This window comes from Bos taurus, chromosome X (genome assembly GCF_002263795.3).
Source record: "Bos taurus isolate L1 Dominette 01449 registration number 42190680 breed Hereford chromosome X, ARS-UCD2.0, whole genome shotgun sequence".
In the NCBI taxonomy this organism is placed as follows: domain Eukaryota; kingdom Metazoa; phylum Chordata; class Mammalia; order Artiodactyla; family Bovidae; genus Bos; species Bos taurus.
In genome coordinates, this window is record NC_037357.1 from 32299034 (window position 1) to 32349648 (window position 50615).

Sequence of the window (50615 nt, forward strand, 5' to 3'; positions counted from 1 at the left end):
CCCGGCTACAGAGCATGTGTTCCTGGAATGGGTGCCAGCCATCTGGTAGGCGGAGCTGGTCCCAGGGTTTCTGACTGCCTGCCTTGGTTTGCTGAAGTTGGTGCCAGCCTACTGGTGGATGGGGCAGGGCTTGGGCCTCTGGCTGCAGAGCTGAGGATCCCTGGGCTTATATGGGCACACTGGTGGGTGGAGCACCATCCTGGGCACCCTGGTGGCAGGGCCAGGTCCTGTGTGGGCAGGGGACTCCAAGGATCCTAATGCAACTGGCGTGCTGATGGGTGGAGCTGTGGCCATGCTCACCTATCTGTTTGGTCTGAGTCTTCCCAGTACTGATGCCAACAAGCTGCCTGGTGGGGCTGAGACGTCTTCCTAATAAGTGACAGGGAGGACTTCAAAATGGCACTTGCCAGCACCCGTGTCCTTTGGTAGAACGAGCGCCCTCAAGTGGCTGCCACCAGTAGCTCTGCCCCAGGGTGAGCTCCATTTACCTACTGCCTCTCCAGGAGCTCTCAGAGATGAGCAGGTAGGTCTCACGCAGGCTCTTTTAAATTTCTGCATTCACACAGAGTCTTGGAGTGGCTGAGATTTTCTGTATGTACTTGAAAAGCAGAGTCTCTAGCTGCTAAAGCTGCCTGGCTCTCCTTAGAGTAAGACCCACTTTCCTTCAAACCAATGTTTTGTGGGCCTATTGTTCTGGTGCCTGACCTACAGGCTAGGTGCCCAGCGTGGGGCTCGGACCCCTCACTTCCTGGGAAGAACATCTGCAGTGGTGATTATCCCACTCTGCGTGCATTGCCCACACAGGGTACGGCTCTTGACTATACCATGAGTCTTCCCAGCTTACCCATCCTGATGTGGTTGCCTTTCTATAGTATATATAAAAATGTGTTTATGTATATAAATACGTAATTCTAGACACATTAAATTATAAATATATACATATATATATTTCTATATATATAATTATATTATTTTCATCACAGAGTACTGCTGAATCCTCAGTGCCATACTGTTCCTCAAGAAAACCATTGAGCTATCAATGGTGAGTTGATCACAATATCTCACTTCCATCCTTGAAGGAGGAGAGGACTATCTTTGCTGAAATTGATAGGTACACATTCTCGATGTGGGTTTCACTTTCCTGCTTGCAGCACATTGTCTGGTGCCAGTATTTGAGGGCTCACAGAATGCAGGACTGAGTGACACAGACTATTTCACAAAACTATGCAGGACCAAGAGATCCTCTAATAGCATACCAGGGGCTCAGAGGGCAAGTGGCTGTGAGATTCAAAGTCGCTATCTCAGCCCCCACATTCCAGAAGCTGCTGCTGTTCTGGAGCAATGGAATGACCTCTACAAAGCACATGTGATGTGCACACTGGGATATGGGAGCCCATGGTGCTGGGTTGTCACTCTCCAGGGATCAGACACACTCCACATCTGTCATCCTTAGTTCCCCCACGAAGTAAGATACATGGTCCTTGAACCAGCATGTAGAGTGACCCCACTGATCACCACTCCCACTGACCCATGACGCCACCTACCATCCATCACTCCCAGGGACCCACAGAGAACTTGTACTTCCAGTCTCCCAAGAGTAGGTTCCATATTTCCACAGCAGGACTCTCCTCATTAGCCACATCTAGCTATTTACATTTGACTTCACATTATATTAATGTAGAAGGCCGGGCCCTGGGACACACTAAGCACATTTGAGTACACAATACCCAGCCTCATGTGGCTACCGGTTACCCTATTGACAGTGGTGACACACGACAGGCTGTTCCCAAAGCTAGAAGTTTCCCCCAGGAGGCACGATAGCAGTCCTACTGACCCATGAGCCGTGGTACCCATCTGGGCACTTTGGGCTCCTCCTGCTAGGGGACCAGCACACACAGAGAATTGTCCCCATCCTGGCAGGCAGTGCTGACCTTGATCCTAAGGAGTGTGCGGGTTACTCTGGCACAGGGGGAACAGCGAGGAAACATCTCTAACAGCCAGGTGATGTGTCTTGTGTTCCTGCAGTGAAGACAAGAATCTTCTCTTGTGTTTCAGTGGTGAATTGACAAGTCCAAGAGCAAGGGTCTGAGAAGGGCATCGGGCCCAGGGCTTCAGAACCCTGAGGGACAAAATCTGTATTACCTCACCAGGGAAGCCACTGGAAATGGCCAAGGTCCTGGCTGAGAGCACAGGGGATTTAGAACGGATCTCGGGCAAGAGAGAGTGACCATCAATTGTGGTGCAGCAGCTGCTGCATCTGTGAGGGCCCAGCATTTGTCCAGTCTCTCTCTCTGAGCTTCTTTAGGAGGAGAGGAAACCAACCAGAATCCTCAAGGAGCTGTCCTCAGATGAGGTGATCTCTCCAGATGAAGGGAGTGTATGTCAGTGTTGGGAGGGGTGGATTATAGTGGATGCTATGGTACCACCCAGATCTCCTCCTTGTGACTAGCCCACTCATTTGCCCAGGGCCACTGGAGTTGGTGGATGAGGACTCAAAGCAAAATTCTTTTCCAGAATTGCCCTCCACTGAAGGGGCTGCCTCCCTGGGGGCAGCTCGTTGTGAGAGACTACTCACAGGATCAGTGTGGGGAGGATACAGCGGCATGACCCCCTCGCCTGGATTAAGCTGATCTCTGCAGGGTCTTCCCTTTTAATGTCTGCTTTCTGAAAATTACTATGACCACCGTGCTCTGAAATGGAACCAAAAGTGAATAACAGAATGAAATGCAAGTTAGACACAGAGACTTAGCCTTTGGAGGTTGAAGTCACGGGCAGGGGCAATCTCTGTGCCCTGTCAGAAATTCCAGGAGTATGACTCCCATGTATTTGTGTTGGACTCAATCACAAAGCTATATCTCAAGGCTTCTGTGCCCTGATGGTTATTTTGGCAAGTCAGATCATGTTGTTGTCCCAGTGAATAAATGGAACAGAATTAGTAACCATTTACCACTGCGATTGGAGAAGGCAATGGCACCCCACTCCAGTGTTCTTGCCTGGAGAATCCCAGGGACAGGGGAGCCTGGTGGGCTGCCATCCACGGAGTTGCACAGAGTTGGACACGACTGAAGTGACTTAGCAGCAGCAGCAGCAGCAACCACTACTATTATGGTTAAAGTATTTATACATCACACAGTAAGGCAGAGGAGTAAGGATGGATGGACTCCAAGTTAGATGTTTTCAACGGTCCTCCTGTTTGCATTTCATGGGGCACAAGGAAGGGGCTCCAGGCTGGGTACCTACAAATGTTAGTATCCCCTGTGACAAGGGATAGGTCAGCTACAGTTGAGGCACTTACAATCAGCCTCCTGTTTGCTTTCTGAAATGAATAAAACAATACAGACAGCGTAAATAGCCAGTGTTTGTCTCTTATAAATACCTAAATGCAACAGTCATGGCAAGGACAAAGAGGGGCAAAACCTTGTTTGAGTAAAGGACAAAGGGATCTCCACTCCCCCATCTTTTGGGACAAGGGAGACACCAGACATGTGAAGCAAGGCTCCTTGTGGCTCAAAAGTCAAGGGATAATGCCAGACCATAATGAGTCTTGCTCCTCATGGAAACCTTCACTTCGAGGTCCGTCTTGGCTGAGGGGTGTATGTACAAACGCAGGGGAGTGTCCCAGGGAGGTCAGGTGTAGAGAAAGAAACCAGATGATAGGCCTGAAGGGAGACAAAAATCCAGGACTGCCTCATATAAATGGTTTTACCGCCTCTTGACTGTGCTCCTGCTCACCAGGTGTGACATCCACACTCTTTCTCTCCAGGATTGCATCTCTGCCTGCTTCTGTCTCAACTAAGCCATTTCTTTATGTGCTCTCCCACTTGTCGTGCTATGTTTCTAATAATAAACTTTGTGCCTGCATTCACAGTTTCTGCCTCTGTGATAAATGCATTTTTCACTGGAGGCAATGATCCATGAAACAGTAGCATTCAGCCTCTAGCCCTTGCTAGTCTCCAGGCTAGGATTCCGGGCTCTCATCCAGGCTACCCAGGTTCAATTCCTGGGCAGGGAATTAAGATGTCACTTCACTCAACCACTCACTGCTGCCTCACGAGATCAGTGCCACTGGGAGGAGCCCAGGTCCTCACCTTGGCCCTGCATGGACAGCGCCTGGACAGAGCTTCCATCAGTCAGTCAGGAAGGACCCTTTCCAGCTTCTTGGGACTTCAGCCCCATGGATGTGGCAGCACCTTCCTCCAGAATGTCTTTCCACCACACCCCAGATATCAGACCAAATGGGATGTTTTTTCCCCCAAACAACATGCTATTGTTACTTATATGAAAAGTGTTTTTCTGTCTTTGTATTTAAATTGGTGAGTTGATCAGGTATTTATTCCCAAACTGTTGGAGGTTTACCTAGGATCCCATGTTCCCTGCAGGCAGCTTCCAGGAAGCAGAGGGAGAAGAGACGTGAACAAGGACCTGGAGTCTCTCGCCTGCCCTGCATTGTGCTCGGTGCTCAACAGACAGCAGCCAGTAGGTGTAGCCTGCGATGAAGATGATTCCCTTCATGTGTTGAGGAGTTTTTGAGAAAGCCAAACGTGACTTGAATCTCTCCAACTGTTTCTAGTCACTACTCTGTGTTGCCACTTTCAAATGCAAGATCTGATTTACTTTCCAAGGCTCTTGTGAACGTCAGGGAGGGGTCCCCCCAGCTCCCTCCAGTGCTCTTTCTGCCCTTCCCTCTGCAGTGATGCTGCCCACAGTCTCAGTGAGCTGAGGATGTGCCCCTGCCTCCTGATGCCAGACACAGTCTCCCCTGGGAGGCCGGCTGCCTCCACACGATGGGACTTGCCTGAGCACCTGCAAGGTGCCCTTAGGGTCCCCGACAGCCATGAGCTTCATGAGGGCAGGTATCAGGCAAGCAACAGTGAGAGAACAAGGGCAGTGGGAGTTTTATTCATAAAATCTAGCTAGGATACACACAGTGTCACACTTTTCACCTCCAAGGAGAATGCTGAGGTGTGTGAATTCAAGTTCAGTGCAGATTTTGCCACTGTGGTTTCCATAACCCCTCCTCATCTATGGCTTTAGGGCCTGACCACCTGGATAAGCTCATCCATTAGGTTAAGTGCACAGCCACCAGTTTCAAAGAAGACACTCCATTAAAAGCCTATCAAAAGTTTGGGGGTGCTTAGCAGGACGTCTTCAACTATATTCTCCAAGACTGAGTAGATTGTGCAGCAAACCAATGTCCACTCACCACTCCCCATTTTGCAAATTTTTGGTGTACCTAGATCAAGCAGCATAAACAGGTGTCTAACTGTTCCTGACCATAGTGTGACTTCCCTTCCTGCCCCAGGAAATTTATCTAGGACAGAAGAGGATCTTCTAGTGTGTATGTCCCATTTCAGATTTTCTTCTCACCCATAAAACACTGTGTATAACTCTGGCTGCTGCCACCACCCAGGTTCATTACCATCAGCTCTCACAGGATGAACCCAACTTCCCAAATCCCCAAACCGCCCTTAAGCATCAACACTCAAGTGCTCCTCCTGGACCTCACTGCCATGCACCGAGTTGCCATCTTCTGTGGAATTAGGGGACGTTTCTCCACCTTCCTCATGTGACTGCAGCTCTTAGATCATCACTCTAGGTGTTGGGGTGTCCTGCTTCTAGTGTCCCCACTGCGAACACAGGGCCTTCCAGAGAGGACAAGTTCCATGAAGGTTTGTGGAATAAGTGAGCCAGAGCGGGGCACTTATTAAGTCGGATCAGGCTTTTTGTGCTTTCTTTAAAAATTACTTGAAAAAATCCAGTTGAACAGAGATAGTTTAGCTGTATAAAATGACAGACAAGAAGTACAGAGGAACTCACCTCAAATACATTTTATTTCCTAATTCTTACTAAGTAGTATCATATTTCCAAAATAGTTATTTTCCAAGTCCATGTAATCTTGTTCTGGATCACAAAATAAAATAAAGAGTTCACAATCACTTTTACAAAACAGCAAAACTCGTGTTCTTGAACTGGTGAGCACAAACACACTGTGATCAACGCTACTAACATAATTGGACACTGAAGCTCGTTAGGCCTTCTATTACAAGGAATAACATTTGAAAAATTTCTAAAGGAAACAGAAGTGGATCTCCATGTTACTGTAGAGAACAGGAAGCCAAAGATGCTACACAACAGTTCCCCCAACTCTCCCAGCCGTCACGACTGAGAAGGCTGAATGCTCCCTCTTCAAACACAGAGGGAAGCATCAGCCTCCCTTCCTACCCCCAGGACAAGCTGCTGGATGTGGGCCTGAAAGGAGCCTGGCTGCTGTTCTGGCTCAGGGCCCCTCTTCCTCCTCCCTCACACCTATGCCCACCGGGGTGGGAAGAACCTGGGACCCCTTCCATTGACCCTGTGCAGATAGTCCTTGACTTTCTGCTTGCTGGTCTCTGCATAGGCCCGGGGACCCCACAGGAACTCGTAACGAGCAGGGTGGCTGTAACGCACCTGCCGGTACTTCAGGTACCCCGCCCGCACCCACACTTGGGTCAGCAGCTCCTTGGGCTCCCCATAGATGCAGTGCTTTATCCCAGCAAATACCCCCATCCTGCTGAGTGCTCCCCAGATGTTCTCCTCACTGACCCGGTCCCCTGCTAGGAGAATCAGGCTCAGGACCGTCACCAGGAGGCCAGCCTTTGGTATGCTCTGCTCATCCGTCTGCATCTCATTGAGGGTGAGGCCCAGGATGGGGACCATGACATAGATGTGCTCTCTGTGGTCCACCTCTTTCATATCCAGGCCAAAGGCCAGCCGCAGGCACTGTGTGGCTTTACGGAAGACCACTGGGAAGTGGGCCTGGTTATCCCTGAGGACTGTATTCAGCATTTCAGCCTGGAAAATCGGCTCCTTGGTGCCATACTTGAGGAGCAGGAACTCCAGTAGCTGAGTCGTCATCCCATTCAGAGCCTGCTTGAGCAAGATCTCCGCATCTCCAGCGGCAGAGGAAAATGAGACTGGAGGGAAGGAGGCCAGAGGGGTTGAGGCATCCTCCGCCTCAGCCCCCAGGAGCTGCGCCTCCACTGGGCCCTCGGCCTGGATTTGGCCCTGAAGGTCTTCCTCAGAAGTGCAGAGCTCATTCGTCGGGACCACAGGCATGATGACTGGGGTCTTGTGCCCAGTGTGGGTGTGGCAGGGGGCAAATGGAGACCACTGACCTGGGAAAGAGAGAGAGTGTAAATGGTCTCAGTTTTGAGATGCTCCATGGGTGGCTTTGACTGAGTCCACTTACTGGTCTTCCTTGAGGGCTGCTCTTGGGCGTTACAGGGGCGCTCCTCCTTGGTGGTCAGTCCCCTGTCAAACGAGAAAGAGAAATTCCGGCTCAGGCTGCAGCCAGTACAGCCTGAGGTTCTGGGCCTGACAAGGTGGGGGGATTAGGGCCTTTTGAGGTCCTCTCTGTTCTGGGATGGGGAGCCCCTGTGCACACTCAGGACACCCACCTCACCTTGGCACTCCTGTGACCTCAGAACACAGACCTCAGACCTCCACTTTTGCCTCCTGGTTCCTGGAGCCCCCGTGAGACAAATGGAGGGGGCACCCCGGGGGTAGACTGTGGCACAGACCTCGGCCTTCAGTGCTGGTATGAGGGGTTGACTCTGTGAGGTCCCCCCAGATCTGGGGTAGGTAGTCCCATCGGGACTTTACTTTGGGGTCATCTGAGTAGGACCTACCATCGGCAGCACCAGCTGCAAGAGACCAAAGCCAGAAGAGGGGCAAGGCCGGGTACAGGGGGTGAAGGGATAGAACCACCAAATCAGGCTAGGCCAATCAGCCTGCTATGGACCCCATCTTATGGAAGGGACAGTCATTAGGGGCCCATCTGACCCCTGCGGTCTCTCTCAGTGGTAGCTGAACCAGGACTCACCAGGGCCTGGCCTTTCAGCAGAAGCCAACCACAGGCCTGCCGGTTGGTATGGAGGGGAGTGGAGCCAGGGGCAGGTGTGTCAACCCATCCAAGGCCTGGCCCCCTGAAGCAAGCACCTGGCAGCAGATGGGAGCCTTTACAGGCAACCTGAAACATACTTTTCTGTACTTTCAGATAAGAGACAAGCTATGGATCCCATCTCCATCCCCTTTCCCCTCCCCTACACTGGGCCAGAGCTGCCTCTCCACATGACCTCTGTGACATCATGAAACAAGTAAGGAAGGGACTACTTAATTGGCTGCCTGGCCCACGACCCAGATTCTAGAATCTCCAGACAATATTGGAAACTGAGACCCTGGTCTGAGGCCCTTCTGCCCTGAGCATTCACTGCTTGGGTAGAGAATGCTCCTGAGGTAGACTGGCTTCCCACAAGGCGCTTGCAGCCCCACTGGCCCCATCAACTGATGGGGAGCCCACAGCAGGGGACCGCCATGATTCCTCCCTGGATCCAAACGTGGATTCTCAGGGGTGGCTTTGGAGAAGAAGGGTGACCAACCCGAGAGCCCAAGACAACCTGCCACCACAGGGCCCAAACCCAGAAACGGCCAACGAGGATGAGAACAATGCCGTCCTCAGGCTGTCCTTCCCTAGAAGCTCTGGGTGATGGTGGAGGATGCGGCCGTCACCTCTGCACTGGAATGACGAGGGAGACATGGTGGTCATCAAAGCAGATCTCTTCCAGACAGAGGTCCTGCAGTGCAGGGGCGCAGACAGGATCTTCAAGACAGACAGCATCAAGACTTTCATCTGCGAACTGAACCTGGATGGGTTCAGGAAAATCTGACCTTCGGGTCACTCTGTGGGGAAGAAGAGGATGATGGTAATGTAGAAAGCCCTTCTGGGGAGACTAGACTAGACAAGCTGAGTGCTGGACTGGTTTCATTTCCCAGGAGAACTTTTTTCTCGTGAGAGGGTGGTTAAGGAAAGAGGAGAAAGCAGGACCTGTCATGTTCCACCAACCCCCTTACAAAGGGTCCATAGGGGTGACTCCAGACCCTGAGGGGCCACTTGAAATCAGGGAGAGCCAGTAACACTTCAAGGAAGGCTGACCCTGAGGGACCTCTAGGGAGCACACTCACTAAGGCCTCATAAGCTGCCAGGAATGAAGAGACTTTATCTCCATATTTAGGCAAGGTCAAGACGTGGTGGGGAGGAGGGCAGTGAGGAATTGCTATTCTCCCACACAGCGGCTAAAGTGATTCATTTCCTTTCAGATCTATCGGAACTCCAAGTTTCAGGAGACACCTCTCCTCCTGCAGGACATCTGGAGGAAAGGTGACCCCAGAATAAGTGCTTAGCCCTCCACCAGCGCAACAGCGACCCCAAAGAGAAAGAAGCAAGCTGTGGTGACCAGACTCCTAAATTCCATCACAATGAGTCCACCCAAGAGGCTGACAAGAAGGCCCAGAAAGGAATCCCAACAGCTCACAGAACGCTTGGCTGGTGCTCATTTGTGTTCTGTGGCCTTTGGTCTATGAGCAGTGTAGCTGAGGGGGCCAGGGCAAACCATCTCCCTAGCGAGCAGGGTGGGCCCAGTGGAGAGGGCATGTCCAGCAATGCCACGTCTGTCCCCAGCTACTGCAGGAAGGGATGGCGCAGGGGAACTGCCCTAGAGCCCCACAGAGTACCCAGGTTATGGTTTGGTGATGACTATGTACATCTATTATTCCATTGTGATGGTTGTCATTTCAGCTGTGGCCCCAAATGAGGCCCCTGAGGTGGATGAGCAGGAGGATTCCTCAGTTTACAAGTGTGCCCTCTGTAAGCAGTTTAAGGACAATCCCAATCCCTGAGCCGCCAGGTCCCTAGTGACACTCAAAAGCACTCTCTTGTAATAAAAATATGTATTTCTAGCTCTAATAAAGTACAGCAAAACTCCATGGGAATAAATAAAGTATTGAATGAGAACTGCAAGTCTGTGTTCTTTCTGTCTGTCCATGCTACTCACACATGGCACTGGGTGAGCCCGATGAGGCTGGAAGCCCACGCCCCAGGCAGGCCTCAGTCCAGTCCCCATGGTACCTTTTCATCTGAAGCAGTAGCATTTCACACATTCGGCCAAGAGTGTGGCTCCGGAGCCATGCGCTGAGGCCAGCCCAAGATGGGCTGGTCCCTGCTCCTTGCCTGCCACACAGCAGAAAACCCGGTCTGGCTCCTGACCATGGGGGTGTCACCTTCCATGAGTCATGCACCCTGAAGCAGAATGGGCTCCTCCTGGGTCCGCTGATGATGCCACAAGTTTCTGATCAGCAGCTGAGCCTCTCCAGACCCTGATCCAGGGGCAACCGCAAGAGGCCTGCTGGAAAGCAGGGTCACCCCACTCACCAAGGGCCTTGCAAAAACATGACTTCAAATCCAAACACAAGTACAAGTTTCCACAAGGTGAACACCAGCCCTTGTTGCTCTGCCCCCACAGCTGTATTTAGGAGCCTAACTTTGGATATGGAGCAGCCAGGCACTGTGTCCAACACACATGCTTTGTGAGCCAAGGGACACTTTACAGTAGGGCAAGGGTCACCTGCAAGGACAAACCACGGCTGGTTTCTGGGCCTGCGGGCCTCTCCATGTGCTGGAGGCCTAGCCAGCTGCTGACACGCAGCCTCACCCCCGGCATTCCCCCATCGGTCCCCTGGACACTGTTCCAATATCGGGGAATTTGGACCAGAACAGAGAGGGGAAAGCACTAACCGGTTTCTTAACAACACATTTCTCTCAAGCACAAAGACCCAGCAGGGCCAAAACGAGTGGTGACATCTTTTTGTAAAGGTACAGTCCTGGAGACTCTTGCTGAGCCCAGAGTCCTGGCCCCCAGCCCTGCACCAAGTGGGCAGCTCACTGCAGGGTGGGGCGGATTCAGACCGAACCAGACCAGCATGTCCAGGGCATGGTGGCGACCAGATGGTGTCACCATGAGCTGGTCTCTCGGTCACCTTCCTCTCGAGAGCCCAGTCTGGAGAGGCCTCCTGACCAAAGTGGCTCAGGTGCTTGGGATGTCCACCTGGAAGATGTCCTTCCTGGCCCTCCCCAGGACGGGCTGTAGCAGCCAGCGAGGGTCGGCGAGCGCAGTCAGGCACTTCCATTGCAGGTCGGGCAGCATGGCTTGATTCTCCAGCTCCTCCACCTCATCACAACCTAGGTTTTCTGGGCACAGCAAAGTGACCCCCATCCACGAGACCTGTGTGCAAAGACAGGACACAGAAGGAGAACAAGGCGATTCAAAGTCATGCCTGCTAGAGACTAAGACTGCATCACAGAAGAGACCCAGAGTGAACTGGGTCCTCTGGCTGAGCATTTCAGGCGGGTTCACCTCAGCAAAGGGAACTCGGGGTAAGGCCAAGCAAGGGAGGGAGTGAAATGAAAGGGAGAGGCCTGGTGCTCCATGAACCCACCAGGCCATGGGCACCTCTCAGTCTGCCCACTGCAGGCTTCAGGGACAGAACAGGGGGGCACCAGCGGGGAGCCTACAGACATCAGGTCCCCAAGCGATTCACCAGCAGACAGGAGTTGCTGTGGGGCCTCACTCCTGTGGAGTCAGGGGACTTGCTCAGGCCCGGCTGCAGGCATTAGGGCTGGGGAACCCAGACTGGGTGCTGTTCTACCTCTTATGGTCTCTGCTGGGCACACCCTCCCCCCCCCCACACACACACACAGAGGCAAGTGCCACAGGCAGACCCGGATATGCCTCTGCCTTTCAGAGCACAAATGGGGACTGAGGCCCAGAGTGGGGGTCAGACACCTCGGGCCACCATTTCCAAGCCCAGGGACCCTCGCTGCCCCTCTGAAGAAACCTCAGCCCCACCCCTCCTCCCCCTACCAACCGGTTCAACAGAAAACAAATGACCACAAGCTGGCTGAGATCCAGGGCAGCACCAGGGGCCATGTGGGCAGCGCGGGGCAGGGTGTCACTTGCCAGCGATCACTCCGTGGCCGAACTTTTCCCTATCTCGCAGCAAGGCCTGGATCTGGACAGGGCTCATCCCCAGCCTCTGCTCTAGCAGCTCTTGCCAGTCCACATCCTCCCAGTCCCAGTGCCCAATGTGGACAGCCAGGGTAGAGTGCTGGGTCCACATAGCACGGGCCACCACCACATCTCCACGGTCTTGACACCGTAAGGCTGTCGGAAGGACAGACAGCCGAACTTCATCTCCCAGGGCTCCCAGGACCTCACGTGGGTGTGGAAACACAGAACCACAAAGGCCAGGAGCCTGACACAGCAGCCTCCAAGCTCACAGCCCTGGGCCAGACATCAGCTCCACATGTCCGAGCATCCTCCAAGCCTGCTAATACAGAATATGGGGGAGGGGATGGGTCACAGAGGGCTGGCTCCTTCCATCCATCTCCACACTGTCCGTTGACAGGGGTTGGCAACCCAGAGGACCCATCCATCACATGCAGTCTGTGGGGAGGTCAAGAAGGAGGGCGGGGCAGTGGGAGAGAGGCATGTGGTGAGTTCCAAGACAGAGGGCCCTTAAACCCTGGGAGCAGTGAGGCAGGAGGGCAAGCCCCTAGGCTTCACAGCCCAGTGGCAGGGCTGTGGTCCTCTTTCAGCACAGACAGACACAGTCCTGGGCTTGGCTTCCCCCGGCCCAAACACTGCCCCCACCCCACCCCTCAACTCCCTGGCTCCATCCCTGCCCATGCTCTGCAGAATCCCCATCTTAGCCCAGGCCTGCTGAGCACAGATCCGTGCAAACCAATCTGGCCTTGGCCCTGGACGGCCCTGCCAGGTGTCTTCCCCATGCCTTTGGGAACCACGTTCCTTGCAGCCCTTCCCACACCACTGCCTCCACTGTCAGCAGATGCCCCAGCCCCCACCTAGAGCCTAGAGAAAGAACGAAGGAGAGCAGGAACTACTGGGACGGGTGCACTCTGTGTCACTGCTAAGGCCTGGAATGGCACCATGCAGGGATTACAGAATTCAAACCTCAAATAACCCACTATGTTACTCTCACATCTTTCCATGGCTGAGGAGGTGCCAGGGATAGAGAGATAGCCCATTACTGCAGGGGACTTGATCACATGCACCTCCTTCCTCACTTCTTTCCTTGTACCTGGAAGGGCGTCCCTGTTTACTGGAGTGGGGTGATGGCAGGGGAGCAGAGCCGCTGGCCTGAACCTCAGTAGATTCTCAGCACCTCTAGCAGGGAGCTTCCGTTTCCACGAGACTATGAGGATGGGGACGTAGTCTCAGAGGCACCCAGCATAGGGCATCCTGGGCCTTCTCTTCCCCAAGCACAGCAGAGCCACAGTTCTCACAGGCCCAAGAGGTCCCACATGATCTGCCTCCTACCCTGGCAGCCTGCTCTCCTTGCCCCTGGATTCACCCACAATAGCTATGAAGGCCATCCTTCCATCCTTGGAACATTCCAGTGTGTTCCTACCTCAGAGTGTTTGTAGGGTGTGAGGAGTCACATTGTGTCCCCTCAAGTTCAGGTGCTGGAGCCTCAATCCCAAGTACCTCCGTGTGACCTTACAGACAAAGGAAAGGTCTTCACAGAGCTGATGGAAGTCCAGTGAGTTCATTAGGATGGACCCTCCTCTAACAGAATGGCTGTCCCCATACAAATGACACATTTAGAGACAGACAGGCACACAAGACAACTCCAGGTGAAGAGGAAGCCCAAGCCCAGGCACACCCACCATGGCCAGCAATGCCCCGGAAGTGAGAGGGGAGAGATGGGACAGACTCTCTCCACAGCCCTCACAAAAGCCAATGTCAGTTGACACCTCCACGTTGGCTGCTGGCCTCCTGAACCAACATGGTTTGTAGTTTGAGCCACCCAGCCTGTGTGACCCTGACATGAAAACTTTTCTCCAAAGAAGACCCTTTCTCTAAAGATGACACAGAATGCCAACAGGCACATGAAAAGATGCTCAACATTCTTAATTATTAGACAAATGCAAATCAAAACTCCAATGAAGTATCACCTTATACTGGTCAGAATGGTCATCATCAAAAATCCTATGAAGAATAAATGTTGGAGAGGGAGCAGAGAAAAGGGAACCCTCGTACACTGTTGGTGGAAATGTAAGTTGGTACACTCAATATGAAGAACAGTATGGAGGTTCCTTAAACAACTACAAAACGAACTACCATATGATCCAGCAATCCCATTCCTGAATATATACCTAGATAGACAGGAACTCTAATGTGAAAAGATACATGCACACCAACATTCATTGTAGCATTATTTACAACAGACAAGATATGGAAGCAACCTAAATGTCCATTGACAGATGACTGTATAAAGAAGATGTGGTATACACCCACACACAGACACCCACACACACACACACACACACACACACACACACACACAACACAGGAATACTACTCAGCCATGAAAAATAATGAAGTAATACCGTTTGTGGCAACATGAATGGACCTGCTGCTGCTGCTAAGTCTCTTCAGTCGTGTCCGACTCTGTGCAACCCCAGAGACGGCAGCCCACCAGGCTCCCCCATCCCCAGGATTCTCCAGGCAAGAACACTGGAGTGGGTTGCCATTTCCTTCTCCAATGCATGAAAGTGAAAAGTGAAACTGAAATGGCTCAGTCATGTCTGACTTCATGACCCCATGGACTGCAGCCTACCGGGCTCCTGTGCCCATGGGATTTTCCAGGCAAGAGTACTGGAGTGGGTTGCCATTGCCTTCTCTGAGGATGGACCTAGAGAGTATCATATTAAGTGAAATAAGTCAGAAAGAGAAAGACAAATATTCTATGGTAAGACTTATAGGTGCAATCTAAAAAGGTGATGCAAATGAAATTATTTACAAATCAGAAAGACTGAAAACAAAATTATGGTTACCAAAGGGGAAAAGCAGGGAAAGGGATAAATTAGGAGTTTGGGATTAACAGATGCACACTACTATGTATAAAATAGTACTACTGTAGCACTGGAGAAGACTCTTGAGAGCCCCTTGGACAGCAAGGAGATCAAGCCAGTCAACCCTAAAGGAAATCAACCCTGAATATCCATTGGAAGGACTGATGCTAAAGCTGAGGCTCCAATACTTTGGCCACCTGATGGGAAGAGCCAACTCACCTGGGCTTTGTCCTCTCCCCACCTGAGCCACTGCTCCTCACACCAGGTCCCCAGTCTCTCATAGACCTTGATGTCAGGAAGTCAGGACAGGCCTAGTGTGCTTTCTCACCCCAGGGGCTCCCAGCGCGGACAACAGGGGCGGGGATCTGTGGGCTTCTGTCAGTCCTCCCTTGGGGTCCCCTCAGTCCTCCCTCAGGACCTCACCTTGTCTCCAGGTAGGACTTCGGATTCTCTCCTGTCCCCTACTAAGGCCCCAGCCCTTATACCAGGACCTCAGTCTCTCTGAGACTCGGAATGTCAAGATTTTCACTCCCTCCAACAGTACCCCAGTCTCTCTGAGACCCGAATGTCAGGAAATACAGCATGTGCTCATCCGCCCTATGTCCTCCCAGAGGCCACCCTGCTCTTGGGCCCAAGGTCCGCTCAGTCCTTCCTCAGAGTCCTTACCTTGACTCTCAAAAGAACTAAGATCTTTCCCTCTGCCCATCTGAGGCCCTGCCCCTTCTAACAGTTGCCTAATGTCTCTGATACACAGATGCGAAGTCAGAACAGGCTGCCAAGTGCTCATCTTACCACCAGGGCGGCCCAGGGCTGACAGCAGGGTCAGGGATCTGTGGGGTTCCTTATATCCTCCCTCAAGGACCTCATCTTGAGCCCTGGCAGATCCGGGGATGCCCTTTGTGTTGAACAGAGGCGGGACCCTCACATCAAGGCTCAGGGAGCACAGACGGTGTATGAGCACATGCTGCATTTCCTGACATCTGGGTCTCAGAGAAACTGGGGACCTGGGAAAAGGGATGTAGCCTCAGGTAAGCAGAGGGAAGAAGTCCAGCTCCTCCAGGGTTTCAAGATGAAGACCCTCAGGGACGACTGAGAGGATCCTGGACCCCAGTCAGAGGAGACCTCAAAGAAACCTGTAGCTGCTATTGGCCCTTGGAGACCCTGGGGTAGGATGAGCCCAACATGCAGGGTCGCACTTCCTGACATCTGGGTCTCAGACTGGGGACCTCGCATATGGGGCAGGGCCTCAGGGGGGCCGATTCCCAGGTCCTGCGGGGTGTCAAATTGAGGACCCTGAGGAGGGACTAGAGGACCCTGGTCCCCAATCAGAGGAGACCTCAGAGAAGCCCATCTCTGTTGTCAGTCCAGGGCAACCGTTGGGTCAGGATGAGCGCAACAGGCATGCGCTGACCTCCTGACATCCGGGTCCTCAAGAGACTGGGGTCTTGGAATAAGGGGTGGGGCTTCAGTTGCGGAGAGGTGAGAATCCAGGTCCTGTGCGGAGGCAAGGTGAGGTACCTGCAGGAGGACTGGGGGGACCCTGAGTGAGGACCGACAGAACCCCACAAATCCCTGCCCCTGTAGTTGGCCCTGGGAGACTGCGGGGAGAGCACACTTGGCCTGTCTGACTTCCTAACAATAGGGTCTCAGAGAGACTGGAGGCCTTGTGAAAGTGGCGAGGTCTCAAAATGGCAGATGGGACAGCCCTGGGTGCTGCCTGGAGTCCAGGCTCCATGTGAGGATGGACTGAGGCTGTTAGACCCCAACGGGGAGGGATCTTGACCATTGCAAGAGGGTTTTGGAGGGCCCAGAGTGGGGTGAGCAGTTTCTTGACCTCTGTCTGGCTTAGGGACCTCAGGATGTGAGGTTTTCGGGTGGAGGGTGGAGGCTTCAGGTTGGCAGAGGCTGGACTGCCCGGACTGAGCAGATGCCTGCCCCGTGGTCAGTTCTTGGAGGCCAGGCGGGACATGAGGAGCAGCTGAGGACCAAGCATCTCCCCAGCCTAGAACCCCCGGGAGGCCCTGAGCAGGTGTGGCCAAATGTGGGGCCTCTCAGCACTTTCTGTACAGACTCGGGTCTTGTTCTGAGTTACCCTACAGGCCCCCAAAGGGGAAGGTCCAGGCCGTGCCAAGGGAAAGGGGAGAACCACAAGGGAGCCCTGAGGGGACCTCCCACGCCACAACTGGGGAGACCTCACAGAATCCACTCCTCCAAGCACAAAAGGCCCAGGGCTGTGCCACACTCTACCCACAAGGTGTCCCGATCATTTCTCTCACAGGAGCTCCAGGAACCAGGAGGCTGAGGCGGAAGTCTGAGGCCCGTGTCCTGAGGTCAGAGAGCAGAGGAGGTCCAGGCAGTACCAGGAGTGAAGGTGAGGAGGGTTTCCTGAGTGGGGTTCCCTATCCCAGAACAGAGGAGACCCCAGAAGGCCCTAATCGCCCTGCTTTGTCAGTGCCAGAAATCTCAGGCTGTGCTGACTGCACCCTGGGGAGCCACTTCACTTCTTCCTTCAGGTAGCCAAGGGACTGGCCGCCCAGGATGAGTGCCCCTGTGAGGTCTGAGTGAACCCTCAAGGGGAGACCTGTAAGTGGCCTGTATCAGACCGCCCAAGGCCTCCCGTGGGTTCTGGGCTGGGGAGATGCTTGGTCCTCAGCTGCTCCTCATGTCCCGTCTGGCCTCTGTGCACTGACCACAGGGGCAGTGGGGTTCTCAGCCCAGGCCATTCCCACCCCCTCCTCCCCTAAGCCCCGTGGTCCCCATCTGTCCCCCTGTCTCACGCCTGTCTGGGGTTTGATCACAGGCATCGTGCTCTTGGTGGAGATGAGTGAGCTGAGCAAACTCGAAGAAGACCTTCAAGACCCAGGCGAGGCCCAGGGCCCGGTGGAGGTGCAGCTCTTGGGGGCTGAGGTGGGGAAGGCTGCATCCCCCTCGGCCTCCTCTTCCACAGTGTCCTCCTCAGCCCCTGGGGAGGCCTTGCCCCTGCAAGCTCTGAAGGAGATGATAACTAACCTGATGAACTTCCTGCTCCTCAAGTATCGAGCCAAGGAGCTGACCTCCCAGGCAGAAATGCTGAAGAAGGTCCTCAAGGACAACCAGGAGCACTTCCCGGTGGTCTTCAGACTAGCCTTGGAGTGCCTGCAGCTGGTCTTTGGTGTGGAGGTGAGGGGGGTATACCCCAGGAAGGACACCTATGGTATGATCCCTGCCCTGGGCCTCACCTGTGATGCAATGCAGAGCAATGGGCGGGGCCTGCCCAAGACTGGTCTCCTGGTGCTGGTCCTCAGCCTGATCATGAGGAATGGAGACCCCGCCCCTGAGGAAGTGGTCTGGGGAGCACTCAGCAGGATGGGGGTGTGTGTTGGGAGGGAGCACTCCATCTTTGGGGAGCCCAGGGAGCTGCTGACCCAAGTGTGGGTGCGGGAGGGGTACCTGGAGTACCGGCAGGTGCCTGACAGTGACCCTGCTCACTACGAGTTCCTGTGGGGTCCCCGGGCCTATGCGGAGACCAGCAAACAGCAAGTCATGGCATTTGTGCTCAGGGTCAGACAAAGGGCTTGGAGGGCCTTCCCACTCCAGTCTACAGAGGCTGTAAAGGAGAAGGACAAGGAGGCCTGAGCCAGAGCGGCAGCCAGGGTAATCCTTCCCTTTGCGATTGAAGAGGGAGCATTCAGCCTTCTCAGAACTGAGGGCCTGGGCCAGTTGGGGGAGCCATTGTGTAGCGTCTTTGGGTTCCTGTTCTTTATGATGACAGGCAGATTCATCTCTGTTTGCTTTAGAAAATTGTCAAACTTGAATTGTTGTAATGGAAGGCTAAATAAAGTTCAGTGTCTCAGCTTTGTGAATGAAGTTGATCACAATGTGTTTGTGCTTACCCAGTTCAAGAACAAGAGTTTTGCTATTTTGTAAAAGCAGTTGGGAACTCTTCCATCTTGTTTTGTGGTCCTGAACAGGATACAGTGGAATTGGAATTAGGACTGTTTTGGAAATGTGAACTTACTGAGCAGTCGTATTGATGGGGGAAGAATTAGATGATAAAAGTAATCATAGTGAATTCATGCTTCTGTCCTTCTTGTGTATCATTCTCAAAAACTAAATTATCTCTGTTTATTTGGATTTGCCTGGGTTATTTAAGGAAGTAGCAGACAGTTCATCTGAGCCCCCTGCTCACTGGCTCATTTATTCCGAAGACCTTTATGGAGCTTCTGCTCCATGAAAGGCCATGTTAGCAGTGGGGACACTAGGAGAAGCAGGACACCCCCACCTCGAGCAATGGTCTCAGAGCCACAGTCACACAAGGAAGGTGGAGAGATGTCCCCTAGTCCCACGGAACAAGGCAACACCGGAAGGGGTGGTGGGGCTCCAGGAGGAGCACTCAAGTGTCAGTGCCTGAGCCAGGGTGGTTTGGGGCTTTGAGAAACTGGGTTCCTTCTGTGGGAGGTGATTGTGATGAGGCTGGTTGGTGGCAGCCCTCAGACTTACAGGCAGTGTGCCATGAGGTTGATGGGAAAGTCTGAAATGGATCATTGCTGTGAGGTGTCCTTTTGCATCTTGGATAAAGCCCAGAGAAATCTCTTTCTGAGGCAGGAAGGAAGGGGTCCTTCCTGGCTCCTGAAGCGTTGCTGTTGACCACAGGGGCAAAGGAGGTGTTTTCTACCACCCCCCCCATCTGCTACAAATCCTGAAGAAATGCGAATCTTGCTCTTTGAAGTATTTCCCTGTATTCCCTTGGCTAGCCAATCTCTCTGCCCTGGGAAAGCTGATTACCAAGTATACTGAAATGACAATTTATTTGGTCATCTGGACTGTATTTCAGCCACTTGTGAGCATGGTCTAGATTTCAGTGGGAAGAAATGTGTGAGGAGAAGCTGCAAATGTGGACAGGACATGCTGGGTGTCTGGAATCCTGGGAATAAGTTTCACAGCTGGGAAAGACACTGCTCCCCACCCCCAAACACACACAATGCCCAAATTGAATAATATATCCTCCAAGAGGAAAACACTCAGAGCAGCAATTTTGACTGGTTTTCTATTCTGTTTCCTATTGACCTGCCGATTTTCTGAGGTGTCTTGAAAACAAAACAGTTTCCTGTGGAGAGAGGGACAGACTCTGGATCTGAATAACACTAGAAATAAGTACGCGCCAGTAAAGATGTAACATCTGCCAGCGTCCCTGGGTTCAGGCAGGTTGAGAAGTGTGGAGGCAGCAGAGGATTTACAGGTTAAGGCTGTGCCTGGCATCAAAAGGCAGGAGCGACTTCCAGGCCTAATGAGGTGGTGAGGTCACTGTGGTAGGGGGTGCAGATGGGTGCAGGGGGCTGAAGGGGCAGCTTTCCGTGCTGAGTGCCAGAAACAATGGGAACAGGAGATGTGATTCTGCTCACATATGTGGCACCTGCCAGGTAGTCAGTGGACACTTGGAAAAGGTGGAGAATTTCAAGACCCATGTAACCTGCTCAGACTCTCCTCCCCAAAACAAAGGAGATTTTGTCGTCATAAATTCTAACCACTGTTCTTTGTTGAGCATTTGCTTGGAAGTGTGGGATTGAAGAGATGTCAGGTGCTCAGTCACCTTTGTCTTCCTCTCTCCCTGCACACATGGGGACACGACCTTGCCAGGCCTCTTCACTTAGGAAGGGTCACGTGATGAACCATGGCCAATGAATTTTAAGCAGAAGTATTTTTGTCAGGACCATTTGTTTTGAAGGAACATAGGCACCCAGGGGTTAATCCTCAAGCTAGGGCAACACACAGACACAAACCACTCCGAGTGTGGTTCCTCTCCCAGAGACTAAAGTCCTGCACCTCTGACCTTTGAGAGAGGCTGCCCCACAGGGAGCTGGCTGCAGGAATTCCTCCCACCACACCCACAGTCACACCCCTGCTGCCCCCCCTGAACCACACTGTCAGCCCCCTTGGGGCTGTGCTCAGTCTCCATCAGGAGGGCAGCAGCCAGCTGCCAAAGTTCCCTGTTGGGGTTGGGGGCATCCTCCTTGTGAGGTCCAGCCCGAGGCCACCCACTTCTGCTGCCCACAGCACCCCCCTTCCCCAGAACCTGGGCTTGGGATTTGTCCTGCCTGCCCCCCACTCAGAGCCGCTTAGGCCCTGGTCCTGATGACCTCATGTGTGTATCTTTATCTGGAAGTCCCAGGGCAGCATCCCCTTCCACAGTGCTTCAGGTGGAGCCAACAGGACTTGACACAGTGTCTAGGTGATCTCCTTGTGGTGGGTCAGTAGTATTCATTGCCATAGAAGTGCAGGGCACATGTCTATGATCCTGAGGTGTATTAGACCATTCCTTGTGGAATCCCACGTGTTGGAGGAAACTCGGGGTCTTGTGAATGTGACTGTGAGGTCCTAGCTTTTGAGCCTGAGTGTGAGAGACAGAGGGGTATCTTATGAGCCATCCACAGAGCCAGCTAGGAGCTAGTCAGGCTGTTTGAGCAGAGGACAGGCTCTAGCAGATGGCAGGGTTGGTATCCTGGATGCTCTCCTAGGTGCAAGAGGCCCCAGACTCCAATGAGGATTTGGAAAGTAACCAGGTCCCAGGGGTGCAGGCTGCAAAGAGGGTCAGCCGCCCCATAGAGGTGGAAGCAGCAAGCCTCTAGAGATCCCATCTGACCTGGCTGGGAGAGGGAGGGGGGAGCAGATGCCTCTGCAGGTGAGCTGCTGCCTCGGTCTCCATGAGGACATCCGTGCTCTGGGGCCAATTCCAGGACCACAGCCCCGGGGGCCACTCCAGGATGGATACATGACACCTTCATAACAGGTACTCCTCATGCACCTTATTGGATATGACTGCTAGGTGTGGTTGGGATCTTGCTCTGGGTACATAAGAACCTCAGGCCTTTGGCTGCTAGGGTGCCCAAACTGCTCCCCACAACCAACTTATATGGAGGTCATTTCCAGTATCCAGCATCTTCAGCAGTAGCCTCTGTGTAGAAACACACGACCATGTTCCCAAGCTGATCTTGCCCAGGGCATCACAGATTGGACAGGTGCCACCCCTGGCTTAATGATTCTCAGTGAATGTTCTGCTCCTTTGTGAAGCCCCTGTGTTTCCTCACGGCTTCCCTGGAGGCTCAGCGTTAAAGAATCTGCCTGCAATGTGGGAGATGCAAGTTCGACCCCTGGGTGGGAAGATACTCTGGAGGAGGAAATGGCAGCCCATTCCAGTATTCTTGCCTGGGAAATCCCATAGACAGAGGAGCCTGGAGGGGGTCTACAGTCCATGGGGTTGCAAAGAGTCAGACACGACTGAGCGACTTGAGCACGCTGAGACGTACACCAAGGTAAAAGTTTGCTCTGGACCCTTGTATCCTTGGCAAGACACTTACCCCTGCCTGGATCTTGACAGACTTCTGTGGCAAATAATACTGGCAGACGTCTTAAAGCAGTTTTTGAGCAAGTACAGGGTTCCAGGTCTACACCTGGCCTTGGTTGGTGGCTTTTGCCACATCCAGGCAAAACATCTATGAGGTTGGATCAGGGCAGTGTTTGTGGGGCTTGAGAAAAAAGTGGATCCAGAGATGTTTCTGTGGTGGAAGAGGCCCGGTTAGTATATTATATGGGATTGGAGGTTAAGGGAGAGGAAAAGCTGAAGCTAATTTAGCAAGGGTTGTTTCACACTTACAGGTTCTGTGTGCTTGTGTTTGGTTTCCTTTTTGTTTCCTTTTTTAACGTACTCAGCATGTTTTGCCCAGAGTTCCCTTGTCTTTTTCATTGACACTGTCAATAGACTTTATTTTGACCTTTTCCTTTGTGACCCTTTAAGATTTGAATAATATTTGTGAAAATAGCAGAATCATATGCCCTCACCCCGTTTCTGCTGTCCCTAGTATCTTACCTTAATACAATACACTTATTACAATTAATGAGTAAGTATTGATGCATTATTTATTGTGAACTAAAGCCCATGCTTTATTCAGATTTCTATAGGTTTTACCTGCTCCAGGATCCTAACATTTAGTTGTAATGTCTCCTTGGGTTCCTCTTAGCTTTAACATTTCTTTATTTTCGATGATCTTGACAGTTTTGAGGAGTACTCAGTAGATGTTTTGTACAATGTCCCTTGATTAGCATTTGTCTGATATTTTACTGGTGCCTAGTCTGGGATTATGAGTTTGGGGGAGGAATATTACAGATGTTAAATCCCATTCTCATCACATCATATCAAGTGTATATACTATTAGCACAATTGATCACTGATGACACTCTCATTGATCATCTGGCTGAGGTAGTGCTTGTCATGTGTCTGTGCAATAAAGTGATTGTTTTATGCCCCCTTTCCATCCTGTCCTCTTTGGAAGAAAGTCTTGCTTCAGGGGTGGGGAGTTGTGCTCCACTTTCTAGAAGTGGGAGTGTCTGCATAAACTGGAATCTTTCTCGGTGGGAGATTTGTCCATCCTTGTTTGTGTAATTAAGAAATCATTTATTTTTCTCAGTATGGACTCATGGTATTTATATTACACTTTGGGTTAAAATCCAATACAACTTTATATATTTTTATTTTAAAATTGTTCAGATTGGCCATTGGGAGCTCTTCGTGTCAGCTCCCTTTGTATATACCTTTGTCATACCCCTGAAAACCTTGCTTCCTTTTTTGAAATTTTTTGAGCACTTTTTTTTCCACACCCTACAAAGATGCTCCAGGCTCATTTTCCATCTTTCCCGTCCCAATTCTAGAATCATCAATTTTTCCATGGAGCCCTTGTTCCTTTTATTGTCGTATGATATTGACAAAACTACATCTGTACACTAAGTGTGTTCACTGGTACTGAAGGGTCATTGATTCTCGGACCTCTTGGTGGTCAGAGCAAAGAATTATATGTGTACTTCCTATCCTGTGTTTATTTATATCTCTAGAAATACTTTGATGGTAATGATTTCATGGATATGACACCAAAAACAGAGCCAAAAAATAAAAATAAAAAAATAGATAAATTGGACCTCATTAAAAAAACAAAAACCTATGTGCATCAAAGAATACAATCAAGAAAGCTACCATATGATCCAGGAATTCCACTTCTGAGTGTATATTCAGAAGGAAATGAAAATAGAATATGGAAAAGATATATCTTCACCCCTACATTTATTGCAGCATTGGTCACAATATACAAAATATGGATACAACCTAAGTGTCTGTCGGATGAATGGATAAAGAAGATGCGACGTATTCAATATACAGCCATGTGAGAGAAGGAAATCCTGCCATTTACAACAACTTGGAAAGAGTTTGAGGGCATTATGCTAAGTAAAATAAGGGAGACAGAAAAAGATAAATACGATTTGTTATCACTTATATGTGGAGTCTAAAAAGGACAAACTGGGACTTCCCTGGCAGTCCAGTGGCTAAGACTCTGCACTTCCAATGCAGGGAGCATGGATTTGATCCCTGGTTGGGGAGTTAAGATCCCACATGCTGAGCAGCAAGGCCAAAAATTAAAAAATAAATAAAAATAAATTTAAAAAGTAAAATGGTCAGATAAACAGAGAAGAGAGTGGTGTTCACCAAGAATTAGGGGATGGGGAAATAGGGAGAGATTGTTCATAGGGTACTAGCCCCCACTTATACTACTAACAAGTTTTGGGATCCACTGTACAGCAGGATTCTTATAGCTCACAATTCTTTGTCAAATACTTGATTGTTGCAAAGAGAGTAGAACTTCTACATTCTCACCACAGAAAAGAAATGTGATAGGATGGAGGTGGTAGCTAATACTGTGTCAGTAATCATTTCACCATTTATAAATGTATCATATCAACATGGCAAGATTTTTGTTTGAACTCCATCCCTTCTTGCTAGTGAGGCTTCTCTTCTAGTGGAGTAAACCTCACTGCAATTGTAGTGTCATTCACCCATGTGATGCTTCCAGATTTCAGGAAGAAACAGTTTTCAGTGTGAGTGAAATTTTAAACATCCCATGGGCGATGCTGTCTCTTCTGGCTCAGATACAGCATCCACATGACACTCTGGAAACCATTCTGCAGCTCAGAATCCTTTTCTGCTTGTTTCAGTTTTTTGAAGTTGGATTCATGTTGATGTATGGCAAAACCAATATGATATTGTAAAGTAATTAGCCTCCAATTAAAATAAATTAAAAAAAATAAAGTTGGCATCTATATATTGTCGTACTTTTCTAATTTCAAATTCCCTTGCTTTCCCTGACTGAAAAGTAGGAACACCTAATGGGACTAGAGGACACCTACAGATTAAGAATTCTTTCCTGGTTCAACGATTTATTACTCACAAAGCGTCACCTCTCCCCCCACACGCAAAGCACAATGTGAGTCCATTTCCCAGCTTTGACAATAACCACCACACAATCAAGTTTAGTAAACACCACGGCTTCCCTGGTGGCTCAGACGGTAGAGCGTCTGTCTATAATGCGGGAGACCTGGGTTCGATCCCTGGGTCGGGAAGATCCCCTGGAGAAGGAAATGGCAATCCACTCCAGTACTCTTGCCTGGGAAATCCCATGGAAAGAGGAGCCTGGTAGGCTACAGTCCATGGGGTCACAAAGAGTCGGACACGACTGAGCGACTTCACTTTCACTTTCACGTGTTTACTATGGGTGCAGCTGCCTTCCATCCAGCATCTGTGCTGGGACTGCAGCCTTCTCTCAAGGGAGAAGGAGGCCCCCTCCTGAGTGAGGACAACACCCCGGAACAGAGGGTCTCATAGAATGCAACTCCACCATTACTGGGGACCCCGGGCCAGGCTGTCAGTCTAAGAACCCCTCCACCAAGCCCACTTCCTCAGTGAACTCGGGGAGCCACAGGTTTGGTCTGTGGGGTGCAGTCTCAGATGGGCAGAGGGAGGGCCCCACATCCTGCGGAGACTCGAGGTGTGGACCAGAGGAGACTGAGGGTTCCCAGGGAATGCATGTGCTGCCTTCCTGACAGCCATAGGGGACCATGGGGCATGGCGTCCGGATGTGACGTTACTGATTCCTCTGAGAGAGAAGTGAGGGCCTGGGTCACAGACTTCGGGTTCAGGTCAGCAGAGTGAACGAGCCCAGCCATGCTAGGAGTTAAGGTAGAACCCTGGGGACAAGGGGCTCTGAGGCCCCAGGACATACAGGTCATCACTGCTCTCAGCCTTGGGAGACCCTGGCAGGGTTGTGGGAATGAGTCCCCCACCCCGGTTTCCCTCTCAGGTGTGCTGGCTCGACAGGGCCTGGGTCTCAAGCGAAACAAAGTCAGGTGGGCAGAGGGTGGTGCCCAGACTAGCTGAGAGTCAAGGTGAAGAACACGGGGAAGGCTGAGTGACTCCCGGGACATCATCTCAGCCCATGGCGTCCTCAACCACTAAGAAGCCCTGGGCTTGGAGCCCTGCTGCAATGTCCATAGCCTCCTCCTGGGGCCTCAGGGCAGTGAGGCCCTTGGTGTGAGGGTCTGGCCTCTGCCGAGGAGTTTGGCATCCCAGGACCTGCCAGGGCTCAGGATGAGGACCCAGAGGGAGATCACAGGTGACCCCACAGTTCACGCTGCTGCTGCCAGCCCTGGGCATCCCTGGCGTTGGGATGAGCACTTGGCAGCGTGTCCTGACTTCCACATCAGGGTCTCAGAGAGACTGGGGACCTAGGATAAGGGGTGGGGTCTCATGTGGGCAGAGGGAAGGGTGCAGGTCCTCATGGGACTCAAAGGGCATACACTGATATATTTGGGGGATCCTGGACCCCAATCTGAGGGGACCCCACAGACCCCCACCCCCTACATTCGGGTGGTCTGGGAGGTCTTGGTATGGAATTAGTGTTCTAGGCTGGTCCTGACTTTCGGAATTCGGGTCTCAGAGAGACTGTGGCCCCGGTTAAGAGGAACAGGGCCTCGTCTGGGGAGAGGAGAGAATCCCAGGTCCTAACTAGAGGCAAAGTGAGGTGCCTGAGGGAGGACTGAGGGGACCCTGGACCCCAATGAGAAAAGACCTCAGAAAAGCCCATCCTGCTGTCGGTCCTGAGAGACCCTGGGATATGATGACCGCAACAGGCATGGTCTGACTTCCTGACACCCTGGTCTCAGACTGGGGTCCCGGTACAGGGGGCGGAGTTCCTGACATCCGGGTCTCAGACTGGGGTCCCGGTGCAGTGGGCGGAGTTCCTGACATCAGGGTCTCAGACTGGGGTCCCGGTGCAGGGGGCGGAGTTCCTGACATCCGGGTCTCAGACTGGGGTCCCGGTGCAGTGGGCGGAGTTCCTGACATCCGGGTCTCAGACTGGGGTCCCGGTACAGTGGGCGGAGTTCCTGACATCCGGGTCTCAGACTGGGGTCATGGTACAGGGGGCGGAGTTCCTGACATCCGGGTCTCAGACTGGGGTCTTGGTACAGGAGGCGGAGTTCCTGACACCCGCGTCTCGGACTGGGGTCCTGGTACAGGAGGCGGAGTTCCTGACACCCGCGTCTCAGACTGGGGTCCTGGTACAGGAGGCGGAGTTCCTGACACCCGCGTCTCAGACTGGGGTCCTGGTACAGGAGGCGGAGTTCCTGACATCTGGGTCTCAGAGAGACTGGGGCCCTGGTGTGAGGAGCAGGGCCTCAGTTGGGGAGAGGATGGAGCCGAGGTCCTAGCGGGAGTGAAGGTAAGGATCCTGAGGGAGGAGTGAGTGGAGCTGGACCCCAGAACACAGGGGACCCGGGTTGTCCCCAGGAGGGAAGACCACGTGCAGCATATCCTGACATCTGGGCCTCAACTCGGGACCTTGTGAGAGTGACGGGGCCTCAAAGTGGCGGACAGGAAAATTCCTGGTCCTGCCTGGAGTCCAGACTCCACACGAAAAAGGACTGAGGCGATTGGACCCCAAGGCAGGGAGATTTGCTAGCCCTTGTTGGGGGTCTCAGAGGCCCCAGAGCAGGGTGAGCAGGGTGAGTAGTTTATTCACCTATAGTGTTGGGGCCTCGGGAGGTGAGGTTTTCAGGTGGACAGCAGAAGCTTCAGGTCGGCAGAGGCTGGACTCCCTGGCTTGAGCAGAACCCGCCCCTGTGGTCAGTGCTGGGAGGCCAGGCAGGATGTGAGGAGGAGCTGAAGACGGAGCATCTCCCCTGCCTAGGACCCACAGGAGGCCCTGGGCAGCCCCCAAAGGGGAGGGTCCAGGCCATGCCAGGGAAAAGGGGAGCACTACAAGGGAGCCCCTAGGGAACCTCTCACCCCACAGCTGGGGGACTTCAGAGAATCTATCCCTCCAACAAGCACAGGAGACCTAGGGCTTTGCCACAGTGTGCACCCTAGGTGATCCCTCCATTTCTCTCATAGGAGCTTCGGGAACGAGGAGGCAAAGGTGGAGTTCTGAGGCCCTTGTCTTGAGGTCAGAGAGCAGAGGAGGTCCAGGCAGTGCCAGAAGTCAAGGTGAGAAGGGTGCCGTGATCATGCACCAGGGTTACCCCATCCCAGAATAGAGGGGACCCCACAAAGCCCAAATCCCTCCACCGTGTCAGCCCCAGAACTCAGGGCTCTGCTGACTGCGCCCTAGGGAGCCACCGCCCTTCCTCCTTGGGGTAGCCAGGGGACAGCCTGCCCAGGAGGAGCACCCCTGTGAGGCCCAAGAGCACCCCTTAAGAGGAGACCTGTATCAGACCGCCCAGGGTGCATTTCTCAGTTAAGGCCATTCTCACCCACTCTCTCCTGCAGGCCCGTGGTCCCCATCTGTCCCCCTGCCTCACTCCTCTCTGTGGTTTGATCCTAGTCATCATGCCTGGGATGCATGAGCTCCGCCAGCCTGAGAGAGTCTTTCAGAATCCAAGAGCAAATGAGGACCTGATACAGGCACAATTATTTTGGGGTGAAGAGGAGGAGGAGGAAGAAGAGGAGGTGGAGGAGGTGGAGGAGGAAGAAGAGGAGGTGGAGGAGGTGGAGGAGGAAGAAGAGGAGGTGGAGGAGGTGGAGGAGGAAGAAGAGGAGGTGGAGGAGGTGGAGGAGGAGGAGCAAGTGGAGGAGGAAGGGGAGGTGGAGGTGGTGGAGGTGGAGGTGGTGGAGGTGCAGGAGGAGGAGGTGCAGGAGGTGGAGGTGCAGGAGGAGGAGGTGCAGGAGGTGGAGGTGCAGGAGGTGGAGGTGCAGGAGGAGGAGGTGCAGGAGGTGGAGGTGCAGGAGGTGGAGGTGCAGGAGGAGGAGGTGCAGGAGGTGGAGGTGCAGGAGGTGGAGGTGCAGGAGGAGGAGGTGCAGGAGGTGGAGGTGCAGGAGGTGGAGGTGCAGGAGGTGAAGGTGGAGGACGTTGTGGAGGTGAAGATGGAGGTGGAGCTGGAGCTGGAGCTGGAGGAGGTGGAGGTGGAGGAGGAGGTGGAGGTGAGGGAGGAGGTGGAGGTGGAGGTGGAGCTGGAGGTTGAGGTGGAGCTGGATCAGGTGGAGGAGGCGGAGGAGGAGGTGGCGGAGGTGGAGGTGGAGCTGGAGGAGGAGGAGGAGGTGGTGGAGGACGTGGAGCTGGAAGAGGAGGAGGTGGAGGAGGAGGTGGAGGAGGAGGTGGCGGAGGTGGAGGTGGCGGAGGTGGAGGTGGAGCTGGAGGAGGAGGAGGAGGTGGTGGAGGACGTGGAGCTGGAGGAGGAGGAGGTGGAGGAGGAGGTGGAGGAGGAGGTGGCGGAGGTGGAGGTGGAGCTGGAGGAGGAGGAGGAGGTGGTGGAGGACGTGGAGCTGGAGGAGGAGGAGGAGGTGGAGGAGGAGGTGGAGGAGGTGGAGGAGGAGGTGGAGGAGGTGGAGGTGGAGGAGGTGGAGGTGGAGGAGGAGGAGGTGGAGGTAGAGGTGGAGGTGGTGGAGGAGGAGTAGATGGAGGAGGAGGAGGAGCAGGTAGAGGAAGGAGATGCAGCTTCCTCCTTCTCCTCTCTCCTGGTCCGGGGCACCCTGGGGGAGGTGGCTGCTGCTGCAACAGCCAGTCTCCCCCAGAGCTCTCTGGGTGTCTGCCCGTCTTCCATGCCTTGGCTGCCACTCTGGAGAGCCAATCCGAAGAGCACAGTCTCAGCAGGCAAGATGAAGTGCCAGGCACCTTGCGTGACCAGGAATGTGCCAGGTCCTCACTCCAAGATACACTACGGTGAAGATGAATGAGCTGGTGTGATTCCTGCTCAGCAGGTATATCACCAAGGAGCCGATCTCAAAGGCAAAAGTGCTGAATAGTGTCCTTAAAGATTACCAGGACCACTTCCCTCTGGTAATCTTTCAAACCGGGCAGAGCCTGCAGGTGGTCTTTGGCTTGGAGGTGAAGGAGGTGGACCCCAATGAGCACAGATATGTCCTGGTCCCCACCCTGGGTCTCACCCTCAATGAGATGCTGCGGGATGGGCAGAGGTTGCCCAAGGCCAGTTTCCTGGTGGTGATCTTGTGCCTGATCGTCATGTATGAAGACTGTGCCCCTGAGGAGGTCTGGGCAGAACTCTGCTGGATGGGATTGTGTCCTGGGAGGGACCACTACATCTATGGGGAGCCCACGAAGCTGCTGACCCATGTGTGGGTGCAGGAGGTGTACCTGGAGTACCAGCAGGTGCCTGACAGCGACCCTGCTCACTACAAGTTCCTGTGGGGTCCCCAGGCCAATGTGGAGACCAGCAAGTTTAAGGTATTGGAGTATCTGGAAAGAGTGGGTTGAAAGGGTCAGCTCCTTCCACCCACCCCACCCACAGAGGCTTGAAGGTGGAGGAAGAGGGACCCTGAGCCAGAGCAGAAGCCAGGCTCCTTCCAGGCCCATGTCCAGCAGCTTGTCCTAGGGGACAAGAAAGGAGGCTTATCCTTTCCTCCATGATTGAAGAGGGACCAGTCAGCCTTCTCAGCAGTGAGAGCCCAAGCCCATTGGGGGAACTCGGTGTGTGGCGTCTTTGTGTTCCTGTTCTCTACAATGACATGGAGACTCATCTCTGTTTTCTTAGGAATTTTTCAAATGTTATTGCTTTTAATAGAATACAGTGCGTTCCAGTATCTAACAATTCAGTGACGTTGATCACAGTGTGTTTGTACTTAGCCAGTTCAAGAACAAGAGTTTTTGCTGTTTTATAAAAGAGACTGGGGACTCTTGATTTTATTTCATGGTCCTGCACAGCATAGTATGTAATTAGAATTAGAACAGTTTTGGAAATGTGAACTTACTTAGCACATTGGTTGTTGGAAGAATTAGAAAATAAAAAGTGATAGTTGGAATTCTTGCTTCTTAGACTTTTTGCATGTCATGTTGTAAAGCTAAGGGATCTCTGTTTATTTGGATTTGCCTGGGATATCTAAGGAAATAGCAGACAATTAATTTGAGTCAAATAGCCCCTGTTCCTTGGCTCCTTAATTCCCAAGACCTTCATGGAGCCTCTTCTCCGTGAAAGGCCTTGTGTTAGCAGTGGGGACCCTAGGGGAATCAGAAGACCCCCACACCTAGAGAGATGTTTGTCTAGGAGCCAAAATCATGTGCAGTGTGTCTTAGGGGTGAGGAGAAACCGAAATTGGACACTGCTGTGTGGCGTCCTTTTGTGCCTTGGTTAAACCCCAGAGGGATCTCGTTCTGGGGGAGGAAGGGGTCCTGGCTCTTATCACATTGCTGTTGACCACAGGGGCAAAGTAGGAGTTTTCTCTACCCCCTTTCTGCTAGGAAACCTGCAGAACTCCGGTCACACTCCCTTGAAGTGATGCCCAGAAATCCATAGACTGACCCTCTCTTTCCTGGTTCCAGGGAGCCAGAACCCAAGGTGTTAATTAGTTTTTAATTTTAGACTGTAACTGGCCATTGTAATCAAGGACTTGACATTGGTTGGGGCTGAAGTTATGGAAAGTAAGGGTTTGGATGGGAAATCAGTGGGGATAGAGGCAAGGAGAGGTTCTTGTTCTATTTCCTGGAGCATCTTGTCATGTCCTGCTGGAACATTCTTCCACACTCAAATTTAACAGGTCCTCTAAATGCAAATGGGCATTCCCTGGTAGCTGAAACAATAAAGAATCTGGTCACAATGTGGAGACCTGGGTTCAATCCCTGGGTCAGGAAGATCCCCTGGAGGAGGGCAGACAATCCAGTATTCTTGCCTGGAGAATTCCATGGACAGAGGAGCCTGGTGGGCTACAGTCCACAGAGTCACAGAGAGTCAGACACGACCGAGGGACTAGCACTATGGTCCACAATGGTCTAACTGGAAAAGTTACATAGTTTTATCTATGAAACATCTTGTTTGGCTGATTAGCTATTCCACATCCTGTTGAGGTTCATATTGTTTGACACGCCCTGGATCACAAAGATGCCAACCCCATCCAGTTGAGAGTGGAGGAGTGTCTGGGGGCAACAGTGTGAGAGATTCCTGCCCCACCATCACAGTGTCTATGGCCTTCAGGCCCTGTGAGCTCAGTCGCATCCCTCGAGCACATCCTGCAGCCGAACACACAGGGCTCCTCACACCTGCTCACCTCCAAGATGAAGAACTGAGGCCTTGGGGCTTGGGCTTCTTTGCAGGATCACGTGCTAGTGACGGCTGGGGTGGGCTCAGAGCCCTGGTCTTAATTCCTCTGGAGCCCCTGCCCTTCCCGCCCACCCCATGCCAAGGCCTGACCTTCCGACTTCTCACGCTTTCCTCTTCTCAGTGCCACATGATGCCTCTGAGGTGACAAAAGCTGGCCCAGGGAAGGAAGGGGACAAGGAGAATCAGAAGCACCGTGGGGCTGCTCTGGGGTTTGTTGAGAACTGACTGTGCCGGGGGCCGGCGTCTGTCCAGTCCCAGCACCTCACACGTGAGGGCGGTGCCCTGTCCCTGCTGCTGCCATGGTGCCTCCTGCCCAACTGAACCTGCCAGGCTGGCCAGCTCCTCACTGAGCAGGAGGAAGGGAAGATCTGACTCTATGGTCCCAGTGCCCACTTGGATAAGGCCCCTACAGGAGCCTCCTCCAATACGGGAGGGAAGGTAACACGGGTGGACCCCTGAGGCTCCAGGTCTCCCCAGCTGCAGTGAGGGAGGGGAACAGCTGGAGGGCCTCTGGGCTGGGGACACCGGGGCTGGGCCACCAAGCACAAGGGCAGGAAATCCAGGCTGAGAAAGGCAGGTATTGAACGTCACGAGGGCTTGTGTGTGCACAACACAAGTGTCCTGAGCCATGGCTGACAAAGACCCCTTGGTGACACACAAACCCACTGCGAGGGTCTGGGTGGTGCCTTGGGGAGGGAAACCAGGAAAGGCAGCTCCCTCAGGACCCAGGGGGCAAGGAGGGGCCCCGAGTGTGGGGGTGGGATGGTGCAGCGGCAGGAAAGGCCACCTAGCCAGGCTGCCCACAGATGCCATGGCCTTCCGTCCCCTTCTGAGGAGCCACCAGGGGCCCCCACTGATATTCACAGCCTCCAGGGTCATGTCCCAACCGGAGTAACCAACCTGAAGGAATGCTTTGTAAGCCTGTTTAGAAGCAAGAAGGCCAGGGAGCAAGCCCAAGTCAAGGCCTGGAGCTCCATCCACGCTGCCAGTCCTTAGCCCAAATGACCCCTGGGAGAGCCTCTTTCACACCCTCTTAGCAGTCCCCTTTTAGATACCAGGCTGTGGCCCTCACACAGGACAAAAGAGCCTGCTGAGTGGAAGAACTGAGGGACAGTGCCCTAGGGTCCTTGCACATAGGCCTTTCCAAGGTGCCAGTCTGTCCCCTACATGGTGACGTTGAACAGCAGTGGCCCACAAAGGCCAGAGAACACGCATCTCCAAACCCACTGCTCAACTGTCCACTTACAGTGAAGACAGGTGACTCTCATGAGGGTTTCCTCCAGTCCCACACCCAGACTCTCATCCATTTTCAAATACAGGTAGACGGGTTTCCTTTGGTCACATCTAACTCAACAAGTCACACATGTCCCTGAGAGTGAGTGTATGTAAAGGAGGCCCATTGAAAAGCGCCTAACCCAAGAGCCAGCAAAATCACTTGATGGACCTGGATCTGGGTAAGGGAGAACAGGTCCACAGTGGTGGTGGGGACAGGGGCAGGGGCAGAGAAGAGGACCAGTGAAATGCTTGTTTTCAACAGAACAGGCTGTACCCTGAGCCCCCAATCAAGTCCTTCAAAGGGCAAGTACCCATGGAGACCCAAGTTGTACATGAGAGGCCAGGACTGGGGGTAGCAGAAGCCCAACCACCCCATTGACAAAAGGAAATAGGGCTTTTGAGGCAGCCTCAAGGGAGGCTGAATCCGAGACTCTGGGAAAGGGATGGGGAAAGCACACACACAGGTTTTCCCATATTGAGCACTCTAGGGCCACAAGAGCAGTCTTTATGAGAACAAATGGAAACTGAAGACAACAGCCTGTGATCTGCAGCAGGATGAGGTCTGGCGGTGGGCAGAGCCCGGGAGGCTGCAAGCTAAGCGGAGTGCCTGGCTATGCCCTCCCACACGGCCTCCTTGGGAGTCTGTGTTTCAGGTGCTTGGGAACAGTCAAATGGAACGTGAGGTCGCTCCCACTGTGCTTGAGCACAGCCCTACTCTGGGGAGAATTCAACCTGAGGGGCAGTGGGGGCAAGACAACAGGACTCTTGACTTTGGGGCCATCTGAACACAACCTGCCAACCAGCAGCGCCAAATGGAGGAGGCCAAAGCCAGAAGAGGAGCGAGGATGGGGGGGCCACCAACTCAGGCTAGGCCAACCAGGACACTACGGACCCCATCTTCTGGGAGGGACAGCTGCCAGGGTCCCATCTGACTCCTGGGGTCTCTCTTGGTGTTAGCCGAGCTAGGACTCATCAGGGCTCTTCAAGAAAAGCCAGCCACAGGCCTGCCCATTACTAGGGAGGGGAGTGAAGCCAGGAGCACATTTGTCAACCCATCCAGGGCCTGGCCTCCTGAAACAAGGCGCCTGGCAGCAGATGGAAGCCTTTTCAGGCAACCTGAAACATACTTTTCTGTACTTTCAGTGAAGAGACAAGCTAGGGATCCCATCTCCTTTCCCATCCCCCCTCCCCCACACTGGGCCAGGGCTGCCTCTCTGCATCACCTCTGTGATATCAGGAAGGAATTAAGGAAGCTGACCACTTAATTGGCTGCATGGCCCACAGCCGAGATTCTAGAATCTCCAGACAGTGTTTATTGGGCACCCTGACCGTGGTCTGAGGCCCTTCTGCCATGAGTGTTCACTGCTTAGGTAGTGAATGCTCCTGAGCTAGACTGGCTTCATGGTTAGTCAGAGTTCTGATGAGACATGCGCAGCCCCGCTGGCCCCATCAACTGGTGGAGAGGCCACAGCAGGTCTCCCCAGATCCAAACGTGGATTCAGGGGAGGCTTTGGAGAAGCTATGGGACCAACCTGAAAGTCCAGATCTGGGCCCCCAACAACCCGCCCCGACAGGGCCTGAATCCAGAAACAGCCAATGAGGAAGAGAACAATGCCTTCCTCAGGCTGTCCTTCCCAAGAAAGCTCTGGATGATCATGGAGAATGCAGCCTTCACCCCTGTGCGCTGGAACGATGAGGGAGACACGGTGGTCATCAAGGCAGATCTCTTCCAGACGGAGGTCTTCCAGCACAGAGGTGCAGACAGGATCTTCGAGACAGACAGCATTAAGACTTTCATTCACAAACTGAACCTGTATGTTCAATAAAATCTGCCCTTCAGGCCGCTCTGCGGGGAAGAAGAGGATGATGGTAATGTAGAAAGCCCTGGGGAGACTAGACTCGAGGAGCTGAGTGCTAGACAGGTTTCATTTCCCAGGAGAGATTTTTTTCTCATGAGAGGGTGGTTAAGGAAAGAAGAGAAAGTAGGGCCTGTCGTGTTCCACCATCCCCTAGACAGGATCCACAGGGGTGACTCCAGCCCCTGAGGGGCCGCTTGATGTCAGGGAGTGCCGGTAACACATCGAGTGTGGCCAGCACTGGGGGAGTTCTAGGGAGTGCACTTGCTAGGGCCTCATAACCTGCCAGGAATGAAGAGACCTTATCTCCGTACTTAAGCAAGGCTAGGACAGTGGTGGGGAGGAGGGCGGCGAGGAATGGCCATTCTCCCCCACGGTGGCTAAAGTGATTCATTTCCTTTCAGATCTATCGCAATTCCAAGTTTCAGAGAGACAAGCCTTTGCTCCTGCAGAACATCTAGAGGAAAGGCGACCCCAAAACAACTGCTCAGCCCACCACCAGCTCAACAGTGTCCCCAAAGAGAAAGAAGCAAGTGGTGATGACCAGACACTCTCCTCGATTTCATCACAATGAGTCCACCCAAGAGGCTGACAAGAAGGTCCAGAAGGGAACCCCAACGGTTCACAGAATCCCCCGCCAGTGCTCATTTCTGTTTTGTGGCCTTTGGTTTATAGGCAGTATAGCCGGGCAGGCCAGGGAAAACCATCTCCCCAGTGAGCTGGGTGGCCCCAGTGGAGAGGGCATGTCCAGCAATTCCATGTCTGTATCCCCGGCTACTGCTGGAAGGGACGGCGCAGGGCAACTGCCCAAGAGTCCCCCAAGGTACCCAGATTATGGTTTGGTGATGACATAGGTACAACACCTATGATTCCATCGTGAAGGTGGCCATTTCAGTTGTGGCCCCAAATGAGGCCCCTGAGGTGGACGAGGAGGAGGAGGAGTCCTCAGATTACACGTGTGCCCTCTGTGAGCAGTTCAAGGACAATCCCAATCCCTGAGCTGCCAGGTCCCTAGGGACACTCAAAAGCATTCTCTTGTAAGCAAAAATCTATTTCTAGCTCTAATAAAGTACAGCAAAACTCGACGGGAGTAAATAAAGAATTGAATGAGAAGTGTGAGTCTGTGTTCTGTCTGTCTATGCTATTCACACACGGCACTGGGTGAGCCCGATGAGGCTGGAAGCCCACACCCCAAGCAGGCCTCAGTCTGGTCCCCATGGTCCCTTTTCATCTGAAGCAGCAGCATTTCACACGTTTGGCCAAGAGTGTGGCTCCCGAGCCATGCGCTGAGGCCAGCCTAGGACAGGTGGGACCCTGGGCCTTGCCTTTCACACAGCAGAAGACCCAGTCCTGCTCCTGATGATGGGAGTGTCAACTTCCATGAGTCATGCACCCTGAAGCAGAATGGGATCCTCCTGGGTCCGCCGACAATGCCACAAGTTTCTGATCAGCAGCTGAGTGTCTTCAGCTCCCAATCTAGGGGCATGCCCAAGAGGCCCACTGGAAAGCAGGGTCACTCCACCTGCCAAGGGCCTTGGAAACACATGACCCCAAACCCAAAGACAAGTACAAGATTTCCACAAGCTGAATACCAGCCCTTGTTGCTCTGCCCTCATAGTTGTATTTAGGATCTAGGTACCATGTCCAACACACACCCCTTGGTCCAGACATAAGCCCAAGTGCCCAAGCATCCTGCAAGCCTGGTAACACTGAAGAGGGGGTCACAGAGGTCTGGCTCTTTCCATCTGTCTCCATGCTGTCTGTTGACAGGGGCGTGGTGACCCAGAGGACCCGTCCATCACATGCAGTCTGTGGGGAAGTCAGGAAGGAGGGCAGGACAGGTGGACAGAGGCACTTGGTGAGTTCCAAGACAGAGGGTCCTGAAACTCTGGGAGCACTGAGGAGGGGGCAAGGGTCCCGCTAGCTTTGCAGCCTAATAGCCTGCCTCTGGTCCTTTCTCAGCACAGACAGGCACAGTCCTGGGCTTGGCTTCCCCCTGACCCTCACCCCACCCCTCAGGTCCCAGCCCCATCACTGCCCATGCTCTGAAGATCCCTCATGTTACTCTAGGCCTGCTGAGGGCAGATCTGTGCTAACCAATCTGGCCTTGGCCTTGGGGCCACACTGGACGGCCCTGCCAGGTGTCTTCCCTAAGCCTTTGGGAGGCACCTTCCTCCCAGCCCTTCCCACACAACTGACTCCACTGTCAGCAGATGCCCTGGGCCCTGCCCAGATCCTAGAGAAAGAATGAAGGAGAGTAGGAACGTCTGTGAAGGGAGCGCTCCCTGTTCTTGCCAGGGGTTTAGCCATTGCTATGTCCTCTACTCGGGTATGTGACTGGATCCCTGGCTTGCCCAGTTTCCACCATTCAGTGTCTCAACCAACCCAACCCCTTCCTTTTGGGTGCCACCAAATCTCAACTGTGTGGGTGGGATCCCTGAGTAAGAAGGGGCTGCAAGCGCTCCTACCTTTCAAAGCAGAGGGTGCCTGTTTGGCGGCCAGAGGAGAAAACACTCTTCTTCCTGCTTGTCTGGGCGTCTTCACTTGCACCCTTGGAACAGGGAGAAAATCACCTGTGACGAGACAGCAATGTTGGACAACAAGCCACCACATTTTTCTTCAGGGCAGTGGCCTCAGACCACGGGGACCCAGGAGGGCCCAACTGATGTGAAACACACGTGCAGGTTCCCTCAGGGTTGGTTCTGCTCATCACAGCAGCTGGCTTGTCCTCCTGTGGCTGGGACAGGGACCCCATGATGCCTCAGCCCACAGCACAGAAACCCATCCCCCAGGAGTGATGGAGATTTACAGCCCAGAAGACTCCACAAGGAACAAGAGCAAATGACGTCTCCCCTCACACTGCCACTCTGGAAGGATCTGGGGGCCCGCCAAGTCAGTGGGCCGCCGTCCTCCATGGACTTGTGGTTAGGCCCCACCAGGAGGGGAACCATGGACAAGCAGCTGAGCCCTACAGGGTCAGGGCCTGGTGGGGTTGGCTCGCCGTGCTCAGGTGGCGCTTGCGTGAGGTCACAGTCCAGGGACAAGGAGGAGGCTGGAAGGAAGTTGAGGACACAATGCCAGGACACACACTTAGAAGGATGGTGGGCAGGGACTGTGGCCGTGGAGGGGACCAGAAGGTGGAGTTTGGCTGCCTGGCAGGCGGTCCTGGCCGCAGAGCCTGGAAAGCCTGCCAGGAGGTACCTTCTGCATATGAAGCAGGTCCCGCCTTCCTGCAAGCAGAACGAGTCATGGGCGCTTTGGGATGGCCAGGCTGCGGCCACCAGGCAGGACAGTGATCTGCCACCAACACCTGAGACCTCTGACAGGTGAAAGTGCAAGCTGGCCTTGGTCACGTCCTGCCCACAAACACTGAAGCCCTTGATTTCCAGTGTGTATGTCTTCCCATACTCATGTAGGCATGCACGTAGGAACAAAGCACATTCCCTTGCTCGCCCTGTCTGCTAGGAGACAAAATAGGAGCCTCCATACTCTGAGGAGCCTGGAAGATTAGGCCTGAAGGAGCCTCGAGACCAGCAGCCTGGAGAGAGACCTGGAGGAGGATCAGGAAGTGAGCAGCCAGCAGAAGAGAGGGACGGAGGTGGGAGGAGCAGGGCAAGGAGTCTTGGGCTGAAGTGTGGGAAAGACCAGGGTGAGGAGGAGATTCTGGAGAAGGAGGCAGGGCTGGCGTAGGGCGGGGTGGTGCCCCTGGGGAGCTGGGCTGGGGTAGAGCAGGGCCGAGCTGACAGGGATGGAGCTGTGGGCCCGGGGAACCCATGGAGGCTGGGCCTGTCCAGCTTCTTGGAGGAGGCCAGACCGTGCCCTTTGGAGCCCTTGCCATAGGCGTCTACTCCCCGAGACTTGGCGAGAGTCAAAGTGACAGCGATCACATTTGAGCTTCAGACTGGACCCCAGGGGCCAGGGAAGCCGTGAGAGGCGTGGCCTCTGGGCGGAATCCCCCATCTCAGGGCCTAAAGCCCAGGCCAGCTCTCCTCCAAGCCACCCTGGGGCTGCTGACCCAGTGCTGAGCAACAGTCTGTTTTTTTTGTTTGTTTGTTTTTTCTTTGTCTTTTTGGCAGATGAGAAGGAAAATCCTCACTGTGTCTCCTGCTGCCCCTGGGACCTGGGATGTCTCAGAGAAAGACAGCTTCGCCTTCAAAACTATTTTCTGAACTCTTGCTCTCATCCGGGGGCTCAGCCCACCCAGGGCAGCCACCTGACTCTGCTCCTGACCACCGCCCTCCCTACTGTCTCCTTGCCTCCCAAGTGCCTGATCAGAGTAAATGTTCCTTTTCCTGTCCCCACTGCTACTAGCTGAGCTCAGGCCTCATGGCCTGGGGCCAGTGCTGTCAGCCTAGTCTCCCCACCTGCCTAGACCCCTCTTGTCTCTTCTCCTCCAGTTGCACACCATCGGTTCTGTGTCACACCACACACTATGTCCTTGTCAACCTCGGATTGAAAGTGCAGCTGAGCCCTCTCCTGTTTAAGCCCCAACCTGTCTGTGGTGCCCTGGGGGGAGGCTTCCAGTGGTCTCAGGTCTCCTTCCTCATCACCCCGCACTCTGGGTAGCTGTGCTGGCCCTGCACTCTGCACAGAGCACATCCGGGACCCCACACTTTCTCGTGCAGTTTTGTCCCTGGACCACTGGCTCCTCTTGTCCTGACAACCTATTGTCCTCCTTCCAGGTACGACGGTAACATTCTTTTCTCCGTTCACTCGGGTGCCAGATGCTCTCATCTGGGAGTTCTGGGGCACTCTGCATCTTCCTGCTGCCTGTCTTTGCCCCTCTCTTCCTCCCAGGCTGTGGCTGCTGTGCACGAATCTGGACCCCCCCCAAGGGTCACCAAGTTCCAGGAAGGCAAGGTCGGTGTCTCCCTGGTTCCCATTAGCCAGGCACCCACACAACTGCTGCCATGGGAATGTTGAGTGGTAAAGCAGTCTTCTCTTCCAGCGTGCAGCCTGCTCTCTCCTTGCAGAAGCCTCCCAGGCACAAGTTGAGGGGTAGAGGCTGCCTCCTGGATTTGAGGCCTCAGCATTGCAGGAACCCGAGCGATCACCACACCCAACTCCCTCATGGTGGCAACCTGCTCCTCGCCCCAAGAGTGGTTACCAGCTGTCTCCAGAAACCCCAGAACCTCCTGGTAGTGGTTTCAGATCATGAGGGAGGGTCCTGTGAACAGATTGTGGGCTGCTGCTGTTCCTCCAAATCCTGGTTTTGAACGAGACCTTGCCCAGTGAACTGGAGACCTATGATGTGTGGCTGCTGATGGGAGCAGCTGTGAGGACCTGCTCCATGGTGTTTCTCTGCACCCATCCCTTCCCTGCTGCTGGCCCCAGCTCTCCTCACGTGCCCAGATGTGGGGACTGAGCCACAGGGAGTGCTGCCTCCCACCCCACCTGGGTCTCTGAGGCTTGGTGAGGGTTCCACGTTGCTCCTGCTGTGTGTTTGAGGGCAGCACTGACCTGGGACGGGCTCAACCCAGATTCTCGGGTTCCCGCATGTCCTCCTTGGCCGATGCGGTTTCCTCTCTGAAATGCCTGTTGCCCATCTCTCCACTGAGCTGTGTGTCTTTTCTGTGCTGAGTTTTGGGCACTTCTTTTGGGTCTGGGTGCTTATCCTGCCCTGGTTGGTTGTGTTTCAGATTTATCCTCTTCTGTTTGCAGGCTAGTGGCAGACTCAGTATTCACCTGGTCTCTTGGAGCCTTAAGTACCCCAGAGGTCAGTGCGTGGTCCCTCAGGTCCTCCCAGTGGGGGCTGCCATCCACCCCCAGGCTTGGAACCTGGGCCGAGCAGTCCCCAAGGAGACTCTGCCCTGGCATCCAGCACTCTGCCCATGAGAGAGGGCTCCTTCATATCCATGTCAGTCCCTCGGTCCCTGCCTAGCTATAGTTCTGGGCCTTGGACTCCCACACACTGGACAAGCCCAGGCATGGACATGTAGCTCCAGGAGGTTGACTAGCCTTCCCCTCTGTCCCCAGGGCAGCTCCTGTTGGCTGCATCCCTCTCCATACATCCCAGATCGAGGGGCAAGCCTGAGAACTGGACATGTTTTTATTTCATCTCAGTTTCACCACAGTATCTTGAGAGGACATGAGTGGCCACTTGGTTGCCACTTCTCGGGGTGCTGCCTGCCAAGGGGATGGGACACTGCCCCAGGGGGACCTCAGGACCTTCTGTGAGACTCTGGCGCTGACCTGCTTGCATTCACATCACAGGCCTTTATATCACATCTGACCTGGGACCTGGAGATGCTGGTTTGCGCATCTCCATCACACCCAAGCTCTGGGGTCTATGCGCTCTTCACTGTCTTCTGTCTGGGCAGGTTGTCCACAACCCAGGCACCAGGCCCTCCCAGCACTGGAGGGGGCTTCTGGACACCGGCTGAGGGCCACTGAATGGGTCCAGGTGCTTTGTTTGAGAGATCGAGGAGCAGGGAGGGTGGTCTCAAGTGTGCATTGCCATCCCATACTCATGGTGAGAGGACTTTAGTGAGTGGACTCTCATGCTCTGGGTGGGAGCCCCATCGAGCTACCCTTTGAGTACTTGCGTGCCCACCATGGTGACTTGGCGAAGCACCAGGAGGATGTGAGAAGTCAGGAGCAGAGGATGCCCATAAGGCACCACCAGAGCTGAGAAGGATCTCCAGTTCATGAGTGGGGCATGTATTCCCCCTCTTTTTCTGTGCGTTTCTCTCTTAATCACTGGAGTTCACGCGGGGTTTCTGTTTGGCCTTACCATTTTTCCCTCACATAACATGTGCCCCCAGGTTCTGAAGGACTCTTTGACAGATGTCTCACTAAGCCCTGCACTTGGCTCCGGGGGATACTGCATTCCAGGCTCTCCCAGCTCAAGACAGACTGATGAATCCTCGGGACTGGCCCAGTGTCCCTTGCCCCTTGACCCCCTGTGCCCAGAAACCCCAGCCCAGGGGGTCTTCCCGAAGTGGCTGCAGAGTCAGAATTACCTGGGTATCTCACATCAGTGTCAAGTTGACCCTGGGTCCAGCAACTTCCACCCCTCTGGTGGTCCCACCTCCCTGCGTGGGGTCACCAACGCAGAGCCCAAGGTCCTTGTGAGAGGAGCTGGGGTTGTTCCAGTGTCTGTTTGCTGTGGTCCTTCCTCTGGGACCCACTCCATCCGTGTTCCAGGTCTGAGAACTGGCTCAGGGGCCAAACCTGAACGAGGGATCTTGACCTGTTTACTGGGGCGGTTGCTCTTGGCCTCAGTGTTGTTTTGGACTGTACCTTGGTCCCTTGCCCACCCATCGAGCCCCAAGGAGGCCATGTTGTACTGATCACCTTCCCCACTCTGTGGATCTGGCCTCCTGGGCAGTGGCAACCCTTGTCATGGCCCCTGGCTCCTGGCCACTCATTACAACTCCCTGACCTCTGCTGCAGTCCCTGGGCAGTGGGAATGGTGGGAAGGAGGTGTTGTCCGTCTCCTCCATCACCAGGCCTGGCGAGCTCAGCCTATGTTGTGTGGTGACTTCGCTCTGCTTGCTGGCCGGGCAGTAGGTGACCACCTCTTCCCATGGTTCCTTGGTTCTCCTGCTGGTAGTCCTGTGGGTCCTGCCACATCTCGGGGCGGCGAGCTCCCCTGCTTCCTGGGACGGAGGGCACCTGTGAGGGAGGGCTCCAGTCCCATTTGCTCCCTTGGGGGTGGGGGTGAGGGGTTCTCCAGCTCATTGTGGGGTGGGGTGGGTGGGCTGCTGCCACAAGCTCAGAAGTTCAGAGATGTCTGGGTAGTCCTGGTCTTCAGGGGCCTGCCTCCTTGTCTCCCAGCTTTAATGTCAGGGATGCAGGTTTTCCCAAGAGGACCTCTGATGCCAGCAGGTCAGGCCTACCTTGGTAGAATGCTCAGTATCTTTGAGATTCAGCCATTCCTGTTGAATCCTGGGCAGATGTTTGTCCACTGCCTGAGGTTTTGTCAGCTATCGGGGAGACCCTGGGCCACCCCTTGGTTCTCATTGTTTTTCACCCTGAGCTGCTCATCCCCTGCGGACAGCAAAGCAAAAACGTCACTTCCCTCTATTCCTCCCATGATCCACAGGCCTGGGTCTTCTCACTTGCCAGAGAATTCCTCTCCCCCTGCTAGCCCAGCAAAATTCTAGCAGCTGGGCTGTGGCCTTGAGCCCAGGGCTGAGTACACACCGACTACCCCCAGGATGGGTCCTCATAAACAGTGGGACAGGGGATGTCAACCCTGTAGCAAGGCCCTATCTCACTACCTCTCACTCGGGCCAACCTTCTTGGGATGGGTCTTTCGTGAGGCTATTCCCGGGGGTGGGGTGGGGGGGGGAGTTGGTGCCAGAGGCTGGCTGGGGACTCACCACGAAGGGGACAGGGAGCAGGCAGAGTTGGGCAGGGCATCCCTTCACCTGCAACGTTGACCTGACTGTTCCTGCCAGCCGGTCGGGAGGTGCAGAGCACAGATAGGCATTGGAGGTGTCCACAGTGGGCCCTGGTGCCTGGGCCCTCACAGTGCCTGAGGTTCATGATCACTACTGGCCGAGCAGGAGAACTGACAAAAGGAATTGGTGCCTGAGCGGTGGCTGTGTCTACACACAGGATGCCAAGTGCTTTGCCTGGGTGGCGCCATGCTCTGCCCTGCATGCAGCCTGGTGGGAGGGGCTCTTGGCTTTTTTCACAGCAGATAGCTGCTGGGTTGGGGAGGAGAACTCTTTCCAGTGCACTGGCCACCCAGCCATCTGCTAGCTCTGGTGTAAGCACAGCCTGATGGGAGAGGGCAGGTCTGTGTGCCAGACCTCATGAGGCAAAGCGTGTTCAAGCCCAAGGACACCTGTCCTGCAAGAGGCTCCTCCACCGTGCAGGGTGTCAGGTGTCCACTCACCCCTGCATCACTCAGGGCTGGAGTGTTGGGAGACTGGAGTGCATTTTCCAGGCAGACCTGTGCAGTGCAGAGCCTGAAATGAGGCAGAGGTTGGGGAGTATTAAGAGTGGGGAACCAACCACTGACTCATATCAAAGGACCATGGAGGGGTTTTTAGACGGGAGGGCCATCTGGATCGGGCCTTGTAGTGAAGAGGGTCTCCTTGGCTGGGAAATGGGGGGAGGTCCCCCCGATAGGTCAGACCCATGGAGGGAACTGAGCCCAGGTGTGTGGCTGGAACAGGCAAGTCTGTGTAGGGTCACCAAGCTGACACCGTCAGTTCAGGTCCCCCAAGGGATTTTTGGCAAAGGATTTCTAGAGACTCTGATGTGCTGTAAAGTTGCATCCATTGCCTGCAGAGGCAAGGCTGCGTGCTGGTATGTGCAGCACTAGCCAGGTAGGCTGGGCAGGCTCTGGTCCTCCACAGAGGCAGTGTGGGAGGAAGCAGACACTCCGTTCTGCCATCTCAAACCTGGATTTGTTCCCAGCACCACCACTGCTGCAGTGTGAGTCTCAGCAAATCACTCCCTCTCTGAGTCTCCCTTTCTTTATCTGAAGGATGAGCACAGTGTGAAATGTCCCCATTAGGAGTAATCCTATTTGTCGGTGCATCTGATAGGAGAGAGGAGGTCACAAGATGAAAGCACATGAAAGCAATCTATAAACCAGAAAGCACCTACTACGAATAGCGGTTGAAGAGGCATCTCTTTTCCCAAGAGAACTTTCCCCAGAATGAGTGGGAATGCAGGCTTGTGCCTTGAAACCTGCAGCTGGGAGACAGGCAGACAGTGAAGAGCCTCCAACTCGGAAAGGAGGAGAACATGGCCACCATCAGCCCCCAGTCCCAAAGGTCCTATAGGATGTGGCCTGGGTTGGGACTTGAGGGCCATTGGTGGATTTTGAGTAAAGATGTGTATAGTGGCCCCTGGGGTCAGAAGGCAGTGTGAGCTGAGTCAAACTGACAGGCTTTGTGAACTAGGGGCTGTACCATGACCAGGAATCCATAAAGCTGGAAGCCTCTTCACTGAACTGTGCGGGAGTCAACATCTGCCTGCTGCCTCAGGTCCATGATCTGCTGTTCACCATTTCATCACCCAGAACACTTCAGCAGCCAAGTGTTTTCAGCAACTTGATCTAAACCCTTTTGGTAGTCCCACCAAAAATAGATGATACCAAGAAGCTATTTATAGTATCCTGAATTTTCTCTACGTATCCCACTTGGTATTAACAGTCTCATGGTTCACTGCAGCCATGTCAGTATGTCTGCCAGCCCCTGCCTGCATATTGATGATCTCTGTGTCCCTATTAATGATTTCTAAATCTCTAAACTCTCGTGGCCCCCAAGGCTTTTGGACAAAACATTAGGCACACATGACCCCAGCCCCAATAAGAGCCAACACTTTCAGAGGACTGACAGAGACCCAGGGATATTGGATGCATTACCTTCTTCCAGCCTTCGGCCTGCAGGAATGCCCTTCCTGGGACAGGCAGGACTGAGGGCCAGCCCCAGGTCAACCTGGATGACTACACACCCCACCATCTGCCAAACTGCCTCAGGATGTGGGATATTTTGGTACCAACCATGGTCTTCTGTGGTAGAAATGGGAGGAACCTAGAGCTAAAAAGGGAGAAGGCAATGGCACCCCACTCCAGTACTCTTGCCTGGAGAGTCCCATGGATGGAGGAGCCTGGAAGGCTGCAGTCCATGGGGTCGCTGAGGGTCAGACACAACTGAGCGACTTCACTTTCACTTTCCACTTTCGTGCATTGGAGAAGGAATGGCAACCCACTCTAGTGTTCTTGCCTGGAGAATCCCAGGGATGGGGAGCCTGGTGGGCTGCCGTCTATGGGGTCGCACAGAGTCGGACACGACTGAAGTGACTTAGCAGAGCTAAAAAGAGGAGGGACCCTTGGCAAGCACGTGTATTCACTAGGTTGTAATTCCAGAAACCTATACACCATCTTGTTTCAGGACATCCGGAGCCTGGTGCGGTCTCCCACTACAGCCTCACAAAACCTGGATCCAGCCACACAATTCTCGGGTGTTAACGTGATTCAGGAGTCTCTGGTTTTGAGATACAGGCGATGACACCAGAAGCTCAGCAGCATTAAGCCCACCTCGTTGACTTGTTTTCATTGCACACTTCTCAAGCGCTGATAGGAAATGCAGGTAGAGGAGATGGCGTAAATGGCATTGTGCTGCAGTTGGTGCTGCTTGCCCTGCTGGGCGGCTCCCTCTGTCTCGGAGAAACCTGTGAGTTAACTTTGGACAGGATGGAAAGTTGCCTTCAGGGAGTGGCACCCGGCCCTCACTTGCAACATGCTTAGTAGCTAATCATATTCTTAGGATTGACCTGGACCCAAAATTGCAAAAGCCATGTTTTCCCTGAGCAAAATTGTGGTTTTCTGTCAGCCCATGATCTGGAAGCTGTCTCTTGCTCGCCCACCCTGGCTTCTGTGCCCTGGTCACCCTCCAGGTACCCCGGTTACCAGTGAGGGTATATGGTCATCAGCCTCACAGCGCAGGGCTGAGCAGCCCAGATCAGTGTCCTTGCCTGGGTTTGTCCTTGGCATTGTGGTGTCGTGGCTCAGAGGCCAGGGTTTAAGATCTTGAGCCACTGATGACTGTTTTCCAGCCTAAGGTTTCACATCTGTATGCTGGGTGTAGTAACAGTGCACAGTTGCTGGGACAGCAGGGAGGGTTCCATAAGTTGAAAGGCTGGGATAAACTTGGTGCACAAAGATGTTATGGGGAAGGGAACCAGGAAAATTATGCCAGGGTCTTTCATCTGCTTTTGGGACTTATCGTTGGTTGACAAGGGCAGAAAAAAGTGCTCCATGCCACCTTGTCTCCAGCCTGCAGTCGTGTCCCTCTGGGGTTCAGGGGACTGTTTTTAAGAAGCTTCCTGTTGGCATAGCAACATTGCTGGGAGAAATATCAATAAACTCAGATATACAGATGACATCGCCCTTATGGCAGAAAGAGAAGAGGAACTTAGGAGCCTCCTGATGAAAGTGAAAGAGGAGAGTGAAAAAGCTGGCTTAAAACTCAACATTCAAAAAACTAAGAGCATGGCATCCAGTCCCATCACCTCACGGCAAATAAATGGTGAAACAATAGAAACAGTGAGAGACTTTTGGGGGGCTCCTAAAATCACTGCAGATGGTGACTGCAGCCATGAAATGAAAAGACACATGCTCCTTGGAAGAAAAGTTGTGAACAACCTAGACAGCATATTAAAAAGCAGAGGCACTACTTTGCCAACAAAGGTCCGTCTAGTCAAAGCTATGGTTTTTCCAGTAGTCATGTATGGATGTGAGAGTCGGGTCATAGAGAAAGTTGAGCACTGAAGAATTGATGCTTTTGAACTGTGGTGTTTGAAAAGACTCTTGAGAATCCCCTGGACTGCAAGGAGATCCAAGCAGTCCATCCTAAAGGAAATCGCTTCTGAATATTCATTGGAAGGACTGATGCTGAAGCTGAAACTCCAATACTTTGGCCACCTGATGCAAAGAACTGACTCATTTGAAAAGACCCTGATGCTGGGAAGGATTGAAGGCATGAGGAGAAGGGGATGACCGAGGATAAGATGGTTGCATCGCATCACCGACTCAATGGACATGAGTTTGAGTAAACTCTGGGAGTTGGTGGCGGACAGGGAGGCCTGGCATGCTGCAGTCCATGGGTTTGCAAAGAGTCAGATATGACTGAGCTGAACTGATTGAGAACCAACGGCAGCCACCAGTTCCTATTTTCACTGCAAATTGAAGCAGAAATGCAGTGGCTTAAATCACAGAACAGGTGTTTCAGATTAAACATTAGGTGAAATTTCTTTTTTCAGATGTATTTGATAAACTCTGGAATGGATTGTCATAGGAAATTTTGAAGCTTCTTTTCTGGAAACTTTAAGAAAGAGGATAGATATTCATCTGCCTGAGACAGTGGAAGCATAATTCCATCTGGAGATGCTCTGATGCACTGGCTTCAGGTGGGAATGGAAGGGAAGAGCGATCACCTTTCTACTGAAGTCTCCTGGCCAAGCATTTCATTCCACTTTTCAGAGCATTTCAGCATTGCTGATTTTATCTGATTTCAAAAGTTATACATGTTCATTACCTAAAATTCAGAGAATGCAGAAACATATGAAAAAGTAAAACTCAAACAAAATCCTATAATTCAGAGGTAACCAAAAATATTTTTTCTGGCCTATATATTCTCCAGACTTTTTTTTTTTTTTTTGTACATTTCGCATAGAATTTTCCAAAAAAAAAAAAAAAGTATCGCACTGCACACTTTTGTAGTCTAGCTTTTGTACTTATTATAATGTGGGGTTCTTTCTATATCACTAAATATGGCTTCATATAATTTTTGGTAGCCAAAGACAATTCCATGATATCCATGTAGCATAACTTATTTAACCAGGTTTATACTGAGGAGGTTTAGGTTGTTCTCCCTGGAAATCCCTGTACATATGTTTTTGTGGAGTTGTCCAGTTATTTCCTAATAATAAATTCCTGGAAGTGAAATTGCTGTATAAGGGTATGGCTGTTTAGATTTTTCCTACCTATTGCCAGATTCCCCTCCAGAAAGGTCAGATCAATGTGCATCACCATCAGTAATGCTTGAGTGAGTCTGTTTTCCCTTTTCCTACACGACATTAACTACTGTCCATGTTCACAGGCTGTTCTCAATGTTTTAACATACATTTCTTTGAGTTCTAGAAACATTGAGGTTCTCAAGGTTTTTAGTCATTTCTATTTCTTTTGTTAGTTGCCTTTTGTCTCCTTTATGCATTTTTCTATTGGGGACACAGATAGATAGATGGATGGGGTGGGTGGATGGATGGATGGATCAATTGTTATTGTCTGACTCTTTGCAACCCAGTGAACTGTAGCCCACCAAGCTCCTCTGTCCATGGAATTCTCCAGGAAAGAATATTGGAGTGGGTTGCCATTCCCTTTACAGAGGATCTTCCCCACTCAGATCAAACCCAGGTCCCCTGCATTACAGGCAGATTCCTTACTGTCTGATAGACAACAAGCATGAGTGAGCAGGAGGATGCAGGAGAGTGCTCCAAAAGAGTCATGAGGTCTTCCCCAGTTCCCAGACCTGAGTCAATTGTCAGATACAGAATCCATTGACCAAAGGGAAGGAGGGATCCTCATGAGTTAAGACTCTGCAACACCCTGGCAGATGTATGCAGCCATCATTCCCCAAATCTGTCCCGCAAAGAGACCCACATCGTTCACCTTGGTGACTGGACACGGGAGAGAGAGGAAAGACGCAAACATTGTAAGGACGTCTAGAAGCAGGATGCTGTGGGAAGTGATAGTCAGGCCTTCACTCCGTCAGTGTCCGCAGTGGAGGGGGAGCATGTGTGCACCAGGAACATATGGAGGTCTGCCGGGGACCAGCCCCCGCTGATCCAGGGTATTCGAAGGAGAGACGGCGTAGGCGAAGATCAGGAGACAATTGCTTAATTAAATGTTAATTAAGGATATAAAGAGTAATAGAATGAGGATAGCTCAGTGAAGAAATTCAGTGGAGAAAAGAGGCTGAATAATTCAGCCAGAAGGTAAGAGAAAGAACGACATGGTGAGACCAAGTTTCGGTGAACAAGGCCCGCACTTTATTTTCCAAAGTAGTTTTTATACCTTAAGTTATGCATAGAGGATAATGGGGGAAGGGGTAGAGTGTCTTGCAGCAAACCAGGCTTTCTTCCTGCAAACTTATCATATGCAAAAGCTTAGGTGATTTGCATCAACTTCTGGCCCAGAGGCCTGTTAACATTTTAAGACCTTTTCTTCAGAAAACTTATTTTTCTCTAAAGGTGATTGGTCAGGAGCCACCCTCCAAAAGCATTAGATAAAGTTGCATTCCTACAGAGCAAAGGTGTGGTGGGCTATAACAAGAAAAAGAATTAACTCAAGGGTCCCAGGTTACAAACATTAAAGCTACTACTTACACCAACTATATTAATCAATACACTGCCAGGGACACAGCAGGCAAGGGATATGGAAACTTAGCAGCAAACATTGGCCCAACAAGTGAAAATCCCTTCACCAATACAATTTCTAATCAATCTTTTAACTATTCAAAAGAATCTGTGTTTACACAGTTTAGAACATCTCCTGCCTCTCACAGTTGGGAGGCTCTGAACAATCACATGAGGCCGGAAAAACCTATTCAGGCAGGCTAGAGGATTTCCAAAGGAGTTTGTAGGTTAAACACTGTCACACCCAGGAATTATTAACTGGAGCTGTAAGCTAACTTTTTTCAGAGAGGTAGTGGGGGACAGCCCCCCGTAAAGTCAGAGGTGTAGGTGAAAGCACAAAGCAGAAAGTAGGCAGACTCTGGTTTTGGGGGTAGATTGCTCGAGAATTTCCAGGGAGACTCCTGAGGCTTGATCCCACCTTTGTGTATGCCAAGCCTCCTTCCTCATGACCT

At 52.9% G+C, this 50615-nt stretch overlaps 3 protein-coding genes and 2 pseudogenes across 4 annotated transcripts; 4 read left to right on the forward strand and 1 right to left on the reverse strand.

Annotated features, from left to right (window-relative positions):
- Positions 1-5823: 5823 nt before the first annotated feature.
- Positions 5824-8197, reverse strand: LOC785841 (melanoma-associated antigen 10). Its single transcript, XM_015458926.3, has 3 exons — positions 7862-8197; positions 7229-7290; positions 5824-7154 (listed from the first exon to the last, which is right to left on the reverse strand). Exon 3 carries the CDS (start codon positions 7093-7095, stop codon positions 6307-6309), a length of 789 nt encoding a protein of 262 aa, XP_015314412.2. The 5' UTR covers positions 7096-7154; positions 7229-7290; positions 7862-8197; the 3' UTR covers positions 5824-6306.
- Positions 7097-9790, forward strand: LOC785821 (heat shock transcription factor, X-linked member 3-like; annotated as a pseudogene).
- Positions 9791-17568: 7778 nt separating this feature from the next.
- LOC524050 (melanoma antigen family A, 10-like) lies at positions 17569-18872 on the forward strand. Its single transcript, XM_015458178.2, has one exon. It carries the CDS (start codon positions 17570-17572, stop codon positions 18362-18364), a length of 795 nt encoding a protein of 264 aa, XP_015313664.1. The 5' UTR covers position 17569; the 3' UTR covers positions 18365-18872.
- An 8027-nt stretch (positions 18873-26899) lies between these two features.
- LOC132344355 (probable inactive protein kinase DDB_G0270444) lies at positions 26900-32063 on the forward strand. Of its 2 annotated transcripts, none has more exons than XM_059883855.1 (3): positions 26900-27324; positions 27996-28088; positions 28371-32063. In XM_059883855.1, exon 3 carries the CDS (start codon positions 28431-28433, stop codon positions 29493-29495), a length of 1065 nt encoding a protein of 354 aa, XP_059739838.1. In that variant the 5' UTR covers positions 26900-27324; positions 27996-28088; positions 28371-28430; the 3' UTR covers positions 29496-32063. The 2 variants fall into 2 exon arrangements, with proteins under 2 accessions (XP_059739838.1, XP_059739839.1); XM_059883856.1 differs by having other exon boundaries at positions 28426-32063.
- Positions 32064-32996: 933 nt separating this feature from the next.
- Positions 32997-36841, forward strand: LOC785727 (heat shock transcription factor, X-linked member 3-like; annotated as a pseudogene).
- Positions 36842-50615: the final 13774 nt, after the last annotated feature.

What these genes read in the sequence shown, in the direction of transcription:
- LOC785841 (XM_015458926.3), bottom strand. Translation starts at nt 7,095, where the DNA reads ATGCCTGTGGTCCCGACGAATGAGCTCTGCACTTCTGAGGAAGACCTT.
- LOC132344355 (XM_059883855.1), top strand. Translation starts at nt 28,431, where the DNA reads ATGCCTGGGATGCATGAGCTCCGCCAGCCTGAGAGAGTCTTTCAGAAT.
- LOC524050 (XM_015458178.2), top strand. Translation starts at nt 17,570, where the DNA reads ATGAGTGAGCTGAGCAAACTCGAAGAAGACCTTCAAGACCCAGGCGAG.